Source organism: Fistularia commersonii, chromosome 22, assembly GCF_037954325.1.
Source record: "Fistularia commersonii isolate RoL2024-O1a breed Wild chromosome 22, RoL_Fcom_v1.0, whole genome shotgun sequence".
Taxonomy (NCBI): domain Eukaryota; kingdom Metazoa; phylum Chordata; class Actinopteri; order Syngnathiformes; family Fistulariidae; genus Fistularia; species Fistularia commersonii.
Genome location: NC_141305.1, coordinates 13,986,045 through 14,045,170, shown reverse-complemented (window position 1 = coordinate 14,045,170; position 59,126 = coordinate 13,986,045). Strand labels below are relative to the sequence as shown.

General features: G+C 42.3%; 1 protein-coding gene across 1 annotated transcript; it reads left to right on the top strand.

Moving 5' to 3' along the window:
• The first annotated feature begins 16,019 nt into the window (after positions 1-16,019).
• LOC147221771 (uncharacterized) lies at positions 16,020-38,225 on the top strand. The gene is made up of 14 exons (XM_086169227.1): positions 16,020-16,026; positions 16,174-16,383; positions 17,515-17,592; positions 19,058-19,204; positions 23,072-23,166; positions 23,304-23,520; positions 23,876-24,061; positions 26,386-26,471; positions 27,600-27,693; positions 27,806-27,832; positions 27,979-28,188; positions 32,997-33,074; positions 35,163-35,309; positions 38,083-38,225. The coding sequence occupies exons 1-14, from the start codon at positions 16,020-16,022 to the stop codon at positions 38,184-38,186; spliced, it is 1,686 nt and encodes a 561-aa protein (XP_086025353.1). The 3' UTR covers positions 38,187-38,225.
• Positions 38,226-59,126: the final 20,901 nt, after the last annotated feature.

The window sequence follows — 59,126 nt, the reverse complement described above, 5'->3', positions numbered from 1 at the left end:
TGTACAGACGATGGCTCCAGGTTAAACCCTGCATTAGCAGATGACAGCTGGGATAGGAAGTATGATTGGAAGTATAGACAATGACTGGCTGAGTGACCGAATGAATCAATGATTCATTAATCAATCAATGAAGGAATTTCATTTCCAAAGAACACTATGCTTAATGGCGACATCAGTTGTTCTAATTACTTTTTTTTTTTTAATAAACCAGCAGCTTATCATTTATGTATTGCTTTTTTCCGTGCACACCGTATTAATATCCATTTTGCAGAGATTTGGAAAGTTTTTGAAAGACATTTACAAATCATACTATATATATAATTATATGTTCACTAGCACGCATGTTTCTACAGGACAGAAAATAGCGATCAAATTACTTAGCAGTGACATCTTTATGTATTTATTGAAATCTTTATGATTGGAACTCACTGTCATGCATCTGGCTTGGTCTTTTGTCATTCCTGTGCCAGAGCATCTCAGAGCCTTGCAATCTATATTTAAAGTGCCATTCAGTCTTTGCCCGTGAGGGTTCTATCTTTTAATTCCCACTTAAATTTGTCACTTTATACCTTTTTTTTTTCTGACAGTATGACAGTTGTGCTGGTGTGTCCTATGATGCAACACGTGGATGAAGATGTACGATTATAAAATTCAGGACAACTGCCGAATCCCATTCAACAAGCCATCGACTTCACTCACAGCTGCAACTCCGGTTTGTCGGATCACATCTGAGCCCTATGGGATGTCACAGTACCTTTAAAAGTCACTGCTAAATGCTAAAATGACCTCCACAGGACCAAATCCAAGGATTCAGCCAACAAGTGAGAACTTTGGATCAATGGATTACTGCTTCCCTGTCCCCACCAATACCTACCCCCTCCTGAAGAGACTGGGGTTTGGAGGATCTATGAGGCCACTGTAGCTGCTGGGCAGGCACCGCACTCACCCCCCCACCCTACCCCCTTTTGACTCCCACGCACACACCCTTAAATCCAAGGCCTGGAGCCTGGTGTCCGGCTTAACTCCAACCTGCTACGCTCACAACCACAAAAAAGTTTAATTAAACACCCGGGAAGGAGGAGGTCCTCTCTTCACCATGTAAATGTGCTCAATGGCGGAGCCAGAAAAGCCTCACATTCCTCAGCGACTGGCTGCTGTTTTCATTAAAGCTGACGCACAATGAGGACTCAGCCAGCTTGTACACAAAGACGATGCTGAACTGTCAGGAAACATGCAGGTGCAAAGAAATCCAGATAGAAATGCACTGAACGGGGCTCCATGAGCTCAGGAGTAAAATAAATGCTTTTTCAGGAACTGATGAGGTAATATGTAGATTTTCTGTAACATTTCCTTTAAGTAGATAGATAGATAGATAGATAGATAGATAGATAGATAGATAGATAGATAGATAGATAGATAGATAGATAGATAGATAGATAGATAGATAGATAGATAGATAGATAGATAGATAGATAGATAGATAGATAGATAGATAGATAGATAGATAGATAGATAGATAGATAGATAGATAGATAGATACTTGAAATGGTGTTACAATGTGGCAGCTCAATGGTGTTCAGACTCCACTTTGACAATCATTCAAAACTTCGAGAGCTGATAAATCCAGTTTCATCCGGGTTGCAGACAAGCCATGACAGGGGGTCTTTATTAACAAATACTGGTTGGATTAACAACACGATAACAAGGCAATCTGTCTCTCAGATTACACATGGGGCCATAAGGAGCTGGGTGATCCACTTTCAGAGATTTGGGGGAAACAGCTATGTTACAATACATGCAGTCACAAATTCATTACTGGAAAACCAAAGCTAAAATAAGCTGACAACCTCTATTTTTGCACCCACTTTCTAAAGTTCTCAAATAGAAATGAACAAAAAAAAGGTTTGTTTTGTTTTCCATTAATTGTGCCCCTTTTTTCTTTTCTTCTCCTTTTATCTCCTAACATTTCATGGAACTCTTGTCGGTTAGATTTGTCTGTGTCCTCCAAGTGAGTTTAATCTTGATTCAAATATTGTGTATTGGAAGATTTATCAAAATGTTTCCTCTTCATGTCAGAGTATGTTCATGTACAGCCGTCATACAGGAGTACACCGTGTGATGATGTTATAATAAGATTGAAATAACCTCTGAGCCACAGTGCTGCTCAGAGATACAATACATGTAAGTCAATATTTATCTGAAGATTTTAAGTTACAAACATTTGTGAAAATGTAAGTTTCTTTGTCTCTGTATGTCCCATCCATCTTCCACCCGAAAATTTTCAGTGGTAAAGCTTCACTACCCTTTTTCTTGCAAGTAATACAAATTAGCTGAATTTTTATTTCAGTGCAGAAGGTTGCTGTGCACTTCTTCAGAGATAAATGTGTCTTTGCGGCATAATTTTTCACTGACAATTCCACATCAGCAAAAGCATTAACTTTATGGGGAAAATCTGATCCACCAGGTTTGTGAGCAACCCCCACCAGCCCATACAATGTGTTCACATCAGTTCATGTCACAGCTATGATGCTCCACATATGACGGTGCTGCTAAATCCCACCAACAGTGAGACAAAGTTCACTCTTGGTGGGATTTTACAAGTTGTGGGAAAACATAGCAGCTGGATGCTAATGGCCAGTCAATGCTAATTCTCCCATTGAATGGTAATTGGCGTTTATGAGAATCAGTCACCGACCAGTGAGGGACGTCATGTAAAAGTCTGACCACAGCTGTGAGGATCTTGTATTGAGGCAAAAATGCCGCTGTTGCCGGTTGCTTAGCAGATTAAGGAGGTATCTCTAAAAATTCACTAAGAGTGTAACAGTCACAGCTCTGACTCATCTTCAGGAAAACCCGCGGCAAGCTTTCTTTGCTTTCTTTTGAGGAAAGACTGAACGTTTGTAATTTATTGTCCTTTGTCTGAAGGAAGATTTGCTGTGGTTGGTTCTTATCCTCTTCCACTCAGCCTGTCAGAAACTCCCCCTCGCGTATGTGCACACTCACACATACTCCCCTCCACATTTTAGCATCCATTCCTATCTGACCCTCCACAACAATGACTTCTCAAAAGCTCCAATTGCCTTGTGACCCTTAAACCCGCCCTCCCTCTTTTTTTTTAATGGTGCCAGAAAAGAATGCTTCCACAGCTCAAATGTGGAGGCACTCAAACTGAACAACAGCCAAACTCCTGCTCATACCAGAATGCACCAGAACTCCATACTTTCTTTAACTGAATGTGTGCTAATGCACAAATGTCTGTTGTAAAAAAAATAAATAAATGAAAAACACAGGTGGCAAGAGTGCTTATAGTAAACACAGAAAACTTGTGGAACTAACATTTGGGTTGAACCCTCCTTTCTCAGATTCCATGGTTCAACAACTGCCTAATTTTTGGCCTAATTCTTGCTTATTTTAAGGTCAGTTCTTACTTTTACTGATTCCTGAGCTGTTTTCTGGCAGATATATGTTAGTTTTTCTGTCTTGATATAAATTGTATAAAATTCAATCAATATCATTCATTCATTCAGTATCATTTTTTTACTATCCGTCAGATTTTTTTTATATTGAATTCAATTTGGACTATGTCCTGTGGATTTTGATCAAATGATTGATTAATTTTTTTGTTGCCTTATCATTAGAACTATGGTTACCTATAAGATTTTGGATTTTTGGGGTGTTTTTGAAGCAGGAAAGTAAAATCCACTGATGTAACAAATTCTTAAAAAGTAAAAAAAATAATAAAGAATGATAAAGTTTTGCCGGGAAGTTAATGTCTAATCCACCATGCTCTACTAGAATACACGATTATGTGAGCAAGGTTTCGTGTATTCATAATATAGCAAAAACCTGTGAACTGTGAAAAGTCTTAAGCGTATGTAAACAGGTATGACACGTCTTAACAATCCGTGCAGAACAATGCTTTTAATAGAGTAACAAATTTGCTAAATAAGTAACGTCTCTGCCAAAGCATTACTATCTCAGTGATAAAGCTATGCAAATGAAGCATGTGATCCTGTGCTGTCTCACCGGTCACATGTAAGTGAAATGGGTCCGAAAATCTGCAGACAAGACAGAACACAATGATGTCTTACGCCACAGCGCATGGAGGGAATTAGCATGTAGAGGGGTTCCCAGTAAGAGGATCTACCTTCTTCAAGCATCTTAGAGAGCTGTGGCACAACATACATGATCAAATCCATGAGCTTTTTAATTTTTACCTGCCAGTGAGCCACTAAAACAAATCTTTCTCTCTGCACATCTGATTAGCACTATAAAGTGATTTACAAACCAACCGAGGGTCTTCTTGCAGCTCAATCATCCAGTTTGGGAGTCTTTGTTTTACCCTCATGTGCTCTTTTACAGCCTGAAACACACTGCAATGCTATGTCTGATAAATGTTAATAGAAATCTTTTCTTAATGTCTGGTTTAAAGAGATCGTCAGACTCAATCTCTGCTCCACTGGCACAAGTGTGTGGTGATCTTGATGAGGGGCTAATAAGCCAGAGAGAGAGCGGGCCCCAGCGGTGCCCCCTCGCCCCCTAAAGTGGGCCTTGCGACCTTGAAAAACATCCATTGTTAACCCTTCATCACCTCTGTCAAACCCCTTCAGACGTAGCCCCCGAGGATGCGTGCTCAAATGCTCAAGTAATGAAAGGGATTTTGACAAAGCTACGAGGGATCAAAGTCCACTTCCTCCAGTGATATTTGGAAGGTAAATGTAATAGTCAAACATCACATTCCTTTTACCTTGAAATATTTTGTCTGTCTGTCAGCTTAGCTTGGACATGACTCCAAGGAATTCACAGCAGGGGGGACGAAGGGCAGACCAGACAGGGTTTTGGCCTTTTGGTACAACAATATTCATGTGTTACGCCACATGCTGTGGTTATTGTAGTTATGTTATTACTGGGTTAGCTGCACAGATGTTATATCTGCAAAATGCAGCAAGACATGTTTGGGAATTCATCCTCAAACTGGATTTATGATAGCATATACCCTGGTTCTGGAGGAGGTCTGAGAAAGAATGCTTGGTTGATATTCTTGGTGTGTCAACACCACTTTATTAAAGACTGATATATTTGAGGGACCCCTTGAAGTACTGTGGAGATGATAATGCTGCCCGGAGGATGGATCAAGACTGGGAAAACTTGCTGTGTGTACCTTGTAGCATATAATTGCATTGTCTGAAGATTTGGAAAAAAAAGTCCCCTTAGGATTGGATATTTTGATGATTACCTGTGCGCCCTCACTGAATCATTGAGACCTTAAAATCTGTGGATGCAGTTGATTAAATATAGCTATGATTTAACTATCTTTGGAACTTATTGTGGCTCAAATGCAGGAGACACTAGATGATATAGACAGATAGTGACAGACTGCCTAGTTTCCTGAACATTGTTTAACTGTCAATAGTAAGATGTGTTGTTTTCAGTCAGCTTTCTCCTAACTGTCTACATATGGCCTTTTATGAAAGGAAACCGATAAAGTGTCTCAAGAATATGTTCATTCACATCAAAATAGCAAAAACAGCAACAATGATAAAAATGAGGTACTGGCAACCTCTACCACTTTGCTGTAAGCGGATGTCCTTCAACACATGGAAAGTGGAGTGGACCTTTGTGGAGATATTGTCGAACCGCTGCTGGGTTGAAGACCTTCTGGATCTCGAAGGCCCAATAAACCTGGGTGCCAGCAAATAGAGGGAGCTGGAACCCCTACACACATTGGAAGGGTGAAAGGCCCTTGGAGGAGCTGCTTAGGGTGATGCGGGCATATTCCACCTGTAACAGCTTTTGCGACCAGAATGATGGATAACTGGAGGCCACGCAGCACGGTGGGTGAATCTACTGATTCTGCCTCTCAGTCTGATCACTGAAGTGGGGATGGAAACCCAAAAACAGAAGCCGCAACGAGGGCGCAAAATTCCTTCCAGAACACAGAAGATTAGTGGGGTTCCTGGTCAGACAACACGTCAAGAGGAAGGACATGTAGGAAAGACATGAACCACTTCAGTCTCCTTTGCTGATGGGGGATTGGTAAAGGAAGGAAGCAGGCCATCTTACTGAACAGGCTCACCACAGTTGGGATGATAGTATGGCCCTGTGATGTTGGCAGGCCTTTGACAAAGTCCAACACTATGTGGAGCAAAGGACGATGGGGCACCAGGTTGTAAAACTCCAGCAGGAGCCTGGTAGGTGGTGTTGTGTTGGTTGCAGACAGGGCAAGCAGACATAACTCTTGGTGTCCTCCTTGCGCATGGGCCACCAGAAATGTTGGGCATCTCTGAATCTCTGAATCTCTGAATGAAGCACCTCTGACCTCACAGGTGCAGGCACAAATAAGCGACATTTGGGCACATTCTCAGGGCAGGCTGACCTGCAGAGGCAGCCTCACTCTTTCATCAATTTCCCCACATCAGGGATGTGAGACTGGGGTAAGAAGCAGCAGTGTTATCCTCTTCCTTAAGGAACTGTTTGGACAGAGTGTTAGGTTGGACAGATGCCACAATTCTGCACATCCCCCTCATTCTAAAAAATGTGTACAATCACCATTCGTCCCCATTCTTCAGGCATCTTCTCACTCTCTAAGATCCTGTTGAATAATCTAGTCAGAAACTCTGCGGCTGCATCTTTAAGACACTTCGACAAGTCATCGTACGCCCTTTGTTTTGCCTTTGCTACCTCCATCTTTAACTCATGCTGCATCCCCCTGTTCTCCTGTCTGTTCTCTCAAGTCCCCTCAGTGCCCCACTTCTTCTTTGCTAACCTCTTTCACTGTATATACTCTGTATATACTCCGACCCCAAGTCTCCTTATCTTCTTTTCTTCCTGATGATATGCCAAGTACTCTCCTACTTGTCACCCTGATCACATTAGCTAGGTAGAAGCATGCAGTTAGACTACATCTTGTATAGAGGAGGTAACCTGAAAGAGATCAGTGACTGCATAGTAGTTGTATGTGAGAGCATAGCCAGACAGCGTAGGATGGTGGGGTTTGTAAGATGACTTCGGTGACAGGGAAGAATATCCACCTTCCGTCTCTGCATCATGTCGACCAACTCTCTCTACCTTTTCCTGTCATAGTCCCGGTATTCAAAGTCCTCCTCTTCTTCTTTGACTTACAGTAACCCAGTTGCCATGGGTTCGCTGTAGGTCATCGATACCGATGGTGGGCGTTGTTAACCCAGGCCTCGACCAATCCGGTATGATCTGGTTATTATGGTTGATACGCATGTTTCGTTTTGGCAAAAGTTTTACACAGAGGCCCTCCTGACGCAATCCTCTGGATTTATCAGGGCTTGGGACCGGCTCAGAGAGACACTGGCACATGCCCCCCCAAGGCTGGCTCGAGGAGACACCGGCCAGTGCCGCCCTGAGGCTGCATCAAGGCATTGTACAGGATGAAGAGTGAAAAGGCAATTGGTCCTGATGATATACCTGTGGAGAGGTCGAAGTGTCTAGGAGAGGCAGCAGGGAGTTCCTGAGTAGATTATTCAACATGATCTCAGAGATTACCAAAATGCCTGAGGATGGACACAATGTGTGATCATGCCATGCCGAATTGTGGTCACTAAGGAGGGATAAAATTGATAATTGATACAATGAAGTTATGGGACAGAGTAGTGGAAATTAGACTGAGAGCAGAAGTCAACATTTGTGAACAGCGGTATGGCTTCATGCCTAGAAAGAGTACTACAGATGCAGTATTTGCTTTGAGAATGCTAATAGAGAAGAACAGAGAATGCTAGAGGGAGTTGCATTGTGTTTTTGTAGACCTAGAAAAAGCATATGACATGCCAAGAGAGGAACTCTGGTATTGTATGAGGAAATCTGGATTGGCCGAAAAGTACGTTAGACTGGTGCAGGACATGTATGCTTGCTGTGCTACAGTGGTGTGGTGTGCTGTAGGGGTAACAGAGAAGTTCAAGGTGGAGGTGGGACTCATCAGGGAACAGCTCTGAGCCCCTTCATGTTTGCAGTGGTGATGGACAAGCTGACAGATGAGGTTAGACAGGAATCTCCATGGACCATGATGTTTGCAAATGACATTGTAATCTGTAGTGAGAGCAGAGAAGAGGTTGAGGAAAATCTGGAGAGGTGGAAGTATGTGCTGGAAAAGAAAAGAACGAAAGTTGCAGCAAGACTGAGTTTATGTGTGTTAATGAGAGGAACTTAGGTCGAACGGTGAGGCTACAGATCAAGAAGTTGGAGGATTTCAGGTAATTGTGGTCAAGAGTCCAGAGCACCGCAGAGTGTGGAAAAGAGGTGAAGTGATGAGTTCTAGCAGGTTGGAATGTGTGGAGAAAAGTGTCAGAGGTACTATGAGATAGAAGACTATCGTCCAGAATAAAAGGATAGGTGTACAAGACAGTAGTGAGACCAGCAATGATGTATGGCATAGAAACAGTTACAATGACGAAAAGACAGGGGGCAGAACTAGAGGTTGCAGAGATGAATATGTTTCTCTTTGGGAGTGACAGGGACGGATAGGATCAGGAATAAGTCTATTAGAGGAACATCACATGTTAGATGTTTTGGAGAGAAGGTCAGAGAAGCCAGACTGAGATGGTTCGGTCATGTTCAGAGGAGGGATAGTGAATATATTGGTAGACGGATGCTGGAATTGGAGCTGCCAGGCAGGAGGTCTCGGGGAAGACCAAAGAGAAGACAGATTTATGGACATAGTGAGAGAGGATATGAAGGTAGTTGGTGAGGGGGGGAAGGATACAGAGAATAGGGTCAGATGGAGAAGATTGATTCACTGTGGCGACTCCTGTAGGGAAAAGCCCAAAAGAGAAGAAGAAGAACATCAAAATTATGTTAGTATATGTGGCAGGAACACACCCTTACAGGATATTGAAAAATGTGACTCTCAATTAGAAACTGCCTAAATGAATATTATTAGTGAACAGCACTTTTTACACATGATACGGATATTACGTTGTGACTGACTTGTTTAATGACAGTAAAAAAACTCATCCAATTTAATCTTTTAAGTGAAAACAAATATTTTCAAAAACTCTAAACAACTGAAAACAACTGATTGTTGTTACCCATGACAACAAGATGGGGGTGCTCTGGATGAATTGAAAAAAAAAATTCACATCAATAAAATGGTCAGAAAGGCAAAACATTATGATACTAAAAACCAGAAGAACTATGACCTTTGACTGACTTTTCTCATCAGAAATCAAAAACCATTAGATGTTGGTTATTTAACATTTTAAATTACATTTCAACACCTGTTATAAATATGCTGCAAATCTCAATATGAACCAGTTTTCTTGATGAGTTCCAGAGTTTGCCACTCATGCTTCACAGCCCGCCTGAGCTTTCTACTGCGCTCCCCGTCTTGGCCACCAGATGACGCGTGGCTGGCAGTCGAATCGTCAGACAATCCTTTCTGCAAGTGGTCAGGGGGTGGCGACATTGCATTTGAGGTTTATCTACCTTCGTTCCTGTCTTCCCTCGCACAATCTGGCATACCCCCAGGCACACACATTTTCCATTATTGTAATGCGTAGGTTTATTGATGATTCCTATTATTACCAGAAGCACTGTGGTTGTTCAACAGAAGTGAACATTAGACACAAGTCTGATGTTGCCACATAGTTGAGAAGGAAGAATTTAATACCATTTATAATACCATTTTATACCATTTAAGAAAAACAGTGAGCCACCCAAAGAAATAATACTTTGTAAAATAAAAATTGCAAAGAAATAATACTAAATACAACTAAATAATACTTTGTAAAATAAAAATTGCAAAGAAATAATACTAAATACAACTAATTAATACATTCTTCTTCTTCTCTTTGGGCTTTTCCCTTCAGAGGTCGCCACAGCGAATCCACCTTCTCATCTACCCCTAATGTCTCGATCCTCCTCTCTCACACCATCTACCTTCATATTCTCTCTAACTTCGTCCATAAATCTTCTCCTTGGTCTTCCTCCAGACCTCCAATTCCAGCATCCGTCTACCAATAGATTCACTCTCCCTCCTCTGTGCATGACCCATCAGTCTATGTCCAAAACATCTACAATGTTCTGTCCCTCTGATGAACTCATTCCTGATCCTATCCATCCTGGTCACTCCCACAGAGAACCTTAGCGTCTTCATCTCTGCCACTTTTCACACATTAAATTCAACTTGTACAGTGTATTTGCCTGTTTTAATTTTGAATTCATGGAAATATCAGGCTTAGTACCAAAAATATGCAGTCAAGACCAGTGAATGATACTATGCTCGTGTTTTTTTTTTTTTTTTTTTGTTTTTTTCATATGTTTATCTTTTTTTATATCATGACAAAGGTTTTAAATAACATGTCAGGCCTGATAGTTGTATTTATCACTTGTGATCCAACATCAGGCATTGTGCTCTTGTGCTCCAGGTCAAGCCATTCATTAAATAACACAAGGTCCTGTCTTTTGCAGCATACCGCAGAATTTGGGTCCAACTGCATTTGCATGAAGGTTTACTGTGTATTGATACACTTGTAAATAGTATTTGTTTGTCTGTTTGTCTGTCCCGCTGTTTGCTTGTTGTTTTTTTTTTTTTGCATATAACAACTTTCAAACTGGCAGGAGGCACAATAATGCATATATTGTCGGATTCAACAGACCCACGGCACAGCTTGACGCAGCCACAACGGGCCCAGATGCAAACTCGCAGGTGGAGCCGCCACAGCAGCCGCTGCGAAAGCTGCAGCGTTCATCATTAACCGAACCGCTCTCCGATTCTGGCTTCTTGTGTGGACAAGCAACGCGTTTCTGGCCCACATCTCCATATTCAAAACGTTTCATTCGCCCCGAACTGGCGTTCACCACATACAGTATGAGGCATCTCTATTCTTCACCCGCAATGAGACCTCCAGGGTTTGTGACGGTACCTCCAAAACATGAAGCCTTGCCTCCTCAGGGACTGAACATGCTTCAGCTGGGGATCCTTGCGCCCCAGGCTAACAGTTTTAAAGCCACTGGGGAACTTTCTTAATGTTTTTAGCTCACTTTCCAACAGACTGAATGGTGACCCACGTTGAGGGTGCGGACAAGGGGCATGCCTGCATGAAGGTGTCACCGATGACCAGGCCACTAGCGAGCAGCTGGTGGAAGAGCGCTTCCAACTTCAACAAGGCAACCACCACTCCGTTCATTCTGGACGGGTGCGACAGATTTCGTGTCCTCCCCGCTCACTGACTGCAAGTGGTATACCCTCCACGGACACCGTGCTGTCAGGCTCCATAAAACTTAGTCCTAGCTGGAGAGACAAAATAATTGAAAAAAGTAATCAAAAATTCACAAACATAAAGGGAATAAACACACACAGAAAATAAACTAAAAACTAAGTACATATATGGAAAAAGGAGAGTGGAGAGGTGGCCCAAACGGCCCAAAAAGAGGATTTCAATCTCCGCTCCCCTCTCGCACACCTGCACTGCAAGAAGAAGAAGAGGAAGAAGAAGAAGAAGAAGAAGAAGAAGAAGAAGTAGAAGAAGAAGAAGAAGAAGAAGAAGAAGAAGCAAAGCCAGACAAAGGAGTGAAACCTGTTGGATCATATGGACGTTACCGGGGCTGCTTCCGGTGCTGAATCTTTCCTGGTTGCATAATTACATGTAAAGCATTCTGTCATTCTGTAATATATGTTTATATATTTGTATATATATATTTTTTTTTTTCTTAATATAATTCTATTCTTTTTTTTTTCTTCGTCCTTTTAATTGTCTCTTCAATTTTTAGTTATATTCTTATTCATTGCTATGGATAATGTCTCTACTACCTGTCCTCTGTCCTCTACCCTGTGGGGATCAATAAATTATTGTCACCTTTCTAGTCAAAAGCCATCTTACAAATATGTCATCATTTTCATTGTCTTAAATACTCTCTCTTCAGTTTTTTTTTGTATTGTTGTTGGCATGCTTGAAATTCACCAAACTAAATTAACAAGTAAACAAAATTAATGGTTTTGTGGAAGATGTTCTGTCTGAAAGCAAATAAAAAGCATGTGTGACTGAAGTCTGTATTTTGACTGCTTCATTCAGGTTTCTGCTTGTTTAGCCAGCAGGAACAGCAGACGGTTGTCATTTGATTGCGGTAAATACCGTTTTCTTGACTTGAGGAAAACTACACTTTGCCCCAGTAGGCAGAAAAATTACACATCTTCACATACCTGCACTGCTCCAGGGTTTTATTACTTGTTCTCAGATGTCAGAGAACCAGAGTGAGCTAGATAATTGCAGCTTAAGAATTTTTTGTTGGTCAAACCCAAAACAAAGAAATTCCAAACAGTAGCACACGCCTAGTCATGTTCTTTTTGATGATTTCTGGGTGGATCATGCGCGTTTGTCGATGAAGCAATACTATTTTTAAGTTTCAATCAGCAGTCAAAATTAAGCGTAAGGAGCTCTGGGCCTGATCTTCTATTTCCTGATAAGCAACAAAGTGTGTCAGTTCACCAAGTCTGACAGGCTATGTTTCCCTGACCCAGTATGCTTAAAATGGGAAGAATGAAATGTGCAGTCGTGGATGTCTTCTTGTCATTGGTCATTGACAGTTGTTATGGTCTTCTCAGCTTCCGCCGATTGGTCCCTCGTTAACCGACTGCTGGAGTCTTTTCGGTCCCTCCGGACAGGGGCTTCAACTTAAAAGTCATATTCGCAGCACTCACCCTCACTACCAACTTGTTTTTTTTATTTTTTTTTTATCATGTATGGAGTTGTTATCCATTTCTCTACAATCGTGTTCTTTACTCGAGGCCCTCTGTTGCGGTCAATTATGACATTTTCTGAGATGTAATGCACGCTCTGTTATCTGTACCTCTCCATCCTGAGCTGCCTGTGCACACAATGTTGTTTTGGTTGAGGATACATTGCTCTGCTTAGCATTCCTGCTCTTCATGACACCTCGGATGGATAAGATAAGATAAGATAAGATAAGATAAGATAAGATAAGATAAGATAAGATAAGATAAGATAAGATAAGATAAGATAAGATAAGATAAGATAAGATAAACGTTATTGATCCCCATAGGGGAAATTCCTTTGTCACAACAGTGAAACAGTTATAATGTCAAAAAAAATTATTAAAAATTAAAAAAGGAAATAAATATAAATATAAAATTAAAAAGAAAGGCAGAAGATAGAAAATAGCAAGACAAAAAAAATCCACAAATAAATAGCAGATACATAGACAGCAGACAACAACATCAGGGATGACAATCAGCAACATCTTTAGCGATTTGGCCTACTGAATTGTAAGGTAACCATTTGTTAATGACAAATAGTGTGTTAATAACGATTGAGCATGAATGTAAAGCTGTGCATTTCTTACAAGTGGTTGGTTGGGAAACTTCAAGTCTGACAAAAGAAATAAACTAAACAAAACCATGAAATTTTCAAGGTCATGCAATGAAAATAAGACTTTTGAAAACAATAAAACTTGAATATGAATGCTAACAAAGATACCTTTGGAGTCAATATCATGTGTAATGCTTTTTTTTTTTTTTCTTTTTTTTTTCTGACAGGCATTTCTGAAAACAAAGGGACCATAAATATGACTGTGGCTTGTTCAGTCATAATGACGTCTCCCAGATGAGTCACACAGTACAGGATGAATGGTGCAGTGACAAGCTAATTTGAAGCAAAAAGTCTCTCACAAACACAGACAACAAGGGCAAAGAGAGCTGTGTTAAGGATATAAATATCAGCCTCAAGATAGCAAAAGGAACTGCATATTTCAAGACAATTCGTCAAGCCAGAAACTCTTCATGCATAACATGCAATTCTAAGATTCACTGTGATAAAAATGAATTGACAAATTTCTATATTTTTCTGTAAGTCTATGGCTAAATGTTGCATTCTTTTTATTTCAGTACAAATAACCACAGGAACAATTGCAGGTTATTTCTGCATTCTTAAAAGAGATGTGAATGTTGTCCTTATTGTCTGAAATTTGCAAGAGCAATTGTAGGATGAGTCTTGTTTTGTTACATTTTTGGACCAATCAGTATCACTCATTGCAAAAGATAGCAGAAAATGGTTAACATGAAATGTTGAACCACATTCCTTGCCTTGGCCCTCACCTGACAGGCTTCCCATCCCAACTGTACCCACAGTAGTTTCATCATGGATGTATCCCATAAAGCTTGGGAGCCCACCTGTCCAGGCTGTTGCCAAAGAGGAAGCGGCCTCATTTCCAGTCGTGACACGCTCTGCAATGAGAATGGGGTTTAGCAGTGCGTGCCCTGTCTGCACCAGGTCCTCACTGACGGGCAAAGGAATCAGGTTCACCAGACCCACCGGTGGACGCAGCCACACTGGGCGCAGGTGTGAACTCACGCTGCCATCATTAACTTTCCAAACGTTTTTAGCTCACTCTCCAACAGACTGAATGGTGGGTCACCGGTGATGGTGACCCACGTTGTGGGTGCGGACAAGGGGGACGCCTGGACGAAGGTATCACAGATGACTTCCAACTTCAACAAAGGAACTATCACTCCGTTCATTCTGGATGTGTGCAACAGATTTTGTGTCCTATCCGTTTGCTGACTGCAAGTGGTATACCCTCCACGGACACCGTGCTGTCAGGCTGCATAAAACTTAGTCCTAGCTGGAGAGACAAAGTAATTGAACAAAATAATCAAAAATTCACAAACATGAACAGAATAAACACAGACAGAAAATAAACTAAAAATTAAGTACATATATAGAAAAAGGCGAGTGAAGAAGTGGCCCAAACGGCCCAAAAAGAGGCTTTCAGTCTCCACTCCCATCTCACACACCTCCACATTAAGAAGAAGAAGAAGAAGAAGAAGAAGAAGAAGAAGAAGAAGAAGAAGAAGAAGAAGAAGAAGAAGAAGAAGAAGCCAGACAAAGGAGTGAAACCTGTTGGATCATATGGACGTTACCGCAGCTGCTTCCGGTGGTGAATCTTTCCTGGTTGTTTGAAGGGTGCAGATGGACCTGGTCTGTGTGTGGAAATCTGTCTTGGAATTGATACCAAGACAGCCTTATACATAATTACTTGCAAAGCATTCTGTCATTCTGTAATATATTTTCATCCTTGTTGTTGTCTTTATCCTTTTAATTGTCTATTTGATTTATATTTATATTCCTTTTTATTGCTATGGATAATGTCTCTCCTCTCTGTCCTCTGTCCTCTGCCCTGTGGGGATCAAAAAATTATCATCACCTTTCTTATCAAATGCCATACTGCAAATATGTCATCATTTTCATTGTTGTAAATACTCTTTCGTCAGTTTTTTTTTTTTTGTATTGTTGTTGACATGCTCAAAGTTCACCAAACTAAATTAACCAGTAAACAAAATAAATGGTTTTGTAGTAGATGTTTTGTCTAAAAGCAAATAAAAAGTAAGTGCGACTTGCTTAGCCAAGTGGTGTTCCACTATTCATTATTTTCCAGCTTTGCTAGCAACGCCCCAAACGAAGGTAAATATCATAACTGAGTTAAATGATATTCTGATAAAATGATAATTTTCATTGATGATCGTTACTCAACAAATGGTATGTGGTGTAAGGCTAGAGCAGAACAGTTCACAACAACCGCCATGTAACTTTGACGGCATGAACCTAAATGCCAAGAATCCCCCCCGAAGGCTACTGTCTGTCATTCTCAAAGTCAGACCTTTTACAAATATGTGCGTCTTTTGTTCGTAATGAGAGGTTACACGGTTGCATTCATTGCACAGGACTGGTATAGAAAACACAGGACAGGCTTACTGGATTTTTTTACAGTGCTTTTTACTACTGCTGCAGGTGGAGGCTTGACATCGCTCTCATTAGCAACATTAAGTGAAGCCCACCTCACGAATATAAATAGCAGTGGTAGAAAGGAACTGTATCTTTGTAGGACATACCTGCACCTCTGAACCAGGTAAGAGCTGGAAACTAATGCTCTCTCTTACATCTATGACAATGATTTTGATCATGAATCGTCTATAACTATTTGTTTCTTTTTTTGTCTATAACTTTGCCCTTTTTTCAGCTCCCAGAACCTCAGGCAAAATGTCAGGTTAGTGTTCTGTATGATGAGAGACTGCCTTTGCACAAGAAATGAGAATTAGTATAGAAAATGAACAATTCATGCTAAACAGTGACATTGGTAAAACCAGCGAGAGAGGAAAAGATAAGAGCTTATCAGTTGCCCATGTGTTTACAGATTCAAGCTTTCAACAGGAGTTTCTGAAAACACACAACGACTACAGGGCAAAACATGGTGCCCCGCTAATGATGCTCAACAGTGAGATGAGTGAAACGGCTCAGAAGTGGGCCGATTACCTGCTACAGCTTGGGCTCCATAAACACAGCGACACAACAGATGGGGAGAATATCTATTACATGAGGAGCTCAGTCCCCCTTTCGCTGACAGGTGGATCTCATTTCTTCAACACCAAATATCTCAACAACAGCATTTTTAGTTGCTCCTAGATCAAATGGGAAATCCTATGTCATGATTACATAAAATATAGCCATTCATTGAGTACAGTCTTTTTTAAAGATTGAAATAATCCACTCAAACCGATATGTATGAGACATATTTCCATGAAGAAATCATGCATTCATTTCAGGCTTGTAGGACAGTTTTAGTGGAAATTGAAATTTGTACAGATAGGATTATTTTATTACATATTGTTGAGAACTTAAAGGGACATCTACTGTAGGGGTAACTAAGAAGTTCTAGGTGGAGGTGGGACTTCATCAGGAATCAGCTCTGAGCCCCTTCATGTTTGCAGTGGTGATGGACAGGCTGACAGATGATGTTAGACATGAATCTCCATGGACCATGATGTTACAGATGACATTGTGATCTGTAGTGAGAGCAGAGAACAGGTTGAGACAAAGCCAGAGAGGTGGCGCGATGCGCTGGAAACGAGAGAAATGAAAGTTAGTCGCAGCAAGACAGAATATATGTGGGTGAATAAGAGGCACCCGGATGGAACGATGAGGCTACAGTGAATGGAGATCAAGAAGTTGGAGGATTTCAGGTGCTTGGGGTCAACACTCCAGAGGAACATAAAGTGTGGAAAAGAGGTAAAGAGATGGGTTCAAGCAGGCTGGAATGGGTGGAGAAAAGTGTCAGAGGTACTGTGAGATAGAAGACTATCAGCTAGAATGAAAGGAAACGTGTACAAGACAGTGGTGAGACCGTACAGTGATGCTGTGTGATCCAGAAACAGTGACATTGACGAAAAGACAGGAGGCAGAGCTTGAGGTAGCAGAGATGAAGATGCTGAGGTTCTCTTTGGGTGTGGCCAGAATGGATAGGATCAGGAATGAATCCATCAGGGAGAATAGCACATGTCAGAAAATGTCAGGGGTAATATGTGATAGACTCAACCAGAATGAAAGGAAAAGTGTACAAGACAATGGTGAGGCCAGTGATGGTGTATGGTCTGGAATGGTATGGTTTTTCTTCTATTTCAGATTTAAATGCCACTTACAATATTCTCCCACCACTTTTCTTCCATGTAATAAACACATACTTTTACTGTCTGTTTAGGAAAAGAAGCTGTAGATTGCTGGTATAGTGAGGCTAAGGATTATAACTGGAGCAGCCCTGGGTTCAGTGGCAACACAGGTAAAACCCCGAGAAAAATGATGTGTGCATACAAGTCTTGGAGAGAAGCTATCATTTACAACCATTCACCATTCAACCATTATTTTTTCTTCTCCTTCCAGGTACTCCCTTCAGTCATTGCCACAGCGAATCAATCTCTCCCATCTAATCACTATTCTCTCACACAAACTAACTTCATGTCCTCTTACACTACATCAGAAAATGTTCTCTTTGGTCTTCCTGCAGGCCTCGTGCCTGACAGTTCCAACCTCAGCATTCTTCTACCAAAATATACACTATGCCTCCTCTGTACATAACAAACAAAACATCCCAGTCTGGGAGACCTCCAAAGCATCTAACTTGCCCTGCAACCTCCGGCTCTGTTTCCTGTCTAAACCATACAGCATCACTGGTCTTACCACTTGTATATACCTTTTCTTTCATTTTGGCTCATCACATATTACCCCCTGACAAATTTACTCAAGGTCCATCTGTCCCTTTGCATTCCTATCTTGTTTACCAAATCTGCCCATCACTTCTTCATCCCCTCTATTTCCTGGACCAACATGCCCATTGAAGTCTGCACCAATGACCACTCTGTCATCTCTGGGGATATTCTGCATCACTTCATCTAACTCATTCCAGAACTTCTCCTTCACCTCAAACTCACACTGCAGGGCATAGCGACTAACAACATTGATCATCACACCTTCAATTTCCAGTTTCAGTCTTATAAGTCTATCTGACATTCTTTTCACCTCCAGAACATTCTTAACAAATAGGAATATCAAATATCAACAAATATCAAAATAACTCCTACTACATTCCTGACAGTACCATGATTGTACAACTTAAATCCTGCTCCTAAGCTTCAAGCCTTACTAACTTTCCACCAGGTCTCCTGGACACACAGTATGTCCACCTTCCTTCTCTGCATCATGTCGACCAACTCTCTCTTCCTTTTCCTGTCATCGTCCCGATATTCAAAGTTCCAACTCTTACTCCCACACTCTTTCCTTTCCTCCTCTCTCTCTGCTTCCAAACACGCCTTCCTCCTCTCCTTCTTTGACCTACAGTAGCCCAGTTTCCATTGGTACCCTATAGGTATCAATGGACCCTGTAGGTACCAATTGGTAGGTAGGTAACCATTGGTAACGCGGAGCTCGACCGATCCAGTATGATCTGGTTAATAGGTTTGATTCACATGTTTGGTTTTGGCAAAAGATGTCCTTCCTGACGCAACCCTCTGCATTGTCTGGGCTAAGGACTTGCTCAGGGAGACACCAGTCCATGCCATTACTACATATATATATATATGTGTGTGTATATATATATATGTGTATATATATATATATATATATATATATATATATATAAAACATTTTCAGTGCAACATTATAAGAGATTGATCTCAAAATTTGTGTAAATATATGTATCTCTTCTCAGCTGCACACAGTGATTCCAGCTCATGGATGTTTTTCTCCAGGTCATTTTACTCAGGTTGTTTGGAAAGACAGCACTGAACTGGGAGTCGGCATGGCAACCGATGGCAAAGTGGTCTATGTGGTCGGGCAGTACCGACCAAGGGGCAACATTACCAATGAGGGATACTTTGAAAGAAATGTGGTGGCAGGTAATGTTTTACTTTTACATTTATGTATTTTGTCTGAGTAGCAGCACTTGGATTGTACCCTTATTTTGCTCTGGTTTATTGCAACTTTGTTATCGGGAAAATTCCTTTTTTTACAATTCTATTTGGCCTACTTTTCTGTCCACTAATTTCCTCAATTAAGAATCTTTAAAAAAAACACCAAAAAGCCTAATTAAAAAAAAAATGAAAGCAGAAAGACAAAAAAATAATATACAGTGTGTCTGTCCTCCAGCAAAATTCCAGGGAGAAGGAACAAAACTTAGGTAGCACTAAGAAAGGTTTTGAAAGCAATTTGGCATAATTAAAGTACAATTTCTGCTTGATTTAACATTTACTTCTTGCTTTTCCATTGGCAGATTTGCCTGTATGAAAATATTAGGCTATTCTCTTTCTATCCTGCCCTACCCAACATTCCTGGTGACAATGGAGAAGAAACTGGATCATCTGCAAAACTTTTCCTTTGCGGCTCCTGACGATAGCCAGGACTGTTCTGTAGATGGATTTATGGATTCACATTTAGAAATGTGGCATGTATATGTCCACAGGCCCACGTCTGTGAACAAACCCAAGATTTAAATCCTCTATTAAGTCTCAGCAGCATGCCATTAATTTCAGGCCATAATGACAGACTTGTCAGATCCCATTTCCTGTCAGTTGATGAGCAAATATATGGAATTTAAGAAGAGATAGGTCACCACCTTTCCCGAAAAGTGCAATGAATTTTCCCATTGTTTTCCATTGTCTATCGACAAGGTTTTGGTTCTCACTGTGAAGAACTTTTACCCTCCAATAACTCACTAAACTGGTTACTTCCATGAAATCTGAACCAAGCACCCTCTGCAATCTGTCTTTCATTTCTTGTTCTTCCCTTTTTTTTATTTATAGTATTGTTTCCTCCAGTTTGTTTGTGCAAAAGAGTTGTGATCGTTTCTCATATCTGACAAACTGTTCTTTTTGGACAAACTTTGGTCAGGTTTTCGTCAGTGTCATTTAACTGAAATTATTGTTTTGAGAACATCAAGATGTCTTCTTTTTCAGGGTGTTGTATGAGAATGTTCTACTGTGGTAGTTCGCTGTCTCAACAAATGCATCTGTGTCCAATTCCCCAAGGTTAAATTCTGAGCCCGATCCGTTTTGTAATATATTCATTCCCCCCTTGGAACGTATTATGAAAAATCAAGGGATCATGTAGTTTTGTGATGAAATTGTATTTAGTTGTTTAGTTCATCGATTCAAAGCTGGCGACTGTTCTAAATTCCTTTGAGTCTAAAAGATATTAGATTACAAAGAAAGCTCTGAGTTCTATTCCCCATTATTTTTTAAAGGTGCTGAAAATCTAAAAGAGGTATCTTCTGTTAAACCGCAGCATTTTATGGCCCTGGCTATCTCCATGCTGTTGAATGAATAAGGGAAAATTGAATCTCATTATTTTCCCTGGAACATCTCCAGAACACTGATCCCCAAAGGGATCAGTGTCCCTTTTTTTTAACCCAAGTTTCCTCTGACATATTTTTTACATTTTTAAGTTTCATCTTGTGAAATTTAGAATTCATTCTTTTCTTGAATGAAGAAATAGATGCATCAGATGCTTGACTGAAGAGTAAAGAGTTACATTAGTTTTAACTCCCCGGCAAGAGCCTGATGTACTTGAAGTGGGGTTTGTTAGCTTGTGCCCTTGACACAGGATGAAAAATAAAAAGAGCTTTTGAGGCTCATGCACAAAATGAAAAATAAGAATATGGATTGCATTTCACACACAAATTGAGTAAACCTAACGAGTGAAAGTACATTACACTTTAGAGTACTTTACTTAACCTCAATTTACTTTTATTATATTTTTATTTGTTTGACGGAGGCCATAGACTCAAATGTAGATTGAATTTAATATCCAACTCCAAATAACATATTTTAGTGCATGTAACATTTGAGAAGTAAATTATAGTTATCCACATTGTTTCCTTGCACAGGTAATTAAAAAAATTACCACAGAGCGACAGCACAACACTGCAGAATGAGAATACATATCATGTAGGATTTGTTTAGAACATAATGGAGAATTTTAGGGAAACAATAAACATAATTCATGATAATGTCACATGACTTTCAATCAAATGGTTTAGAAAATAATATTTTACTACTGACAGCAACAACTAAAGCACTCTGGGTCGCTGCATTCAAGAAAAAATAATGTTTCGGAAAAACCACTCTCTATCCTTCATCAAGTGGAGACCTTGCAAAACAGCTTCTCACATAACTTGAGATCTGTGGCCTCTCAGAATCATGAAAAAAAACTGCTAAAAGCTTTTCTGTGGAGGTTCTCAGTCATCCAGGTCATGGTGAAATCTTGTCGAAATCTTCTTGTTGTTGCAATTGGAATTGAATTTCTTCACTTGAGGCATCTTCAGTTCTAACTTAGAAGAAGCCTCTCAGATTAGCTAAATACCTTGGGTTTTTTTTGTAGTTTGAGCTTGTACTTTCATTCTTTTACAACATTGTTGTGCTGCCTGCCTCGTTTTTAGCTTTGTATTTTTTATTTGTGTTTCTGACACTTCCATTTACTTTTTCATTTCTTTTGGTAAGAGGCCTTTCTTGATGTCTGCTCAGAAAAGATGCAATATAAATAGTTACACGATTTACATGTGTCCTGTTTCATTTTTCAGCTGGTACTCCGGCTAGCTGAGCAAGGAAGCCTTCCAGTGGAGGGACCAGAAAGACATTCTTAGCTATTGGGGTGTAAAACACCCAAAGCACTCCCCTTCACCTTTCTTTTTCTTCTTCTTCTTCTTCCGGCTTTTCGCTTCAGGGGTCGCCACAACAAATCAACTTTCTCCATTTAACCCTATTCTCTGTCTCCTCCTCTCTCACACCAACTACCTCCATATCCTCTCTCACTACGTCCATAAATCTTCTCTTTGGTTTTCCTCGAGACCTCTTGCCTGGCAGCTCCAATTACAGCATCCGTCTACTAATATACTCACTATCCCTCCTTTGTACATGACCGCACCATCTCAGTCTGGCTTCTCTGACCTTCTCTCCAAAACATCCAACATGTGCTGTTCCTCTGATAGACTCATTCCTGATCCTATCCATCCTGGTCACTCCCAAAGAGAACCTCAGCATCTTCGTCTCTGCAACCTCTAGTTCTGCCTCCTTTTTGTTCATCATTGTAACTGTTTCTAGATCAAACTCCCCTTCACACTTCTATGTCAATAAAAAAAGCACCAACTTAAACACTCATGTAAAGTTGTTTTGATTTGCATATCTGTCGCTATCGTCTTTGAAACTCACACAGGTTTGGCCGATTGAGTATGTAACGACTGTTACACAACCATTTAAGCTCATGTTTTTCAGAGCAGAGTTATGATCTGTCACCACGTTTACCTCTGCTTGAATAAATCCATGCAGAGCTTACCGAGTAATTGAGCAAAGAGCGGATACACTGCAGGTCTGACAGATGGCTGCCCTGGTGATATTTGTGTTATGCATTCAAGAAGTGTGCTTTATTCAAGTATTGGCACACTGCAACTTCTCATTAGATATACAAGAAACAGCTCATGGATGCACTGGGATGCATCCTCAGTGATGTATCCTGGGGTCTCGCAACATCATACACCCTCGCCCAGGCGACTCAGCCGGGGTTGATCAAGTCTTGACTTATTCTTCTGGTGCATTTATCGGATCTTTTTTATCCCATTTAAAATCTTTATATTCAGGTAATTTTAACGAACCCTGAGTTGGTACAAAAATAAGCTCGAAATATTGCCTTGTAAGAAGATAATTGACATCAATACATCCAAATAAGAGTAAATAGAGTAAAAAAAAACTCATCAAAAATTCATTGTTTCATAGTCAAAGTGGCCATGGCCAAAGAGGAGTTTGTCACCATGAGCCGTCTGAGGATAATAAGGCGGTCCATCAGCCTGTGGGCCTCCCCGCTCCACATGGTGCCCAAGAATGATGGGTTGTGGCATCCTTGCGGTGACTTTTGCCATTTGAACAACATCACCGCAAACAACTGCTACTCCATCTCCCACATTCAAGGCTTCTCTATACGACTGTCGGGCGCCACCATCTTTTCAAGGTAGACCTGGTGTGCAGTCATCACCAGGTGCCTGTGCACATGGAGGATGTGCCCAAGACCACGGTGATCAACCCGTTTCCCTTTTGGTTTGAAGGGTGCTGCTCAAACCTTTCAGAGGCTCATGGTGACCTTGCTTTTGTGCTCATCCATTTCAAAGACATACTGGTGGCCAGCGTGTTGGCGAATGAGCACCTGGCGCACCTTACACAGGTTTTCCGTCAGTTGGACAAACACAGCCTCATAGTCAACCCAACTAAGTATCAGTTAGACTACCAGTGATTGACTTCTTGGATCATCTATTATCTTGGATTATCTTGGATTATCTATCACTTTTTGCTTGAAACTCTGGCACAACAATTTCCTTCGGGATAAATAAAGTTGTTCTCATCTCTCATCTCATCTCATCTCATCTCATCTCATCTCATCTCATCTCATCTCATCTCATCTCATCTCATCTCATCTCATCTCATCTCATCTCATCTCATCTCATCTCATTTCACCGTAAGGCACAGTCCTATTGCCTTTTAAAGTGCAAGTAGTAGTGGTATTTCCCTGCCCATCCTCTGTTCAAGCATTGCAGGTGTTCTTCGGCATGGTTAATTTCTACAACCGCTTGACCCCTCAAGCTGCCCACCGTCTTCAGCCACTTTATGGGGCTTTGTGGCTGAAGAAGGTGGGTGACATGGTCGACTGGACTCCTGAACAGGTCCAGGCTGAGCACGCCCTGGCTAACGCAGCCCTTCTCACTCATCCCACACGTATGAGATCCGTAGCATTGACAACTGATGCATCTGACATCGCCGTTGGGGCTATGGTCGAAAGTGTGGGGAATGCATGAGAGCTACTTGCATTCTTGTGCTACAAACTATGGGATACCGAGTGCAAGAAGAAGGTTTTTGACAGGGAGTTGTTGGCTGTGCACCTGGCGATGCATCATTTCCGGTTCCTGCTGGAAGGCCAACGCTTCCCGGCTTGAGTGGATCACAAGCCACTGACTTTCGCCATGTCGAAAGTGACTGAGCCGTGGTCTGGTCACCAGTAATGCCACCTCACAGCCATTTCGGAGTTCATGACGAATGTTCAGCATGTGGCCTGGAAGTCCAATCCCGTTGCTGACTGCCTGTCATGGATACTCATGTGCTCCATGCACACTGGGATGGATTTCTCGCCTATGGCGGCCGGCCAGCGAAGTGCAGGAAGGTATTCCTGCCCCCGTCTGTCACATCTCTATCAGGCGTCGCCACCCAACGATTCCAGTGGCCTGGCTTCATTGGGTTTTTGACCCAGTTCACTCCCGCTCATACCCAGGAGTTCGGGCATCTGTGAAGTTGGTGAGTTCAAAGTTCGTCTTGCCCGGCATCTGCAAAGGCATCAAGGATTGGGCAGCCTCATGTGTGGCTTGCCAGCGCACTAAGATTCACCGCCGCCTCACGACATTCCTCAAGCTGTTTCTGATTCCAACAAGGCGTCTTCTTCGCATGGTTTTACTCACCAACTCACAATTGTTGATCAAATCCACTGACTAAGAGAAAGTTTTTTGATAAGCTTTTTCCTTATCCTGTTCAGGGACAAGTTAACGAAACGTCATCTTCACTCACATAAAATATTTTTGGTCGGTAAACAGCCTGTAAAGTATTTTAAAACAAAAATAACTCATTTTGTTTGGTTTACCCTTTCAAATGATGACCCCTTAATGCCATACTGATAACAAAAAAACAGATATTATCAATAATATTTATTTGTAATAACCAGTACAACTTAATGTATCATAATATTGCTGACCGGTAATTCATATTCTTCCTTCAAATTCTTCCACAAAAAATGTTGTTATTGTCAGTTAACGGTTGCACTACGCCGTATAGACACCCTAGATTTGGCCAATTACAGTTTCCACACAAGAAAGCTTGAAAACAAATGTGATAGTGCTCTCTGGTGGTCAAATGTAACAGCCACAGTCTATGAATAACCGCAACAACACTGCTTAGCTATAATAATAATAATTTATCCTTTATTAATCTTTCGTGGAGAAATCGGTTCTCTGCATTGAAGCCATCATGGATGAGCCATGAGCAGTAGGCTGCAGGGGAGCGGTGAGGGCTTCCGTGTGTTGCTCAACAACACTTAGAGGAGGAGCCGGGAATCCAACCACGAATGTTTGCTTTCCATAATGAGTTTCCAGTCCCTTTTTCCCCTTCTGAGGAAGAAAAGACAGTAGGCTCGCTCAAAGCCGTCAATTTCTGTCCTTGAGTAGCTTCTTATATCGCACAAAGGTGTGTTTGTGCTGTTTCCAGCCCATTCACGTGGTATTTTATAAGGGCTGTAGAATTCAGACCCTTGATGTCGATTAGTGAGCCCCCAATCCTCTACAAAGTGTGTTTGTTGTCACATGGTTGCAATTCTGCACCTACACGCGTTACAACCACTGGCCATAAATAAAAGGAAAACATATGATTCTGAAAATAGTCTATGCAGTGATGTTACAAAATAGGAGTTGCAGTCCACAGCAATCGAAATCTGAATGCTTCCGTGTAAAATCTCTTCCCTAAACACTCTGCTGTGAAACACAACAACAAAAAGAAAGAAAATGACCAGGATGACTGAGAACCCCCCAAGACAAAAAAGAACTCTGATACAGTGAAGCTTATTGCACAAGAATGACAGGATAAGGTATAGGAAGGAACCGATGACAGCTGATCTGCAGAACTGAAAATGAAGGGTAAACTCACAAGACGAGAAACCAAACCTTAATGACACACCAGAGAAAATTTAACAGAAATGGTGGAATGGTGGAAGTTGTGAAAAGGCTTGTCAGTAAACATACAACACAGGAAATTAGAAATATAAATCTGTGTGGGTTGTATGAGAGGACTCAATGCAGCAAAATCTTAAAATTGAGATAAGTAACAAATTTAGTACTTCTGGAAAAGCAAAGAAAAATGTGTAACTTTTGCCAGAAAATGTCTAGCTGTCACTCAACCACCAGGGATCAACACACAAGGGATCAATCCAATCCTTTGTTCCAAGGATCGACCCTGGAATAAACTCATCCTCACCTTCTACCTAACTCTGGTCCACTTTCCAGAGGTGACAGATGAGAGGACAAGCCGCCTACTACAGGGGGGCTCGTCCCAGCGCCCTCACCCACTGGAGCAGACGGAGATATGCTCTGTGACACACACAAACACAAAGTGCGCACTGAAACACCACTCCCATAGCTACTCTCTAGTCCACAAGAGGTGTCTGTATATAGAAGCAAAACCCATTGTTCACCATCAATCCAAGCTTAACGTCCCAACCTGTTTAGCGGTTCTGCAGACTGCACCCGAAGATCTTTGAGACGCCAACCCTCTCTTGTCGCGCTCATAAGCCAACGGACGAAAGCGTCATTGAAAATAGACCTTCCGTCCCTAAAACTACACGATCTCCCTAAAACTTCACTGATCAAGTTGGTCTAACGGGGTAGTTTTAGTATCTGGGCAAGCACGAGCCATCAATCGGTGATTTGTGGATGTTGAAATTGCTTTTTTCCTATCGTGCCTTGGGCCATAACTGCATTCCCATGCCGTTGTTACACTTTCTAACTTAGCGACCTTGCTGCTTTTCCAATTCTCTGCTTCCTTTTTCTTTTCCTAGTAACCCATTCAGTCCTTTGGTCCTTCATCAAGGCCGCCATTTCATTGTTTTTTTTCTGAGTCCTTTAACACACACTTTGGGTTGTTAAATAAATGTTATGATAATTTAAAGGGGGAGTTTCCTGGAAGTTTCTGTGTGCACTATGACAAGAATGTGTGACAGGGTCAGTGCTCAAATTTGCACCTTATTTATCAAACATGTTAAATTAGACAAAAGCTTTTTCCTTCAACTGTATTCCGCCATTCAGCTATCATCTTCCAGCTTTGCTGGCGGTGCCCCAAGCTAAGGTAAATATCAATACTGAATTAATGATATTCTGATAAACCCATAATCATCATTAATAATTATTAGTTATTACTAATGACAAATTCTAGCTCCATTCATTGCACGACAAATTGTACCCTGTGTGAGGCTAGAGTAGAACAGTGCACAACAACCACCATGTAACTTGGAAGGCATGAACTTAAAAACCAAGACCCGCCCCGAAGGCTACTGTCTGTCATTCTCAAAGTCAGACCTTTTACAAATATGTGCGTCTTTTGTTCGTAATGAGAGGTTGCGCGGTTGCATACATTGCACAGGGCTGTACAGACAGGGCTGGTATAGAAAAAACAAAGCACAGGCTCACTGGATTTTTTACAGTGTTTTTTACTGCTGCTGCAGGTGGAGTATTTAGCGACGCCCACTTCAGGAATACAAATAGCAGTGGTAGAAAGGAACTGTATCTTTGTAGGAAATACCTGCACCTCTGAACCAGGTAAGAGCTGGAAACTAATGCTGTCTCTTACATCTATGACGTTGAGTTCGATCATGAATTGTCTATAACCATTTGTTTCTTTTTTTTTTCTATAACTTTGCCCTTTTGTCAGCCCACAGCACTGCAGGCAAAATGTCAGGTTAGTGTTCTGTATGTTGAGAGACTGTCTTTCCACAAAAAATGAGAAGTAGCAGAGAAAATTAGTAATTCATGCCAAACAGTGACATTGGTAAAACCAGCAGGGGGGGAAAGATAAGAGCTTATCAGTTGCCCATATGTTTACAGATTCAAGCTTTCAACAGGAGTTTCTGAAAACACACAACGACTACAGGGCACAACATGGAGCCCCGCCAATGACCCTCAACAGTGAGATGAGTGAAACGGCTCAGAAGTGGGCCGATTACCTGCTACAGCTTGGGCTCCAGAAACACAGCGACACAACAGATGGGGAGAATATCTATCATATGTGGAGCTCAGTCCCCCTTTCACTGACAGGTGGATCTCACTTCTTCAACACCAAATATCTCAACAACAGCATTTTCAGTTGAAAATGCTGGTGTTCAGTACAATGCTGGTACAGTTGCTCCTAGATATTATTGGAAATCCTATGTCATGATTGCATAAAATATAGCCATTCATTAATCCACCCATACCTATATACATGAGATATATTTCAATGAAGAAATCAAGGCTATCTTTTCATTTAGTTGGGTATCAATGAAGTTAACTTGATTTTATTCTGGGCATTTATTTCCCATTTATTGGACAGTTTTAGTTGAAGTTGTTTCAAGATGAATTTATCCAGATAGGATTATTTTAATAAATATTGTTGAGGACTTAACCCTCTTATTATGTTAAGGGTCAATTTGACCCTTAACATAAAGAGGGTAATAGCTTTTACGCAATGATTATTTGACCTTTAATACATTGAAGACTTCTTCGATATACATTTGTTTTGTTTTTTGTTGCCAAATCTTCTGAACGGCACACATGACACATTCATGTGCTGCAAAGTATTTATTGCATCATTTTTCAAGTTGTTGGGCAAACCTGTTTGGTGCATAATTAGAATTCAGATTGTGTTGTTGTCATATGCATTGCTGTTACTTGTTTTGCTTCTTTGTTTGCTTTGTCTTTGTTGCTGGTTTGGTATGTTACAAATTTAGGCTATAATTATAAGGCTTTACTTTATTTCAGATAAGAAATGCAACCTCTGGCCGGTGTCTCCCTGAGCCAGCCTCACGGGGACATGGTGCAGTGTCTCCCTGAGCCGGTCCCAAGCCTGGATAAATGCAGAGGGTTGCGTAGGAAGGGCATCTGGCATAAAACTTTTACCCCTATTTTATCACCATTTATGCCAAAACCTTCATGACAGAATCCTACTTCAACACTTTGCAGCACAGTGCTTGCTGGTGAATTAGGCAGTTGACTTGTAGCGGGGCGGTAAGACCCCATTCCTCCATCTCCCGGTTCACAAGCCCGGTTAGACAGCGAGACCCACCCACCAAACTAGGAACTCTGTCAGTTGTGATGCTAACAAGCTTTGACCAGTCCAGTTTCAACTCTTCCGTGGTTTGGCATACTTTGCCAAAAATATTTTCCCCCGTCATAGTCCCTTTGAGACTCTGGGGGGCTCCCAGATCCTCAGACATTTCAAAGTTTACGCTAACTCCACAAATAAAAATTAGCAGCTGCGCTGTGTCCTGCACATGCGTGCTCTCATCCAGTGCTATTGAAAAAAAGTCCAAGTCTTTCGTCTTCTGCTGCAGCTGAGCATATACATTACCTAATTTCTTTAATCCGTCTTGTGATTGTAGTCGCCGACAGACTCACAACATTAAAGACGTCTTTCTTCTCGGGACACACCTCCCCCACGACAGCATTCAAACATTTCTTGACAAATTCTCCATCGGCGAAAGGTTTACCGCTGCTTGCTATCAGTTGGGCAACCCGAAAGCTCGCTCGAACAAAGGACTGTTTCAGCTGAGCTTAGAGTACAAATGTACTCTGCTGAGCACTTCTTACTCTCCACTTCTTACCTTTGAGAGCTTGTCTGCTCACATTTGGCCTTGCAAGCTATCATACTTATCTTTGTGACAGGATTTATAGTGTCAGAGCAGATTGTATTCTTTGAACAGCCGCTGTCTCTTGACAGATGAGACAAACAGCCTTTTCCTTGACTTGAACAAAAAAGTTATTGTTTGTCCACTGCAGGTTCAATATCCTGCATTCTGAATCTATTTTTCTCTTACCTAATCTTTATGCCATTATTCCGTATTATTTGCTCCCTGACACTCCCTGTATGCTATTTTTGACAGATGCTTTTACTCTGCTGTTATGTGCTGAATTATTTCAGGGGCATATTTACAAAGCCTGCAGCTTGTCTGGTATGGTAGTTTGTGTTCAAGGCTTACTCCTGTAATGCCATGATCAAGGTTTCTTTGAGTTCAGCCTTTTTCAGGCACTGTTTTCCTGGTCACTCAGCAGGTTGTCTTTGGGGTGCGTCTTCCAATGTACACCTGGAAGTGTGCTATTTTCTTCTGGATAGTGGCTTGACGTCTACATTCATTCATTCATTCTTTCATTCAATGTCTTCCTGAGCCGGTCCCAAGCCCAGATAAATGCAGAGGGTTTCGTCAGGAAGGGCCTTTGGCGTGAAACTTTTGCCAAAACCAAACATGCGAATCAGACCTAATAATCTCATATCAGATTGTTGGGGCCGGGGTTAACAAGGACCGCCATTGGTACCTACAGGGTCCATTGGTACCTACAGGGAACCAATGGAAACTGGGCTATCGTAGGTCAAAGAAGGATAGAAGGAAGGCATGTCCGGAAGAAGAGAGAGAAGAGGAAAGGAAAGAACCTGGGACTGAGAGTGCGGACTTTGAATATTGGAACTATGAAAAGGTAGAGAGTTGGTTGACATGATGCAGAGAAGGAAGATGGATATACTGTGTACCCAGGAGACCAGGTGGAAAGGTAGTAAGGCCAGAAGCTTAAGAGTAGGCTTTATGTTGTTCTATCATGGTACTGAAAAGAAGAAAAATGGGGTGGGAATTATCTTGAAGACGGAGTTTGTTAGGAACGTTCTGGAGGTGAAAAGAGTGTCAGGTAGACTTATGAGTCTAACATTGGAAATTGAAGGTGTGATGCTCAATGTTGTTAGTGGCTATGCTCAACAGATAAGATGTGAATTTGAGGAGAAAGAGAAGTTCTGGAATGAGTTAGATGAAGTGATGCAGAACATCCCCAGAAATGAGAGACTAGTAATTGGTGCAGACTTCAATGGACATGTTGGGGAAAGCAATACAGAGGATGAAGAAGTTACGGACAGATTTGGTATACAGGATAGGAAATTCAGAGGGACATATGGACCTTAAGTAAATTTTGCAAAAAGGATGGAAATGGCTGTAGTGGACACCTTTTTTTCCAGAAAAAAACAGGAACATAGGGTAACTTATAAGAGCAGAGGTAGGAGCATGCAGACAGACTACATCTTGTATAGATGAGATAACCTGAAAGAGATCAGTGACTGTAAAGTAGTTGTAGGTGACAGTGTTGCCAGACAGCATAGGATGGTGGTTTGTAGGATGACTCTGGTGACAAGGAAGATCAAGAGGACAAAGGCAGAGCAGGGGACAGGTAGGAGAGTACTTGGCGTATCATCTGGAAAGTAGATAAGGAGACTTGGTGGTGGAATGAGGAAGTGCAAGAGTATATACAGAGAAAGTGGTAAACAAATAAGAGGTGGGATACTGAGAGGACTGAAGAGAACAGACAGGAGTACAGGGGGATACAACGTAAGGTAAAGATAGAGGTAGAAAAGTCAAAACAAAGGGCGTACGATGACCTGTATGCTCGGTTGGATAGTAAGGAGGGTGAGAATGATCTATAAAGGTTGGCGAAACAGAGATAATGATGGAAAGGATGTACAACAGGTCCGGGTGATTGAGGATAGAGAGGGAAATGTATTTGACAGATGCTAGAAGAGTAATGGGAAGATGGGAAGAGTACTTTTAAGAGCTTGTGAATGAGGAAAATGAATGAGAGGAAAGGGTAGAAGAGGTGACTATTGTAGACCCCAAAGTAACAGAGGTTCGTAAAAGTGAAGTGAAGACGTTGAAGAGGATGAAGAGTGAAAAGGCAGTTGGTCTCGATTATTCAACAGGATCTTAGAGAGTAAGAAGATGCCTGAAGAATGGAGACAAAGTGTGATGGTGCCCATTTTTAGGAATAAGGGGGATGTGAAGAATTGCGGCGACTACAGAGGGATAAAGTTGATGAGCCATCAAATGAAGTTATGGGAAAGAGTAGTGGAAACTAGACTGAGAGCAGAAGTCAGCATTTATGAACGGCAATATGGCTTCATGCCTAGAAAGAATACTACAGATGCAGTATAGAGAAGTACTGAGAAGGCCAGAGGGAGCTGCATTGTGTTTTGTAGACCTAGAAAAAGCATCTGACAGGGTGCCAAGAGAGGAGCTCTGGTATTGTATGAAGAAGTCTGGAGCGGCAGAGAAGTATGTTAGACTGGTGCAGGGCATGTATGTTTGCTGTGAGACAGTGGTACAGTGTGCAGTACGGGTAACAGAGAAATTCATGGTGGAGGTGGGACTCCATCAGGGATCAGCTCTGATCCCCCTCTTGTTTGCAGTGGTGATAGACAGGCTGACAGATGAGGTTAGATGGGAATCTCCATGGACCATGATGTTTCCAGTTGACATTGTGATCAGAAGAGGAAGAAGAAGAAGAAGAAGAAGAAGAAGAAGAAGAAGAAGAAGAAGAAGAAGAAGAAAAGAACTTATTTCAGATAAGAACGTTATTTGTTGGGTGATGCAGCTTTGGCCTCAGAGTTTGAAGGACACCGGTTCCATTCTGAGAGGGGACCTCTCTGTGTGGAGTTCTGCATGGGTTTTTTTGCCAGTTTCCCACACAGTCCAAAAACATACAGCATGTTAGTTGGGAAAAATTGCCCAGATGTGCAAATGACAGAATGAATGGTTGCTTGTCTCTTTATGTGGCCTTGCAATTGACTGACGACCACTCCAGGGTGTACCCTGCCTCGAGCAATGGCAGCTGGGATAGGCTCCAGCATCACAGGTGACTCATTAGGATAAGCAGTAGACAATGGCTTGATGGATGTTATTTGTTGTTTCCTTTAGTCTGTCTTCTATTTCCAATTTAGCTGCTTCTTAAAATATTCTCCCAGTATTTTTCTTCCACATAGTAAACACATACTTTTAGCATTTTCAATTCCCCTGCATCTCCCTGATAAACAGTAACATTTATTTCTGTCTGTTTAGGAAAAGAAGCTGTAGATTCCTGGTATAGCGAGGCTAAGGATTATAACTGGAGCAGCCCTGGGTTCAATGGCAACACAGGTAAAACCCCGAGAAAAATGATGTGTGCATACAAGCCTTGGAGAGAAGCCATCATTTACAAGCATTCACCATTCAACTATTATTTTTTTCTTCTCTTTCCAGGTACTCCCTTCAGTTGTTGCCACAGCGAGTCAACCTCTTCCATCTAATCTCTATTCTCTCGATCCTCCTCTCTCACACAAACTAACTTCATGTCCTCTTCCATTACGTCCAAAAATGTTCTCTTTGGTCTTCCCCCACGCCTCATGCTTGACAGATCCAACCTTAGCATTCTTCTACCAAAATATTCACTATTTAAATAACAAACAAATAAACCAAGTCTGGGGGACCTTGTCTCCAAAGCATCTAACTTACCATACAGCATCACTGGTCTCACCACTTGAATAACTTTCCTTTCATTTTGGCTCATCACATATTACCTACTTACTATTTTCTCCAACTGTTCCAACCTTGAAAGTACTTCACCATTTTTCCACACTCTCCATTGCTCTGGACTATTGACCTGGAGTTTTTAAAAAAATTCAACCCTCTTTATCTCCATCTCCTGTAGCCTCACTTTTCCATTTGGGTACTTCTCATTCTCACAGATTATTCTGCCTTGCTGCAAATAACCTTCATGCCTCTCCTTTCTGGAGCATACCTCCACCTATCGAGATTATCCACCACCTGCTTTCCGTTCTCACTACAGATCACAATGCCATCTGCAAACATCATGGTCCATAGAGATGCCTGTCTAACCTCATCTCTTAGCCTGTCCATCAGCACACCATGGCAAACAAGAAGGGTCTCAGAGCTGATCTCTGGTGTAGTCCCACCTTCCTCTTGTACTTCTATGTCACTCTTGCAGCCCACCTCATCGTTTCACAGTTTGGATCCATGTCCTGCACCAATCTGACATGCTTCTCTGCCACTCCAGACCTCCTCATACAGTACCAGAGTTCCTCTGGCAAATACTGTGGTACTCTTTCTGGGCATGAAGCCATATAGTTGCTTACAAATGCTGACTTCGGTCAACCAATACTAGTTTTCTTCCTCTCCTTTCAGCGTTTCCCTTCAGGGGTTTCCACAGCAAATTCACCTACTCTAACATTGAAGCTCCCTTTGGCCTTCTTTGTACTTCTCTATTAGCATTCTCAACACAAATACTGCATCTGTAGTACTCTTTCTAGGCACAAAGCCATACTGCTGTTCACAAATGCTGACTTCTGCTCTTCGTCAAGTTCCCACCACTCCTTCCCTACTCTTTTACACTTCTATATTCTACACTACTCTTTCTAACCTCATTGTATGGTTCATTAATTTTATCCTTCGATAGTTGCTGCAGTTCTGCACATCCCCCTTATTCTTAGAAATGGGCAGCATCACACCATCACGCCATCACACTCCATTCTCCAAGCATCTTCTCACACTTTAAGATCTTGTTGAATAATCTACTCAGAAACCCTCCCACTGCCTCTCCTAAACACTTCCACACCTCCACAGGTTTATTAACAGGACCAACTGCCTTTCCACTCTTCATCCTCTTCAATGCATTCCTCACTTCACTTTTACTGATCTCTGCTACTTTGGGGTCTACAATAGTCACCTCTTCTACCCTTGCCTCTCTTTCATTTTCTTCATTCATCAGCTCTTCAAAGTACTCTCCGCATCTTCCGATAACTCTTCTAGCATTCAATACATTTCCCTCTCTATCCGTAATCATCCAGATACTTTCCATTTTTATCTCTCTGCTGGGACAAACTTTATCGATCATTCTCTGCTTCCATACTTTCAAACCAAGCACAGAAGTCATTGTATGCCCTTTGTTTTGCCTTTTCTACCTCTAAATTTTTGGTACCTTGCTACCTCTACCTTTTGGCAAAAGTTCTACGTCGGATGCCCATCCTGACGCAAACCTCTACATTTATCCGGGTTCAGGGAGACACCAGCCCATGCTTTCCCAAGGCTGGCTCAGGGAGACAACAGCCCGTGCTGCCCTGATGCTGCATTTGTCAACCGTTACCAATTGACTGATCTCAAAATTTGTGTAAATATAAATCTCTTCTCAACAGTACATAGTGATTCTACCTCATGAATGTTTTTCTCCAGGTCATTTTACTCAGGTTGTTTGGAAGGACAGCACTGAACTGGGAGTGGGCATGGCCACCAATGGCAGAGTGGTCTACGTGGTCGGGCAGTACCGACCAAGGGGCAACATCACCAATGAGGGATACTTTGAAAGAAATGTAGCGGCAGGTAATATTTTACTTTTACATTTATGTATTTTGTCTGAGTAGCAGTACTTGGATTGTACCCATATCTTGCTCTTGGTTATTGCAACTTTGTTATCAGTAAAATTCCTTTTTTTTATAATTATTTCTGGCCTACTTTTCTGTCCACTGTTTTCTACAGTTAAGTAGCTTTAAAAAAAAACACCAAAAAGCCTAATTTAAAAAAAAAAAAGCAGAAGGCCAAAAAACATAATGTACAGTATGTCTTTCCTTCAGCAAAATTCCAGGGAGAAGGAGCAAAACCTTGGTAGCTTTAACAAAGGTTTATAAAGCAATTTGGCATAATAAAAGTACAATTTCTGCTGGGTTTAACATTGACTTTTCCTGCTTCTCCATTGGCAGATTTGCTCATATGGAAATATTAGACTATTTTCTTTCTAGTCTTGATATTTTCTTTTCTGGTCCTGAAATCAACCCTAAATATTATACAATCTCTTACTTTAGCCCTTCACTTTAATTACATATTACTTGTTAAGGCTCTGTTTTTAATTAATACTACACCCGACTCATTGGTTGATATTCACAAAGCTTCACTTGCACAATTTTTGAGACTTTTAACGGACAATAATAATGTGGGTTAAACTTCCAATAGGGCTTACCTGCTAATTCCAATTTCTTCTGTTAATAAGCTTGGCAAAGTTCACTCCACATATACCATTAAACTAAAGATGGAACCATATATAGCATTCCTTTGTCTTGGCCAATCACTGTGTAGAACTTTTCCCTTCCAATAACTCATTAAATTGGTTACTTCCATGAAATCTGAACCAAGAACCCTCTTCAATCTGTCTTATTTTTCTTGTCCCTCTTTTTTATCAATAGTAATGAATCGACTGGTTCTTCTGTGTAAAAGAGTTCTAACTGTGTCTCATATGTGAAAAAGTGTTTGTTAGCTATTGCTCCCACTAGACACAGGATGAAAACTGAAAAGAGCTTTTGCGGCTCATGCACAAAATGAAAAATAAGAAAAATAATGCACTCTAAAATTAACTTGGGTGAATTGATTTAACCTAACGTGTGAAAGTACATTATAGTTTAAAGTACTTTAGTTAACTTCAGTTTACTTTTATTATATTTTTATTAGATTGACAGAGGCCAACAGACTCAAACATAAATTCAATTTAATATGCATCCTTCCATCCAGTCCTGATAGGACTCCTTCTTCATTATGACGGCATCCCTCACTCCTGGAGTCCACCAGCGGATTCGAGGGTTGCCGTCCCTTACGACCACAGCTCTGGTCTGCCACCTTGACAATAGAAGCACTGAACAAGGCCCATTCGGACTCAAAGTCTCCCGCCTCCCTCGGGACTTGGTTGTAGTTCTGCTGGAGGTGGGAGTTGAAACTCCTTCTGACAGGAGACTCTGCCAGACATTCCCAGCAGACCATCACATTACGTTTGGGTCTACCAGGTCTAACCGGAATTCTCCCCCACCATCGGAGCCAGCTCACCACCAGGTGGTGATCAGTTGACAGCTCCGCCCCTCTCTTCACCCAAGTATCCAGTGCATGCAGACACGAGCCCAAAATACGACCACAGGGTCGATCAAAGAACTCTGGCCTAAGATGTGTTGGTGCCAAGTGCATATATGGACATCTTTGTGCTTGAACATGGTATTCATTATGGACAATCCATGACGAGCACAGAAGTCTAATAACTCGGGTTCAGAGCAGGGAGCCATTTGTCCCAATCAATATGCCTACCCTGCGCCTCTCACTCTGGGCAACTCCAGAATAAAAATGAATCCAGCCCCTCTTGAGAGGCCTGGTTCCAGACCCAACACTTTGCATTGGGGTGAGTCCAATATATCTAGCCCCCGACAACATTGCTCCCAAGATCGCTGGGACACACGAACCCCTCTACCACGCTAAGGTGGCAGCGCACAGAGGGGTCAATTTAATATCCAACTCCAAATAACATTTTAGTGTATGTAGCATTTGAGTAAATTATAAGTATATAAGTATAAGTAATTATAAGTAAATTATAGTTATCCACATTGTTTCCTTGTGAAAGTAATTGAAAATATTACCACAGAGTTACAGCACATGACACACAGCACACAGCAAAATGATGATACATATCACATAGGGTTTGTTTAGAACAATATGGAGAATTTTAGCGGAACAAAAAACATAATTCTTATGATAATGTCACGACTTTCAATCAAATGCTTTAGAAAATAATATTTTACTACCGACAGCAACAACTAAAGCACTTCTGGGTCGCTGCATTCAAGAAAAAATAATGTTTCGGATAAACCACTCTCTATTCATCATCAAGTGGAGACCTTGCACAACAGCTTTGCACATAACTTGAGATCTGTGGCCTCTCAGATCATGAAAAAAAACTGCTAAAAGCTTTTCTGTGGAGGTTCTCAGTCATCCAGGTCATGGTGAATTCTCGTCGAAATCTTCTTGTTGTTGCAACTGGACTTGAATTTCTTCTCTTGAAGACATTTCACCCCTCATCCGAGAGGCTTCTTCAGTTCTAACTTAGAAGAGGCTTTCAGATTAGCTAAATACCTTGTTTTTTTGTCGTTTGAGTTTGTACTGTCATTCTTTTACAACATTGTTGTGCTGCTGCCTTATTTTTTGGCTTGGAACTTTTTATTTGTGTTTCTGACACTTCCATTTACTTTTTCATTTCTTTTAGTAAGAGGCCCTTCTTGATGTCTGCTCAAAAAATATGCAATATAAATACTTACACAATTTGCATGTGTACTGTTTTATTTTTCAGCTGGTACACCGGCTAGCGGAGCAGGGAAGCCTTCCAGTGGAGGGACCGGAGAGACAGTCAGAGCCGGTGGGGGCAGTGACAAAAACTGCTGCACATTACTTTAAAACGCCTACAGCACTCCCCTTCACACTTACATGTCAATAAAAAAGCACTGAATGAAACACTCATGTAAAGTTGTTTTGATTTGCATATCTGTCGTTATAGTCGTTAAAACTAACACAGGTTTCCTGATTGAGCATAAACTGTTACATAACCAGTTCAGCTCATGTTTCTCAGAGCAGAGTTATGATCTGTTCCTATGTGGTGTGCCAGCACACTAAGAGTCACCACTGCATCAGAGCGCTCCTCGAGCTGTTTACAATTCCAGACAGGCACTTTGACCAAGCGGGCCCTCTCTCTTCTTAGCAGGGTTTTACTCACCAATTCAAAGTGGTTGATCAAACACCGCTGTCCCGCTGTCCTCAATGTTGGACATGTTGCAGGCATTTTTTTCTTCCCGGGTTGCCTATTTCGGCACCCCGTCAGACATCACTTGGACAGGGGCCCACAGTTTGTATCAGTGCTCTAGTTGGCAGTGGCAGGGTCATTGGGGGCTCAAGTACACCATACAATGTCCTACCACACTAAGGCTAATGGCTTGTGTGAACTGTTCCACCGGTCCCCCAAGGCAGCGCTGCGGCTGCGCTCTCGGATGGCAACAAGGTAGACCATTTACTGTGGGTTGTGCTGGAGCTGTGTTCAACCCCTAAGGATGACCTCAGTGCATTACCTGCTGAGCTGGCTCTCTGTGAACCGCTACAAGTCCCAGGGGAATTTTTGCCAAAGAGATTTGCTCCTCCACCCCGTCTGGCTGCAGTTCCTTTCTTGCTAACAGCTCTCGGGTTCCAGGCCCCATTCACCACTGTTTTCCACAGTCTTTTGCCTCCAGAGCTCAAGTTGGCTCAGTTGGTGTTTGTGAGACATGATGCTCACCACTTGCCTCTTCAACCCCTGTATGATGGGCCGGTCTGAGTTCTGGAAACAGGTTGGAGGGCAAAGGGAGCGGGTCACACTGGATCGGCTGAAGCCGGAGCAGAGACTGGTTGGGGAAGTTGTGTTTCCTTTCCCTGTGTTCCCCGGATTCGAGGTTGCCACCAGGACCCTAGCAGTGCCTCCACAGGTCCAACATATAGTGCCTCCTGCTGCTTTAACCTAGGGATAATACAGTCGTTATGGCAGGCTGCTCATACCTCCCATCAGACACCAGTTTGTTTTCGGGAGTCGCTGCAGGGTATTTGCGGAGGGGATGTGTGGCGAATGCTAAGGGGCGTGGCCTCTCACCCCACGGCACTATAGGCTGGGGGCGTGGTTTTGGTCAGGGACATTATGGTCCAAGGAAGTTGACTGTCAGCTTTGTGTTGGTGTTAGAACTCGCCTTCGTCTCCACAATCATTTTAGGTAATCAATTTGCATTTTATTGCATGACATAACTATTGGATCACCTACAACCAGTAAGAATGGCAGCTCTCACAGACCTATTAGCTTTTCTTTAAGAAGCCCCCCCTGTTCTCCACTCATTACTTGTATTAACTGCACCCATTTGAACTTCTTACCTGTACAAAAGACACCCGTCCACACACCCAATCAAACAAAATCCAACCTCTCCACAATAGCCAAGACCAGAGCTGTGGAAGAACATCAGGGATGAAATTTTGGAATGGGCTACGGTCAAGAGGCAAGTAGCTTGGGGAGAAGGCAACAACTGTTATAAGAAAATGGAAGAAGTTCAAGATAATAGACAACCTCTCTTGGTCTGGGGCTCCATGCAAGATCATGGGACATCAATCATAATGAGGAAGGTGAGGATCAGCTCAGAACTGCACTGCTGGACCTTGTACATGACCCGAAGAGGGCCAGAACCACAGTCTCAAAGAAAACCATTTGTAACACATTACGCTGTCATGGATTAAAATCCTCAAGCCAGCATGTGTCCAGGCCCGTCTCAACTGTGCCAACGACCATCTAGATGATCCAGAGGAGGAATTGAAGAAGGTCATGTGGTCTGATGATATAATAATAGAGCTTTTTGGTCAAAACTCCACTTGGCGTGTTTGGAGGAAGAAGAAGGAACCATGGAGGTGGAAACATTATTCTTTGGGGATGCTTTACTGCAGAGGAGACAGGACGACTGCACCTTATTGAGGAGAGGATGGATGGGGCCATGTATCCCACAATCTCGCTAAACAACCACCTTACTTCAGTAAAAGTCTTGAAGATGGGTCGTGGCTGGGTCTCCCGGCATGACAATGACCCTAAACACACTGCCAAGGCAACTAAGGAGAGGATCCGTGAGAAGCATCTCAGGGTCCTACAGTGGCCTTGCCAGTCTCCAAACCTGAACCCAGTAGAAAATTTTTGGAAGGAGCTGAAAGTCCATATTGCCAAGCAACTGGCCTGAAACCTGAAGGATCTGGAGAAGATCTGCATGGAGGAGCGGGCCAGAATCCCTGCTACAGTGTGTGCTTTTGTGATTTTCTGGATTTTTGTTTTAGAGTCTGCCACTCATAGTTGAAGAGTACCTATGATAAAAATGACAGACCTCTACATGCTTTTCAAGTGGGAAAAGCTGAAATATCAGCAGTATATCAAATACTTGTTCTCCCCACTATACATGTTAAGGATATTTCAAAGATTGCATGAAGATAATTCACACAGATACAGAACAAGAGGATAGTAAGTTGAGGTCAACTTAACATTCAAACAATATTAAGGAAAAAATGTAAAAGCCCTGATAGCTATCAAAAAAATATGTATGCATTAATTTATTTCTTTCAATATCTAAACTACTACTACTACTACTACTATCTGTAGAAAGTGTTGATATTAAATGACTTTATCTCTGATGCAGGATCTAAGGATGTTTACAAATAAATACTGTTTACAAATAAATACTATATATATATATACATATGTTCATCATACATACATCTATATTTTCAAAAAGAGAAATCCAATCCTCCAACTTCTTGATCTCCACTCCCTGTGGCCCTACCACTTATTCACACATATATCTTCTGTCTTGCTGCGACTAATCTTCCTTCCCCTCCTTTCCAGCGCATACCTCCACCTCTCTAGATGTTCCTCAACCTGTTCTCCGCTCTCACTAAAGATCACAAAGTCATCTGCAAACATCATGGTCCGTGGAGATTCCTGTCTAACCTCATCTACCACATTCAAAAGCCCTGAATTCAAATGCCCGTTGTCTTTAGAAGACACGGTATGCCCTCTAGTGGCAGTAAATATGATTTCTTCTTCCTCTTCTTTCGGCTTTTCCCTTCAGGGGTCGCCACAGCGAATGTACTTTCTCCATCTTACCCTATTCTCTGTATCCTCCTCTCTCACACCAACTACCTTCACATCCTCTCTCACAATGTTCCTCGAGACCTCTTGCCTGGCAGCTCCAATTCCAGTATCCGTCTACCAATGTATTCTCTATCCCTCCTCTGTACATGGCCAAACCATCTCAGTCTGGCTTCTCTGACCTTCTCTCCAAAACATCTAACATGTGCTGTTCCTCTGATGGACTCATTCCTGATCCTATCCATCCTGGTCACTCCCAAAGAGAACCTCAACATCTTCACCTCTGCAACCTCTAGTTCTACCTCCTGTCTTTTCGTCATTGTAACAGTTTCTCGGCCATACATCATCGCTGGTCTCACCACTGTCTTGAACACCTTTCCATTCATTCTGGCCGATAGTCTTCTATCACATAGTACCCCCGACACTTTTCTCCACCCATTCCAACCTGCTTGGACCTGTCTCTTCACCTCTTTTCCACACTCTTCGTTGCTCTTGACTGTTGACCCCAAGTACCTGAAATCCTCCAGCCTCTTGATTTCCATTCCCTGTAGCTTCACCGTTCCACCCAAGTTCCTCTCATTCATACACATATATTCTGTCTTGCTGAGACTAACTCTCATTCCTCTCCTCTCCAGAACATACATCCACCTCTCTTGACGTCCGTCTACCTGTTTCCTACTCTCACAACAGATCACAATGTCATCTGCAAACATCATAGTCCATAGAGATTCCTGTCTAATCTCATCTGTCAGCCTGTCTATCACCTTTGAGACCACCCCTCTATAGTTGTCGCAATTCTGCACATCCCCTTTATTCTTAAAAATAGGCACCATAGTACTTCGTCTCCATTCTTCAGGGATCTTCTCACTCTCTAAGATCCTGTTGAATGATCGAGTCAGAAAATCTACCGCTGCCTCTCCTAGACACTTCCACAGCTCCACGGGTTTATCGTCAGGACTACAATAAGCACCTCTTCTACCCTTGCCTCTCTTTCATTTTCCACATTCACCAGCTCTTCAAAATACTCTTTCCATCTTCCCATCACTCTTCTAGCATCTGTCAATACATTTCCCTCTATATCCTCAATCACCCAGACCTGTTGTACATCCTTTCCATCCTTATCTCTCTCTTTTGCCAACCTGTATAGATCATTCTCACCCTCCTCACTATCCAACCGAGCGTACCAGTCATTGTGCGCCATTTGTTTTGCGTTTGCTATCTTCACCTCACATTGTATCTCCCTGTACTCCTGTCTGTTCTCTTCAGTCCTCTCAGTATCCCACTTCTTCTTTGCTGACCGCTTTCTCTGGATACACTCCTGCACTTCCTCATTCCACCACCAAGTCTCCTTATCTACTTTCCTTCCAGATGACACACCAAGTACTCTTCTACCTGTCTCCCTGATAACACGAGCTGTTGTTGTCCAATCGCCTAGAGCTCACCCTGACCACCCTGACCCTTTCTCTCAGGGACCGGAAAGACATTCTTAGCTATCGGGCTGTAAAACACCCAAAGCACTCCCCTTCGCCTTTCTTTTTCTTCTTCTTCTTTCGGCTTTTCGCTTCAGGGGTCGCCACAACAAATCAACTCTCTCCATTTAACCCCATTCTCTGTCTCCTCTCTCACACCAACTACCTCCACATCCTCTCTCACTACGTCCATAAATCTTCTCTTTGGTTTTCCTCGAGACCTCTTGCCTGGCAGCTCCAATTACAGCATCCGTCCACTAATATACTCACTATCCCTCCTCTGTACATGACCGAACCATCTCAGTCTGGCTTCTCTGCCCTTCTCTCCAAAACATCCACCATGTGCTGTTCCTCTGATAGACTCATTCCTGATCCTATCCATCCTGGTCACTCCCAAAGAGAACCTCAGCATCTTCGTCTCTGCAACCTCTAGTTCTGCCTCCTTTTTTTTCATCATTGTAACTGTTTCTAGATCAAACTCCCCTTCACACTTCTATGTCAATAAAAAAAGCACCAACTTAAACACTCATGTAAAGTTGTTTTGATTTGCATATCTGTCGCTATAGTCTTTGAAACTCACACAGGTTTGGCCTATTGAGTATGTAACGACTGTTACACAACCATTTAAGCTCATGTTTTTCAGAGCAGAGTTATGATCTGTCACCACGTTTACCTCTGCTTGAATAAATCCATGCAGAGCTTACCGAGTAATTGAGCAAAGAGCGGATACACTGCAGGTCTGACAGATGGCTGCCCTCGTGATATTTGTGTTATGCATTCAAGAAGTGTGCTTTATTCAAGTATTGGCACACTGCAACTTCTCATTAAATACACAAGAATCAGCTCATGGATGCACTGGGATGCATCCTCAGTGATGTATCCTGGGGTCTCGCAACATCGTACACCCATCGTACACCCATCGTACATCAAGTCTTGACTTATTCTTCTGGTGCATTTATCGGATCTTTTTTATCCCATTTAATATTTTTATATTCAGGTAATTTTAACGAAGCCTTAGTTGGTACAAAAATAAGCTTGAAATATTGCCTTGTAAGAAGATAATTGACATCAATACATCCAAATAAGAGTAAATAGAGTAAAAAAAAACTCATCAAAAATTCATTGTTTCATAGTCAAAGTGGCCATGGCCAAAGAGGAGTTTGTCACCATGAGCCGTCTGAGGATAATAAGGCGGTCCATCAGCCCGTGGGCCTCCCTGCTCCACACGGTGCCCAAGAACAATGGGTTGTGGCATCCTTGCGGTGACCTTTGCCGTTTGAACAACATCACCTCAAACAACTGCTACTCCATCTCCCACATTCAAGGCTTCCCTATACGACTGTCGGGAGCCACCATCTTTTCCAAGGTAGACCTGGTGCGCAGTTATCACCAGGTGCCTGTGCACATGGAGGATGTGCCCAAGACCATGATGATCAACCTGTTTCCCTTTTGGTTTGAAGGGTGCTGCTCAAACCTTTCAGAGGCCCATGGTCTCAGCGCTGCGAGACTTTGCTTTTGTGCTCATCCATTTCAAAGACATACTGGTGGCCAGCGTGTTGGCTAATGAGCACCCGGCGCACCTCACACAGGTTTTCCGTCAGTTGGACAAACACAACCTCATAGTCAACCCAACTAAGTATCAGTTTAGACTACCAGGGATTGACTTCTTGGATCATCTAATTTCACTGTAAGGCACAGTCCTATTGCCTTTTAAAGTGCAAGCAGTAGTGGTATTTCCCTGCCCATCCTCTGTTCAGGCATTGTAGGTGTTCTTTGGCATGGTTAATTTCTACAACCGCTTGACCCCTCAAGCTGCCCACCGTCTTCAGCCACTTTATGGGGCTTTGTGGCTGAAGAAGGTGGGTGACATGGTCTACTGGACTCCTGAACAGGTCCAGGCTGAGCACGCCCTGGCTAACGCAGCCCTTCTCACTCATCCCACACGTATGACATCCGTAGCATTGACGGCTGATGCATCTGACATCGCCATTGGGGCTATGGTCGAAAGTGTGGCGAATGCATGAGAGCTTCTTGCATTCTTGTGCTACAAACTATGGGATAGCGAGTGCAAGAAGACTGTTTTTGACAGGGAGTTGTTGGCTGTGCACCTGGCGATGCATCATTTCCGGTTCCTGCTGGAAGGCCACCGCTTCCCAGCTTAAGTGGATCACAAGCCACTGACTTTCGCCATGTCCAAAGTGACTGAGCCGTGGTCTGGTCACCAGTAATGTCACCTCACAGCCATTTCGGAGTTCATGACGAATGTTCAGCATGTGGCCTGGAAGTCCAATCCCGTTGCTGACTGCCTGTCATGGGTACACATGTCCTGTGCACACTGGGATGGATTTCTCGCCTATGGCGGCCGGCCAGCGATGTGCAGGAAGGTATTCCTGCCCCCCTCTGTCACATCTCTATCAGCCGTCGCCACCCAACGATTCCAGTGGCCCGGCGTCATCGGGTTTTTGATCCACTTCACTCCCGCTCATACCCAGGAGTTCGGGCATCTGTGAAGTTGGTGAGTTCAAAGTTCGTCTTGCCCGGCATCTGCAAAGGCATCAAGGATTGAGCAGCCTCATGTGTGGCTTACCAGCGCACTAAGATTCACCGCCGCATCACGACACTCCTCGAGGTGTTTCTGATTCCAACAAGGCGTCTTCTTCGCATGGTTTTACTCACCAACTCACAATGGTTGATCAAATCCACTGATTAAGAGAAAGTTTTTCGATAAGCTTTTTCCTTATCCTGTTCAGGGACAAGTTAACGAAACGTCATCTTCACTCACATAAAATATTTTTGGTCGGTAAACAGCCTGCAAAGTATTTTAAAACAACAATAACTCATTTTGTTTGGTTTACCCCTTCAAATGATGACGCCTTAATGCCATACTGATAACAAAAAAACAGATATTATCAATAATATTTATTTGTAATAACCAGTACAACTTAATGTATCATAATATTGCTGACCGGTAATTCATATTCTTCCTTCAAAAAACAAAACAAAACAAATGTTTATTCATTTTTATACATTTCTTGGTACTACCACTTGCGGGGTTTGTGAGCCGCCTAAACACAGTGTCAAAGTCTCGTCTTAGATTCAGGGTCTGGAATGACGCCCATTAGGACACTGTGGGCCGTATTCTGATGAAATACAGTTCACTGTCAGAAGCACCTAAACGCAGAGGGCTAGAGACGATTTTATTTGTGTGCCCCGGATGATGCTTGTAACATGGACATCATGAGCAGGATCAAATTCACCAGCACATGTCAACTCGCATTACCTGTATGTGCGTGAATCAGTCCAACGGTTGAATTTCTCTTCAAACCAGTTGGACATTTTCGGCTAATCATAATTAGATTATCCTTATTAATTCCTGGGGAAATCGGTTCTATGCAGTGAGGCCATCATGGATGAACCATGAGCAGTGGGCTGCCAGGGGAGCACTGAGGGCTTCAGTGTCTTGCTCAGCAACACTCAGCAATTTTTTCATTTAAGTTTGCAAAATTGTAGATTGTATGACTAAAATTGTTGACCTCCAGATTGTTCATATTTAAATTCACATCCACATCGATGTCATTCTGTGGATTTTAATGAGACGCAGATTGCACTAACTATTAGCAGAATAATAAGAGCACAAAAAATGTTGTTATTGTCAGTTAACGGTTGCACTACGCCGTATAGACACCCTAGATTTGGCCAATTACAGTTTCCACACAAGAAAGCTTGAAAACAAATGTGATAGTGCTCTCTGGTGGTCAAATGTAACAGCCACAGTCTACGAATCACCGCAACAACACTGCTTAGCTATAATAGTAATAATTTGTCCTTTATTAATCTTTCGTGGAGAAATCGGTTCTCTGCATTGAAGCCGTCATGGATGAGCCATGAGCAGTAGGTTGCAGGGGAGCGGTGAGGGCTTCAGTGTGTTGCTCAACAACACTTAGAGGAGGAGCCGGGAATCCAACCACGAATGTTTGCTTTCCATAATGAGTTTCCAGTCCCTTTTTCCCCTTCTGAGGAAGAAAATGAGATGAGATGAGATGAGATGAGATGAGATGAGATGAGATGAGATGAGATGAGATGAGATGAGATGAGATGAGATGAGATGAGATGAGATGAGATGAGATGAGATGAGATGAGATGAGATGAGATGAGATGAGATGAGATGAGATGAGATGAGATGAGATGAGATGAGAACAACTTCATTAATCCCGAAGGACATTGTTGTGCCAAAAACAAGACAGTAGGCTCGCTCAAAGCCGTCAATTTCTGTCCTTGAGTAGCTTCTTATATCGCACAAAGGTGTGTTTGTGCTGTTTCCAGCCCATTCGCATGGTATTTTATAAGGTGTGTAGAATTCGGACCCTTAATGTCGATTAGTGAGCCCCCAATCCTCTACAAAGTGTGTTTGTTGTCAGAAGGTTGCAATTCTGCACCTAGACGTGTTACAACCACTGGCCATAAATAAAAGGAAAACATATGATTCTGAAAATAGTCTATGCGGTGATGTTACAAAATAGGAGTTGCAGTCCACAGCAATCGAAATCTGAATGCTTCCGTGTAAAATCTCTTCCCTAAACACTCTGCTGTGAAACACAACAACAAAAAGAAAGAAAATGACCAGGATGACTGAGAACCCCCCAAGACGAAAAAGAACTCTGATACGGTGAAGCTTATTGCACAAAAATGACAGGATAAGGTATAGGAAGGAACCGATGACAGCTGATCTGCAGAACTGAAAATGAAGGGTAAACTCACAAGACGAGAAACCAAACATTAGTGACACACCAGAGAAAATTTAACAGAAATGGTGGAATGGTGGAAGTTGTGAAAAGGCTTTTCAGTAAACATACAACACAGGAAATTAGAAATATAAATCTGTGTGGATTGTATGAAAGGACTCAATGCAGCAAAATCTTAAAGTTGAGATAAGTAACAAATTTAGTGCTTCTGGAAAAGCAAAGAAAAATGTGTAACTTTTGCCAGAAAATGTCTAGCTGTCACTCAACCACCAGGGATCAACACACAAGGGATCAATCCAATCCTTTGTTCCAAGGGTCGACCCTGGAATAAACTCATCCTCACCTTCTACCTAACTCTGGTCCACTTTCCAGAGGTGACAGATGAGAGGAGAAGCCGCCTACTACAGGGGGGCTCGTCCCAGCGCCCTCACCCACTGGAGCAGACGGAGATATGCTCTGTGACACACACAAACACAAAGTGCGCACTGAAACACCACTCCCATAGCTACTCTCTAATCCACAAGAGGTGTCTGTATATAGAAGCAAAACCCATTGTTCACCATCAATCCAAGCTTAACGCCCCAACCTGTTTAGCGGTTCTGCAGACTGCACCCGAAGATCTTTGAGACGCCAACCCTCTCTTGTCGCGCTCATAAGCCAGCGGACGAAAGCATCATTGAAAATAGACCATCCGTCCCTGAAACTACACGTCACTGATCAAGTCGGTCTAACAGGGTAGTTTTAGTGTCTGGGCAAGCACGAGCCATCAATCAGTGATTTGTGGGTGTTGAAATTGCTTTTTTCCTATCGTGCCTTGGGCCATCACTGTATTCCCATGCCGTTGTTAAACTTTCTAACTTAGCGACGTTGCTGCTTTTCCAATTCTCTGCTTCCTTTTTCTTTCCTAGTAACCCATTCAGTCCTTTGGTCCTTCATCAAGGCCGCCATTTCGTTGTTGTTTTTTTTCTGAGTCCTTTAACACGCACTTTGGGTTGTTAAATAAATGTTATGATCATTCAAAGGGGGAGTTTCCTGGAAGTTTCTGTGTGCATTATGACAAGAATGTGTGACAGGGTCAGTGCTCAAATTTACACCTTATTCATCGAACATGTTAAATTAGACGAAAGCTTTTTCCTTCAACTGTATTCCGCTATTCAGTTATTATCTTCCAGCTTTGCTGGCGGTGCCCCAAGCTAAGGTAAATATCAATACTGAATTAATGATATTCTGATAAACTCATAATCATCATTAATAATTATTGGTTATTACTAATGACAAATTCCAGCTCCATTCGTTGCACGACAAATAGTACCCTGTGTGAGGCTAGAGTGGAACAGTGCACAACAACCACCATGTAACTTGGAAGGCATGAACTTAAAAACCAAGACCCGCCCCGAAGGCTACTGTCTGTCATTCTCAAAGTCAGACCTTTTACAAAATGTGCGTCTTTTGTTCATAATGAGAGGTTGCGCGGTTGCATACATTGCACAGGGCTGGTACAGACAGGGCTGGTATAGAAAAAACAAAGCACAGGCTCACTGGATTTTTTACTGTGCTTTTTACTGCTGCTGCAGGTGGAGTATTTAGCGACGCCCACTTCAGGAATACAAATAGCAGTGGTAGAAAGGAACTGTATCTTTGTAGGAAATACCTGCACCTCTGAACCAGGTAAGAGCTGGAAACTAATGCTCTCTCTTACATCTATGACAATGAGTTTGATCATGAATCGTCTATAACCATTTGTTTCTTTTTTTTTCTATAGCTTTGCCCTTTTGTCAGCCCACAGAACTGCAGGCAAAATGTCAGGTTAGTGTTTTGTATGTTGAGTGACTGTCTTTCCACAAAAAATGACAAGTAGCAGAGAAAATTAGTCATTCATGCCAAACAGTGACATTGGTAAAACCAGCAGGGGGGGAAAGATAAGAGCTTATCAGTTGCCCATATGTTTACAGATTCAAGCTTTCAACAGGAGTTTCTGAAAACACACAACGACTACAGGGCACAACATGGAGCCCCGCCAATGACCCTCAACAGCGAGATGAGTGAAACGGCTCAGAAGTGGGCCGATTACCTGCTACAGCTTGGGAAAATTAACCACAGCGACACAACAGATGGGGAGAATATCTATCACAAGCAGCGCTCAGTCCCCCTTTCACTGACAGGTGGATCTCACTTCTTCAACACCAAATATGTCAACAACAGCATTTTCAGTTGAAAATGCTGGTGGTCAGTACAATGCTGGTACAGTCGCTCCTCGATATAATTGGAAATCCTATGTCATGATTGCATAAAACATAGCCATTCATTAATCCACCTTTTTACATGAGATATATTTCCATGAAGAAATCAAGGCTATCTTTTCATTTTGTTGGGTATCAATGAAGTTAGCTTGATTTTATTCTGGGCATTTATTTCCCATTTATTGGACAGTTTTAGTTGAAGTTGGTTCAAGATGAATTTATCCAGATAGGATTATTTTAATAAATATTGTTGAGGACTTAACCCTCTTATTATGTTAAGGGTCAATTTGACCCATTGAGTCAATAGGTGAAATGGGTCAAATTGACCCTTAACATAATAAGAGGGTTAATAGGACATGTACGCTAACTATGACACAGTGGTTGCGGTGTGCTGTAGGGGTAACAGAGAACTAATGTTAAGCTACCTTCACATCTACTGTCATATATGTAAACAAGTCAGGAGAACTGTCATCACTATGCACTATAACCACTTCACAGAGAACATCAAATAGCTTTTACGCAATGATTATTTGACCTTTAATGCATTGAAGACTTCTTTGATATACATTTGTTTTGTTTTTTGTTGCCAAATCTTCTGATGAACGGCACACATGACACATTCATGTGCTGCAAAGTATTTGTTGCATCATTTTTCAAGTTGTTGGGCAAACCTGTTTGGTGCATAATTAGAATTAACCCTAGCCCTAACCCTAACCCTAACCCTAACTCTGGTGTTGTCATATGCATTTCTGTTATTTGTTTTGCTTCTTTGTTTGCTTTGCCTTTGTTGCTGGTTTGGTATGTTACAAATTTAGGCTATAATTATAAGGCTATACTTTATTTCAGATAAGAAATGCAACCTCTGGCCGGTGTCTCCCCGAGCCAGCCTCACGGGGGCATGGTGCAGTGTCTCCCTGAGCCGGTCCCAAGCCCGGATAAATGCAGAGGGTTGCGTAGGAAGGGCATCTGCCATAAAACTTTTACCACTATTTTATCACCATTTACGCCAAAACCTTCATGACAGAATCCTACTTCAGCACTTTGCAGCACAGTGCTTGCTGGTGAATTAGGCAGTTGACTTGTGACGCTAAGAAGCTTTGACCAGTCCAGTTTCAACTCTTCCGTGGTTTGGCATACTTTGCCAAAAATATTCTCCCCTGTCATAGTCCCTTTGAGACTCTGGAGGGCTGCCAGATCCTCGGACATTTCAAAGTTTACGCTAACTCTACAAATAAAAATTAGCAGCTGCGCTGTGTCCTGCACATGTGTACTCTCATCCAGTGCTATTGAAAAAAAGTCCAAGTCTTTCATCTTCTGCTGCAGCTGAGCATACACATTACCTAATTTCTTTAATCCGTCTTGTGATTGTAGTCGCCGACAGACTCACAACATTAAAGACCTCTTTCTTCTCGGGACACACCTCCTCCACGACAGCATTCAAACATTTCTTGGCAAATTCTCCATCGGTGAGAGGTTTACCGCTGCTTGCTATCAGTTGGGCAACCCGAAAGCTCGCTCGAACAAAGGACTGTTTCAGCTGAGCTTAGAGTACAAACTTCAACTTCTTACCTTTGAGAGCTTGTCTGCTCACATTTGGCCTTGCAAGCTATCATACTTATCTTTGTGACAGGATTTATAGTGTCAGAGCAGATTGTATTCTTTGAACAGCCGCTGTCTCTTGACAGATGAGACAAACAGCCTTTTCCTTGACTTGAACAAAAAAGTTATTGTTTGTCCACTGCAGGTTCAATATCCTGCATTCTGAATCTATTTTTCTCTTACCTAATCTTTATGCCATTATTCCGTGTTATTTGCTCCCTGACACTCCCTGTATGCTATTTTTGACAGATGCTTTTACTCTGCTGTTATGTGCTGAATTATTTCAGGGGCATATTTACAAAGCCTGCAGCTTGTCTGGTATGGTAGTTTGTGTTCAAGGCTTACTCCTGTAATGCCATGATCAAGGTTTCTTTGAGTTCAGCCTTTTTCAGGCTCTGTTTTCCTGGTCACTCAGCAGGTTGTCTTTGAGGTGCGTCTTCCAATGTACACCTGGAAGTGTGCTATTTTCTTCTGGATAGTGGCTTGACGTCTACATTCATTCATTCATTCTTTCATTCAATGTCTTCCTGAGCCGGTCCCAAGCCCAGATGAATGCAGAGGGTTTCTTTAGGAAGGGCCTCTGGCGTGAAACTTATGCCAAAACCAAACAGCAGATTATTAGGTCTGCGTATCAGACCTAATACTCTCATATCAGATTGTTGGGGCCGGGGTTAACAAGGACCGCCATTGGTACCTACAGGGTCCACTGGTACCTACAGGGTACCAATGGAAACTGGGCTATCGTAGGTCAAAGAAGGATAGAAGGAAGGCATGTCCGGAAGAAGAGAGAGAAGAGGAAAGGAAAGAACCTTGGACTGAGAGTGGGGACTTTGAATATTGGAACTAAGACAGGAAAAGGTGGAGAGTTGGTTGACATGATGCAGAGAAGGAAGGTGGATATACTGTGTACCCAGGAGACCAGGTGGAAAGGTAGTAAGGCCAGAAGCTTAGGAGTAGGCTTTATGTTGTTCTATCATGGTACTGAAAAGAAGAAAAATGGGGTGGGCATTATCTTGAAGACGGAGTTTGGTAGGAATGTTCTGGAGGGGAAAAGAGTGTCAGGTAGACACTGAGTGAGTCTAAAATTGGAAATTGAAGGTGTGATGCTCAATGTTGTTAGTGGCTATGCTCAACAGGTAGGATGTGAATTTGAGGAGAAAGAGAAGTTCTGGAATGAGTTAGATGAAGTGATGCAGAATATCCCCAGAAATGAGAGACTGGTAATTGGTGCAGACTTCAATGGACATGTTGGGGAAAGCAATACAGAGGATGAAGAAGTTACGGACAGATTTGGTATACAGGATAGGAAATTCAGAGGGACAGATGGACCTTGAGTAGATTTTGCAAAAAGGATGGAAATGGCTGTAGTGCACACCTTTTTTCCAGAAAAAAACAGGAACATAGGGTAACTTATAAGAGCAGAGGTAGGAGCATGCAGGCAGACTACATCTTGTATAGATGAGATAACCTGAAATAGATCAGTGACTGTAAAGTAGTTGTAGGTGACAGTGTTGCCAGACAGCATAGGATGGTGGTTTGTAGGATGACTCTGGTGACAAGGAAGATCAAGAGGACAAAGGCAGAGCAGAGGACAAAGTGGTGGAAGGTGAAAAGGGAGGAGTGTTGAATGGTTTTCAGGGAGAAGTTGAGAAAGGCTACTTGGCGTATCATCTGGAAAGTAGATAAGGAGACTTGGTGGTGGAATGAGGAAGTGCAAGAGTATATACAGAGAAAGTGGTAAACAAATAAGAGGTGGGATACTGAGAGGACTAAAGAGAACAGACAGGAGTACAGGGGGATACAACGTAAGGTAAAGATAGAGGTAGAAAAGGCAAAACAAATGGAGTACGATGACCAACCTCTGGCCGGTGTCTCCCCGAGCCAGCCTCACGGGGGCATGGTGCAGTGTCTCCCTGAGCCGGTCCCAAGCCCGGATAAATGCAGAGGGTTGCGTAGGAAGGGCATCTGCCATAAAACTTTTACCACTATTTTATCACCATTTATGCCAAAACCTTCATGACAGAGTCCTACTTCAGCACTTTGCAGCACAGTGCTTGCTGGTGAATTAGGCAGTTGACTTGTGACGCTAACAAGCTTTGACCAGTCCAGTTTCAACTCTTCCGTGGTTTGGCATACTTTGCCAAAAATATTCTCCCCTGTCATAGTCCCTTTGAGACTCTGGAGGGCTGCCAGATCCTCGGACATTTCAAAGTTTACGCTAACTCTACAAATAAAAATTAGCAGCTGCGCTGTGTCCTGCACATGTGTACTCTCATCCAGTGCTATTGAAAAAAAGTCCAAGTCTTTCATCTTCTGCTGCAGCTGAGCATATACATTACCTAATTTCTTTAATCCGTCTTGTGATTGTAGTCGCCGACAGACTCACAACATTAAAGACCTCTTTCTTCTCGGGACACACCTCCTCCACGACAGCATTCAAACATTTCTTGGCAAATTCTCCATCGGTGAGAGGTTTACCGCTGCTTGCTATCAGTTGGGCAACCCGAAAGCTTGCTCGAACAAACGAGTGTTTCAGCTGAGCTAAGAGTACAAGCTTCAACTTCTTACCTTTGAGAGCTTGTCTGCTCACATTTGGCCTTGCAAGCTATCATACTTATCTTTGTGACAGGATTTATAGCGTCAGAGCAGATTGTATTCTTTGAACAGCCGCTGTCTCTTGACAGATGAGACAAACAGCCTTTTCCTTGACTTGAACAAAAAAGTTATTGTTTGTCCACTGCAGGTTCAATATCCTGCATTCTGAATCTATTTTTCTCTTACCGAATCTTTTAGCCATTATTCCGTGTTGTTTTGCTCCCTGACACTCCCTGTATGCTATTTTTGACAGATGCTTTTACTCTGCTGTTATGTGCTGAATTATTTCAGGGGCATATTTACAAAGCCTGCAGCTTGTCTGGTATGGTAGTTTGTGTTCAAGGCTTACTCCTGTAATGCCATGATCAAGGTTTCTCTGAGTTCAGCCTTTTTCAGGCACTGTTTTCCTGGTCACTCAGCAGGTTGTCTTTGAGGTGCGTCTTCCAATGTACACCTGGAAGTGTGCTATTTTCTTCTGGATAGTGGCTTGACGTCTACATTCATTCATTCATTCTTTCATTCAATGTCTTCCTGAGCCGGTCCCAAGCCCAGATGAATGCAGAGGGTTTCTTTAGGAAGGGCCTCTGGCGTGAAACTTTTGCCAAAACCAAACATGCGAATCAGATCTAATAATCTCATATCAGATTGTTGGGGCCGGGGTTAACAAGGACTGCCACTGGTACCTACAGGGTCTACTGGTACCTACAGGGTACCAATGGAAACTGGGCTATCGTAGGTCAAAGAAGGATAGAAGGAAGGCATGTCCGGAAGAAGAGAGAGAAGAGGAAAGGAAAGAACCTGGGACTGAGAGTGGGGACTTTGAATATTGGAACTAAGACAGGAAAAGGTAGAGAGTTGGTTGACATGATGCAGAGAAGGAAGGTGGATATACTGTGTACCCAGGAGACCAGGTGGAAAGGTAGTAAGGCCAGAAGCTTAGGAGTAGGCTTTATGTTGTTCTATCATGGTACTGATAAGAAGAAAAATGGGGTGGGAATTATCTTGAAGACGGAGTTTGGTAGGAATGTTCTGGAGGGGAAAAGAGTGTCAGGTAGACACTGAGTGAGTCTAAAATTGGAAATTGAAGGTGTGATGCTCAATGTTGTTAGTGGCTATGCTCCACAGGTAGGATGTGAATTTGAGGAGAAAGAGAAGTTCTGGAATGAGTTAGGTGAAGTGATGCAGAATATCCCCAGAAATGAGAGACTGGTATTTGGTGCAGACTTCAATGGACATGTTGGGGAAAGCAATACAGAGGATGAAGAAGTTTCGGACAGATTTGGTATACAGGATAGGAAATTCAGAGGGACATATGGACCTTGAGTAGATTTTGCAAAAAGGATGGAAATGGCTGTAGTGGACACCTTTTTTTCCAGAAAAAAACAGGAACATAGGGTAACTTAAAAGAGCAGAGGTAGGAGCATGCAGGCAGACTACATCTTGTATAGATGAGATAACCTGAAATAGATCAGTGACTGTAAAGTAGTTGTAGGTGACAGTGTTGCCAGACAGCATAGGATGGTGGTTTGTAGGATGACTCTGGTGACAAGGAAGATCAAGAGGACAAAGGCAGAGCAGACGACAAAGTGGTGGAAGGTGAAAAGGGAGGAGTGTTGAATGGTTTTCAGGGAGAAGTTGAGAAAGGGTACTTGGCGTATCATCTGGAAAGTAGATAAGGAGACTTGGTGGTGGAATGAGGAAGTGCAAGAGTATATACAGAGAAAGTGGTAAACAAATAAGAGGTGGGATACTGAGAGGACTGAAGAGAACAGACAGGAGTACAGGGGGATACAACGTAAGGTAAAGATAGAGGTAGAAAAGGCAAAACAAATGGCGTACGATGACCTGTATGCTCGGTTGGATAGTAAGGAGGGTGAGAACGATCTATAAAGGTTGGCGAAACAGAGATAATGATGGAAAGGATGTACAACAGGTCCGGGTGATTAAGGATAGAGAGGGAAATGTATTGACAGATGCTAGAAGAGTAATGGGAAGATGGGAAGAGTACTTTTAAGAGCTTGTGAATGAGGAATATGAACGAGAGGAAAGGGTAGAAGAGGTTTACTCTTGTAGATCCCAAAGTAACAAAGATTCGTAAAAGTGAAGTGAGGAGGACATTGAAGAGGATGAAGAGTGAAAAGGCAGTTGGTCTCGATTATTCAACAGGATCTTAGAGAGTAATAAGATGCCTGAACAATGGAGACAAAGTGTGATGGTGCCCATTTTTAAGAATAAGGGGGATGTGAAGAATTGCGGTGACTACAGAGGGATAAAGTTGATGAGCCATCAAATGAAGTTATGGGAAAGAGTAGTGGAAACTAGACTGAGAGCAGAAGTCAGCATTTATGAACGGCAATATGGCTTCATGCCTAGAAAGAATACTACAGATGCAGTATAGAGAAGTACTGAGAAGGCCAGAGGGAGCTGCATTGTGATTTTGTAGACCTAGAAAAAGCATATGACAGGGTCCCAAGAAAGGAGCACTGGTATTGTATGAAGAAGTCTTGAGTGGCAGAGAAGTATGTTAGACTGGTGCAGGACATGTATGTTTGCTGTGAGACAGTGGTACAGTGTGCTGTACGGGGAACAGAGAAATTCATGGTGGAGGTGGGACTCCATCAGGGATCAGCTCTGATCCCCCTCTTGTTTGCAGTGGTGATAGACAGGCTGACAGATGAGGTTAGATGGGAATCTCCATGGACCATGATGTTTCCAGTTGACATTGTGATCAGAAGAGGAAGAAGAAGAAGAAGAAGAAGAAGAAGAAGAAGAAGAAGAAGAACTTATTTCAGATAAGAACGTTATTTGTTGGGTGATGCAGCTTTGGCCTCAGAGTTTGAAGGACACTGGTTCCATTCTGAGAGGGGACCTCTCTGTGTGGAGTTCTGCATGGGTTTTTTTGCCAGTTTCCCACACAGTCCAAAAACATACAGCATGTTAGTTGGGAAAAATTGCCCAGAAGTGCAAATGACAGAATGAATGGTTGCTTGTCTCTTTATGTGGCCTTGCAATTGACTGACGACCACTCCAGGGTGTACCCTGCCTCGAGCAATGGCAGCTGGGATAGGCTCCAGCATCACAGGTGACTCATTAGGATAAGCAGTAGACAATGGCTTGATGGATGTTATTTGTTGTTTCCTTTAGTCTGTCTTCTATTTCCAATTTAGCTGCTTCTTAAAATATTCTCCCAGTATTTTTCTTCCACATAGTAAACACATACTTTTAGCATTTTCAATTCCCCTGCATCTCCCTGATAAACAGTAACATTTATTTCTGTCTGTTTAGGAAAAGAAGCTGTAGATTCCTGGTATAGCGAGGCTAAGGATTATAACTGGAGCAGCCCTGGGTTCAATGGCAACACAGGTAAAACCCCGAGAAAAATGATGTGTGCATACAAGCCTTGGAGAGAAGCCATCATTTACAAGCATTCACCATTCAACCATAATTTTTTTTTCTCTTTCCAGGTACTCCCTTCAGTTGTTGCCACAGCGAGTCAACCTCTTCCATCTAATCTCTATTCTCTCGATCCTCCTCTCTCACACGAACTAACTTCATGTCCTCTTCCATTACGTCCAAAAATGTTCTCTTTGGTCTTCCCCCAGGCCTCATGCTTGACATATCCAACCTTAGCATTCTTCTACCAAAATATTCACTATTCAAATAACAAACAAATAAACCAAGTCTGGGGGACCTTGTCTCCAAAGCATCTAACTTACCATACAGCATCACTGGTCTCACCACTTGAATAACTTTCCTTTCATTTTGGCTCATCACATATTACCTACTTACTATTTTCTCCAACTGTTCCAACCTTGAAAGTACTTCACCATTTTTCCACACTCTCCATTGCTCTGGACTGTTGACCTGGAGTTTTTAAAAAAATTTAACTCTCTTTATCTCCATCTCCTGTCGCCTCACTTTTCCATTTGGGTACTTCTCATTCTCACACATTATTCTGCCTTGCTGCAAATAACCTTCATGCCTCTCCTTTCTGGAGCATACCTCCACCTATCGAGATTATCCTCCACCTGCTTTCCGTTCTCACTACAGATCGCAATGCCATCTGCAAACATCATGGTCCATAGAGATGCCTGTCTAACCTCATCTCTCAGCCTGTCCATCAGCACATCACGGCAAACAAGAAGGGTCTCAGAGCTGATCTCTGGTGTAGTCCCACCTTCCTCTTGTACTTCTCTGTCACTCTTGCAGCCCACCTCATCGTTTCACAGTTTGGATCCATGTCCTGCACCAATCTGACATGCTTCTCTGCCACTCCAGACCTCCTCATACAGTACCAGAGTTCCTCTGGCAAATACTGTGGTACTCTTTCTGGGCATGAAGCCATATAGTTGCTTACAAATGCTGACTTCAGTCAACCAATGCTAATTTTCTTCCTCTCCTTTCAGCTTTTCCCTTTAGGGGTTTCCACAGAAAATTCACCTACTCTATGTAACATTGAAGCTCCCTTTGACCTTCTCTGCACTTCTCTCTTAGCATTCTCAACACAAATACTGCATCTGTAGTACTCTTTCTCGGCACGAAGCCATACTGCTGTTCACAAATGCTGACTTCTGCTCTCCGTCAAGTTCCCACCACTCCTTCCCTACTCTTCTACACTTCTATATTCTACACTACTCTTTCTAACCTCATTGTATGGTTCATCAATTTTATCCTTCGATACTTGCTGCAGTTCTGCACATCCCCCTTATTCTTAGAAATGGGCACCATCACACCATCACACTCCATTCTCCAAGCATCTTCTCAAACTCTAAGATCTTGATGAATAATCTACTCAGAAACTCTCCCACTGCCTCTCCTAAACACTTCCACACCTCCACAGGTTTATTATCAGGACCAACTGCCTTTCCACTCTTCATCCTCTTCAATGCATTCCTCACTTCACTTTTACTAATCTCTGCTACTTTGGGGTCTACAATAGTTACCTCTTCTACCCTTGCCTCTTTTTCATTTTCTTCATTCATCAGCTCTTCAAAGTACTCTCCGCATCTTCCGATCACTCTTCTAGCATCTTTCAATACATTTCCCTCTCTATCCGTAAT

What these genes read in the sequence shown, in the direction of transcription:
- LOC147221771 (XM_086169227.1), top strand. An exon ending in CCTTCTCACTCATCCCACAC is followed by an intron (nt 24,062 to 26,385) that starts GTATGAGATCCG and finishes TCCACTTTCCAG; the next exon opens with AGGTGACAGATGAGAGGACA. An exon ending in AGCAGACGGAGATATGCTCT is followed by an intron (nt 26,472 to 27,599) that starts GTGACACACACA and finishes CTGCTGCTGCAG; the next exon opens with GTGGAGTATTTAGCGACGCC.